This window comes from Homarus americanus, unplaced genomic scaffold (assembly GCF_018991925.1).
Source record: "Homarus americanus isolate GMGI-L3 unplaced genomic scaffold, GMGI_Hamer_2.0 scaffold29924, whole genome shotgun sequence".
Lineage (NCBI taxonomy): Eukaryota > Metazoa > Arthropoda > Malacostraca > Decapoda > Nephropidae > Homarus > Homarus americanus.
In genome coordinates, this window is record NW_024734270.1 from 530,099 (window position 1) to 592,734 (window position 62,636).

The 62,636-nt window shown below is 39.9% G+C and overlaps 3 protein-coding genes across 7 annotated transcripts in view; 1 reads left to right on the forward strand and 2 right to left on the reverse strand.

The window, feature by feature from the left end:
- Window positions 1–11,713, reverse strand: part of LOC121870190 (calcium-activated chloride channel regulator 1-like) — a 19,131-nt gene extending 7,418 nt beyond the window's left edge. Inside the window, exons 1-3 of the mRNA XM_042371947.1 lie at window positions 10,700–11,713; window positions 1,149–1,709; window positions 437–558 (exon numbers count right to left, since the gene is read on the reverse strand). Coding sequence (XP_042227881.1) covers window positions 437–558; window positions 1,149–1,709; window positions 10,700–10,891 — 875 coding nt within the window. The 5' untranslated portion in view covers window positions 10,892–11,713. The remainder of the gene's footprint in view (window positions 1–436; window positions 559–1,148; window positions 1,710–10,699) is intronic.
- Window positions 11,714–21,524: 9,811 nt separating this feature from the next.
- LOC121870191 (facilitated trehalose transporter Tret1-like) lies at window positions 21,525–40,910 on the forward strand. 5 transcript variants are annotated; one of them, XM_042371948.1, is made up of 5 exons: window positions 21,525–21,615; window positions 31,446–31,479; window positions 37,816–37,969; window positions 38,268–38,467; window positions 38,935–40,910. In XM_042371948.1, the coding sequence occupies exons 1-5, from the start codon at window positions 21,578–21,580 to the stop codon at window positions 40,006–40,008; spliced, it is 1,500 nt and encodes a 499-aa protein (XP_042227882.1). In that variant the 5' UTR covers window positions 21,525–21,577; the 3' UTR covers window positions 40,009–40,910. The 5 variants fall into 5 exon arrangements, with proteins under 5 accessions (XP_042227882.1, XP_042227883.1, XP_042227887.1 ...); XM_042371949.1 differs by having other exon boundaries at window positions 37,816–37,951; XM_042371953.1 differs by lacking the exon at window positions 37,816–37,969 and having other exon boundaries at window positions 21,549–21,615.
- A 9,208-nt stretch (window positions 40,911–50,118) lies between these two features.
- Window positions 50,119–59,228, reverse strand: LOC121870192 (NADH dehydrogenase [ubiquinone] 1 alpha subcomplex subunit 5-like). Its single transcript, XM_042371954.1, has 3 exons — window positions 59,194–59,228; window positions 55,560–55,721; window positions 50,119–50,720 (listed from the first exon to the last, which is right to left on the reverse strand). The coding sequence occupies exons 1-3, from the start codon at window positions 59,209–59,211 to the stop codon at window positions 50,553–50,555; spliced, it is 348 nt and encodes a 115-aa protein (XP_042227888.1). The 5' UTR covers window positions 59,212–59,228; the 3' UTR covers window positions 50,119–50,552.
- Between the last annotated feature and the right edge of the window lie 3,408 nt (window positions 59,229–62,636).

Consider the following 62,636-nt stretch of genomic DNA (forward strand, 5'->3'; position numbering starts at 1 on the left):
TATGTATGTATGTGGATAATAATGGAGAGGGAAATAGAGAGAGGAATAACAGGGACTTCGAGGTGTATATAGTAAAGGAACTTCATGCGTATTGTTTGCGTTAAATCAGCTGATGGTGGAGAGGAGGAGGGGAGACAGGGGTGGTGTGTTGACATAGAGTAAAGCTTTACGAACACAGTGGAGAGGTCTGCTAGTTTCTGGTATGTAGCGATGGTTAGCAGGGGAAGTAAATAAAATGAAATAAAGTGGTAAAAGTTGATAGTTAGATAGATATTTATTCATTAAAATCCCCATACAGGTTCACAGCTGGGTGATGCGAACCATTGAGCCTTAGGATAGGAAGTGAGCATTTTGTCCACTCTGCCATCGTATGTCTGAATGAGATGACTCGTATATGATCATCTCTTCTCAGTCATAAAATACAAACATGACTTACCGTCCGCCTACGAAGTCCTGCGTCTGGCGAATGATCTGCCAGGCTGAGCGACCACCACACAACGAGTTATGTTTGGTGGGTGCAACGTGTGTGTGAGTGTTGTCCGTACAGAAGAGTCGAACCTGTCGAGACACACACACACACACACACACGATTACAACATATGTTTATAGGTTAAATTATAACGTGAGATTTAGTTAAAGAATACAATTTACGAGAAAGCAATCTTATGTCAACTGTTAAAATGATAAAATAAAAATCCTTTAAAAACAACGATATATAGTAAATTGATATATAAAAACTAGCCCCGTGAGGTAAAATATTCGCTATAAATGGTATTGTTTCTGATTATTTGGCATTTGAAGAAACTTAATGACCTTTGTATAGAATTTATGTGAGATGATAATGAATCAGAATTATTACATTACTCTTTCATGTCTATTACATATGTGCTGTATGTGGAGATGATAATGCCATAATTTTGTCACTATAGTACAGTATATGGACATTACTACACGTGTGTTGTATCACTAAATGACAAGGTTAAGTAGTAGACTGTATGTACATTTGTATTCATTTTTTGGATTTAGACATTAATTTTAGGACATTCTGATCACTTGGATATTATTATACCTGTACAGTATAGCTAAGTCTATGTTTGTATTTATATTTCTGACTAAATTATAGAAATATTGAAGAGTTGGTTACTTACGGTGGGAAGGTGAGGGAAGGCGAGGAGAGAGGCGCTGAGGTGGTTGTTTGTGTACAGGTCAGGAGTGAAGGAACACCCGGGCTGGGATGGGTCACAGATCCTGCCTCGCACTGCTCCGTCAGCACACCCCGTCGCCGCCCACTGATGGGTGTTGGGGTCACGGAATGTGGGCGGGTATAGAGGATCGTGGGCGTGACCCCGTTCGTCAAACACTCCCCACCTAAACTTGGCCCACTCTGCTAACAGGAGCCTGGCAGCGTGGGCGTGAGAGCCATTACCCGCCGCTCGTAGGAAGTCTCCACCCACCTGTATAAAGTCCCCCTGGCGGCCACAACCTTGACTCTGCTGTGTCCATGGCCGTGAGCCGAAGCCAGGATGAGGCGCCGTGACGCGGATGTGGCCCTCTGTTGGCCAGGAGGAGTACATAAGGGGCGAGAAGAGCGAGCAGGTGAGGGAAGGTGAGGTCCTCCAGGCCCGAGGTAGAGTGACTGTCACCTCCCGGAGTGACGCCCGACCATCAGTGGCTGACCACAGCTGACTGGACAGCTCCCGCAACACAGCCTGTCAACGATAACACACACAGTGACAACAACAACACAGTGACAACAACAACACAGTGACAACATCAACACAGTGACAACAACAACACAGTGACAACAACACAGTGACAATAACACACAGTGACAACAACGACACAGTGACAACAACATACCCTTTCAGTGACATCATATACTGCCAACGATAAAAATATTCTGTCAGATACAATACACTAGACCTTTGACATCCCTCGTCTCATTACTACATTATCACACCCTCCTTCACCTCTTCCTCCTCCCCTTCCTTCCCCTCCCCCCTCTCTCCCCCCTCCCCCCTCCTCCCCCTCCTCCTCGTCAGTCTCTCCAGCAATCGGTTTAATGAACTCCTCAACAGCCGACGATCCGATAGCACCCGAAGTGATTACTGGTTTTTTTTTCATTCTCACCATTGACTCCACATGTTCCATTTCATCAAAGGACACACACACACACACACACACACACACACACACACACACACACACACACACACACACACACACACACACACACACACACACACACACACACACACCAATAGGAACGTAGATAGCCTAAAGGGTGTAGACAGATGGATTTACAGACATCAACAGGTGTGTCAACAATCAGATAAAACAGGAAAAGACAGAGAGACCAACAGGAAGACAAAAACAGATAAAACAAACAGGCAGAATTAATAACCAGACAGACAATTACCCAGACAGAACACAGACAAACAGACATTTATATACCCCTTAATAAATGGACCCCTTTTCTTTCCCAGTCAATCTTCCACTCCAGCCAGTAAGATTTATTATAGAAAACGAGGAAGCCTTTTTGAGACTTTTATGGGATACTTAACTCAGAATTAAAAGGCTGTTAAGTCTCCGTAAGATCTCCAAAAGCATTGATCAAGACTCTCTCGGGATTTCTTCATATTCTTGGTATTAATTAATATTTTAAAAGCGTCCATTAACGAGAGAGATTTTTACCCCAAGACTGACACAATTCGTCGGCTTGGTAAAAAAAAAAATTATGAGATTACGTTATTATTATTATTATTATTGTTATTATTTTTGTATTATTATTATTATTATTATTATTATTATTATTATTATTATTATTATTATTATTATTATTATTATTATTATTAGGGTAAAGATATAGATAATGTAAATAAATCCTTTTGCTCATCATAGGTTATAAATTCCCACTGCTGGGTAGTACGAGTCAATGCAGGAACTACATTCTCACAGACATCATCCAGGTGTCACGACATGCTACAGGTATTAGGAGTTAACCCCTTGTGTACGGGGTCGCCTCTAAGCTAAATAAAATCGTTTATTAGCCAAATAAAATATTAAAAGTGGCATCCCGTAATGAAGGAGTTAAGTACTGGTGGTAATTACTTGTTTGCCACCTGTAAGGGACTTTTCGGTTCGGTTAGGTTAGGTAGATAAAGCGAATCTGTTTTTGTGGAGTTATTGTGTTAGTAAGTGGCGTCTAGTTATCCTTGCTTGAGTTAACTGAGGAGCGTGTAATATATATATATATATATATATATATATATATATATATATATATATATATATATATATATATATATATATATATATATATATATATATATATATATATATATATATATATATATATATATTCTTTTCCAATTGTGTGTACTCGAACCTGGTATCCTGATGAGTTAGATGCTTTCTGAATCCCTTGAGCACGATGATTTAACCCCATAAGAGACATGTCATCTTGCTCAGGTGAATAAGACATTGCATTCAGGGGTTAAGACATTGTAGCTAGGGGTTAAGACATTGCATTCAAGGTTAAGACATTGTATTCAGGGGTTAAGACATTGTTTTCTAGGGGTTAAAATGTATTTCTCAGTGAGCTAATTTCAGTGTGTTCATTGTATTAGTATTGTATTTCAGAGACTGTAATTACATGCTACTGTAATCCCCCACCTCCCCATAACAGAATACATCACAGTACAGTAGAATCACCGTTAATTTTGATTCTACATCGCCATTTAAGAGCAAAAAATTTACCCATACGACCTTTTGCGAACTCATCGTTTTATCGCAAGTTAAGTAACTGAAACACGTTCTTACATCACCATTTACGAGGGAATTATAACTCTCAAGGATATATTTCTATATCTTAGCTCAAGTGAGATAGATAAACACATTTATAAATCATCCAGGGCAGTAAAATATCAAGGAAGAGAACTTTTGAAAATCGGCGCCAAATATACCATGAAAACCCAAGTAGAGAGTTTCACGGAATAGCTCACAGATGGCGCACTAGGCTGGGCTGATTATGGGTTTGTAGACTAAGAAAACACAATGACTTATTAACACCAAAGAGAAGTTGTCTCCTTGAGGAATTGACTTTTGAAAGGGAGAGAGAGGAAGGGGGGGCAGGGCAGGATAAGTCTTGCACACTATTCTCTCTCTTACTCTCGCTCAGTTCATGCGGTAAATGCGCTTTTCTCGGAGCTTTGTAGAATCAGAATCAGAACTTCTATTGAGAAACGAAGTGACAAGTCAAAGATTCAGGAATATAGTCATTTTCAAATAATCTTCTTCAATAGGTTACTTATACATTAAGGATTTGTTGTCCACAATTTCATAACTGTTTAATTACTTGATCAAACGACATCTCAATAATTTTAATTACCTTTCTAACGCTAATTACCTTTCTAACACTAATTACTCGCCGTCTATGGTTTTTCGAGGTCATGTTTTGGCGTTTGTGTGTTATTCTGGATGTATATAATCATCATATATTGATATTTAAAGTGTCTAACTCCTTAATGAAACGTCAAATTGATTCAATGACCTCGTGTTACCACTAACCTAACCTATCCTAACCCAAACTAACCTATCCTAACCCAACCTAACCTAACTTAACCTAACCTAACCTAACCTACTCTGCTTCCATCTCCTCTACACCATCCTAAATCCTCCACCTTCCTTATCTACCATTGTTTCTTCACGTCATTTACTTCCCTTGTCTTCCTCCTCTCCTCCCCTTCATCTCTCGATCTCGTATCCTCCCTCTCTTCTTACCCTTCTTCCTTCTCCCTTCCTTACTCCATCCTTCCCCTACCATCTCTCTCCTTTCTTCCTCCTTCATCCTCTCCTTCTCTCTCCTTCACACTCCTCCATCTTTCAGTCTCGTATACTTTTCTTCTTTCTTCAACCTTCCTTACTCTATCCATCCTTCCCGTACCTCTGTCTCTCTCCTTCCCTTCCTTCCCGTACCTCTGTCTCTCTCCTTCCCTTCCTTCCCGTACCTCTGTCTCTCTTCTTCCCTTCCTTCCCGTACCTCTGTCTCTCTCCTTCCCTTCCTTCCCGTACCTCTGTCTCTCTCCTTCCCTTCCTTCCCTTCCTTCTTCCTCACCCCAGGTATTGATTGTAGCAACGCTCAGGTCGACGTCATGCTGAAACACACTATCCCCTGAGAGGGCTTCCTTGGGGAGAGACAATTGGAAAACTCGTGAGCTACTTAACTAAGGGGCGTGTCTTCAATAGAGAAACACACGTATGCACACCAGTTGGTCGTTCTTGTAAACAGGGCGTAAGAACTAAGAGAATTATAGAATGTGTGTGTGTGTGTGTGTTAAAGTTGCAGTTCTGTCGAGATGTGAAGAGCTAGAACTCCAAGTAGACAATGGTGAGAATGTTGAGGAGGAGAAACGCACGTACGTACACCAGTTGGTCGTTCTTGTCAACACGGTGTAAGAACTGGGTATTGTAGTTCTGTCGAAAAAGTGAAGAGAACTTTGAAAATAAATAATAAGAATTTCAAATATGAACGCCAATGGTACTGTAGTTCGTTTAAATAGTTTGTAAGAACTGAGAAATACAAAATATGGATTGAAAGTTGTTTATCTATCAAGAAAACGTAAACATCTAAGAAAACAATATGACGAACTGGAACACACAATAGAAAGTCTTGTAAACAATAGAAGCATCTGTACTCTCTCACTACAACACCTGTACTCAAATCACAGAAGTTAGTATTAACCTCTGTACCTGCATACCTAAAAGGGTGAAGGGTCCTGATGGAGTCATTCTACCAGGAAACATTCTCCTTCTTCAGGCAGGTCATCGTCCACACAGCTTGGTAATGGTCCTCTGTATATTTACGCCTCACACACTTAAACAAGCTGGCTTTTGTCCCTTGAGATTGTGTCAAGAGTATTATTGTATGTGTCTACCGATGTTGTGTTTATATATGGACTTATACTGTTACGTACATACATTCATACAATACACACACACACACACACACACACACACACACACACACGGATGGAAATTGAAAGTTTAATTGAGGGGTTTTGTTATTCGAAAATAAAAGTGTTCAGTAGTTATTTATTTTTTGTAGGATATTAGAGGATGGAAAAAGCTTCTGGTTTTTTTTTTTTACTTCTTTTGAAATGTTGAAGACTTGTTTGCATAATCGCATTTGCCGACACAACAAAGGCGACAGTTGTAAATCTCGCTGAGTCGTGGTGTTTATTCGACGACTTAAAGGTGCTAAATAAAATGAAAACAATGAAAAGGGTGAAATTAGATAATGGAAAAGGGTATAAAATATACAGAGGTAAATCTTGATTGAAAATTACCTTCACGATGGTCAGGAGGAGAGGGACTGTTTATGTATGTATGTACGTATGTGGTGTAATGGTCAGCATGCTCTCCTCGCAAGCGAGAGGACCCGGGTTCGATCCCCGGGCAAGGTGAAACTATGACTAGTTTTCTTACGTAATTTGCCTCTGTCTACCCAGCAGTAATTGGGGACCTGGATGTTAATTGATTTGCGTATCGTGTTCCGGGGTAATGGTTAGCCAGTGCAGTTGGCGAGTTGTCCGGTCTTCTGGGACTATTCCTTGACACTAAGTCATGCAACCGTTAACTTAGGGTGTGGTTGTTGTGTTGGCGACAGCTTCTACACCTTAAACAAATTCACTTTTTGGTGACCCTTGGGCCGGCCATCCTCGTTACACGAGGGGCAACCATTATTATTATTATGTGTATGTATGTATGTATGTATGTATGTATGTATGTAGACAATGAATACGTGTCCATGTATGCGTGTACTTTATGTTATTACCGAATACATCCATACAAATTATTAATGAATAGTGACAATATCAGTCATTCATCTTGATTACAAAACAGGTTACAGGAGATTATACTCGCACCTATAACTCAAACCGTTGACAAAATATATGACCACTCTTTTATTACGCTGAAAATAATTTATTTGCTATAAAACTGTTATTTTATCGTTAGTCATGTGCATATAATCATACACACAGTACATGCGTCATACAATCATACATCACATACAACATACATTCATACACACCACAAACATAATAAAATCAAGCGAGTTTTAATAATTTTACGTGAGAATCTCTTAACACACCCAACGAAGCCCGTGTGTGTGTGTGTGTGGGTCAAACATCTGGTTCTTTCTGTCTCTAGTGTAAACAAATATAATTAATCAACCAAAACCTAACCAAAACTAAACCATATATAGGATCATTAGGTTAAATTTGGTTAGTTTAGGTTAGGTTTTGTTAGTTCGTATCAGTGGTCCTGTTCGTGGTACTTTTCCAACAATACTCGTCATTATACCTTTCCCAACACTCCCACACAACTCTTAACATATCGAGTCACAACCAAGTAACGAAAACAATCAAATTCTGGTCAAGTTAAAAAGTTGTTATCACCGTTTAAGGTCATTTTAGGCTGAGGTTGTAGTTGTAAAGTGTTATTATGTCTGTTGTGGATTATGTTGTGTTTCTGTTAGTTTCTGTTAGTTTCTGTTGGTTTGTGCTGCTTTCTTTCGGTTTCTGTTGTATATTTTGTTGTCTTTCTGTTGTATTCTGTTGGCTTCCGTTGTCTTTCTGTTAGTTAGCTTGAGACCCCGACATGGTGTTCTGTGTTAGGTCTCACGTCTGGTGCTGGCAGAGGCAATTTCTCTTCTCTGTTACTGTTCATTGAAAGATACTTTTTTTTTTCCATAAATAAGACCACAAATACAGCCAACAAGTACAGGTACAGTCATGAACAAGCGGTTGACGTCAGTATTACAGAGGTGATGATTTTAAATTAGAGAGAGAGAGAGAAAGAGAAGCGTAAATGAGTATCAATTTACATCAAGCTATTTACACTGAGAGTATAAATTTACATAAACATTACTTAATCTCAAGCTATTGACATGAAAAACACTCTACTACTACTACTTAACCTCAAGCCGTTTATCTTAATGAGCTGCTGATATCATTAGTTCGAACAGATAACTTATTCGAAGCTTTATTACTAATGCCTTCAAAAGCTAAATTGGTTCGGTAAATTCATCTGAAGCTAAAATGAGATCATGCCTGGATTTCAAAAGCTTTATTTATGGTCATATCTATTGCTTACTTATTTTCATCTATTAAACTAATTAATTAACCTATTTTGTCTAAACTTATGACTGAAATAGGCCAATGACATACCTATTTTTACCCATTTCTTACAAAAATAATAATAAATGAAAAGAAAACTATATCGTTTATCAATCTGTCGTAAGGAAAATAGTATGACATTCTAACTTTACTCTCTGGTCACTCAACTCCTTGTAAATAAGCCATGATAATGATGTTTCTATAATACATTGTCATGAACTTTGAGAAATAGGTTTAAAAATATATATAACTGCTACAGAGTGCTCCAATTGCTAACGCCAGTGTGTGTGGTGTGTGTGGTGTGTGTGTGTGTGTGTGTGTTGTGGCGCCTCTGAAGGTCACGAAAGTGGATACATAATTATACATATACATTAAGTTAAGAACATTATTATACATATACATACAGATTATGAATATTATTAAACGTATACATATAAATTAGATATATTATTCAAGTCCTCTCTTCTCTCTGATCCTCTTACGCCCCTACATACATAGATACATACATACATACATACATACATACATACATACATACATACATAGTCATATATATAGATGGTAATAATAACCACTCCATTACCGTGACCTCGTTAGTAATTACTGCTAAATATAACCAGTATTAATAATCACCGTAGGAACTTGACTCCTCCTTCTCCCCTCCCCCCGCAAGGAGACTCACAACCTCCTTATACTGACTCACAGCCACCTTATACTGACTCACAACCACCTTATACTGACTCACAACCTCCTTATACTGACTCACAACCTCCTTATACTGACTCACAGCCACCTTATACTGACTCACAACCACCTTATACTGACTCACAACCTCCTTATACTGACTCACAACCTCCTTATACTGACTCACAACCACCCCCGACATCACAACCCTTATACTGCCTTAACATCAACAGTTGTAGTTAAAGCTGCGTTAGTGAGGTAGTTCTTGGTCGTTTCCTGAGGGACCAGAGGGTAGTTAAGGTCGTATGGCATAAGTTAACCTGGGACCCAGATGACACATTTCCCTAATCAGTCAGTGGAATAGTCAGTCAGTCAGTGGAATAGTCAGTCAGTCAGTGGAATAGTCAGTCAGTAAGTATAAGAAAATAAAATAGTCAAAGAAACAGTCACCCAGTTAGTTAGTCAAAGAAACAGTCACCCAGTTAGTTAGTGAAAACAGTCAGCCAATCATCTACTTAGTTATTCAATCAGTTAATCAATCAATCATTCATTTAATCAGTCCGTCAGTCAGTCTTTCAATTAATTACCAAATTAGCTAATCATTCAGTCACCCAATTAGCTAATCATTCAGTCACCCAATCAGTTAGTCATTTAGTCATCTATTCAGTCATTCAACCATTCAGTCAATCATTCAGTCATTCAACCATTCAGTCATTCAACCATTCAGTCATTCAGTCAGTCAATCATTCAGTCATTCAATCATTCAACCATTCAGTCATTCAATCATTCCATCATTCAATCATTCAGTCATTCAATCATTCAGTCATTCAGTCATTCAACCATTCCGTCATTCAATCATTCAGTCATTCAACCATTCCGTCATTCAGTCAATCATTCAGTCATTCAGTCAACCATTCAGTCGGCTCAACCAGGAAAATCATTCACACAGCTAAAATGACATATGTAAATTCATTAACAAGTAAGACTAATCCCCCTCGCCTGCTAGACTCTCTCTCTCTCTTATAACTGGACAGAAATTCGGGAACGTGAATATATAATGTAAATACACTCCCAGATTTCCAATACAACTTGAATTCATTAATAAATATGTGTATTACTCCGCCTGTTGGTGCTCTATTCACTAGTTGTATGAATGAGTTGGTTCTGGCCTAAACGGTGGTCGAAATGAGCCCTCAATTTGGTTTAAGGTCGGTATTAGTAGATCCCTAACCTAATTTAACTTAATCTGGTCTAGTCTAACACGATTTAATCTATCCCGATTTAACCTGACACGACTTAATCTAATCTAACCTAATCTGACATAACTCAACCTCAACTAATCTAACTGGATGTAGTCAAACTCGACCTAACCTAACCTTACTTCATCTAACCTAACCTGATTTAACCTTAATTAACATAACCTACCCTAACTTATCCCACTTTAACCATTAGGTCTAGGCCCCATCATTATTGGTGAGGCAAGATTAGGTTGGGGCCTGGTAGGACTGGGGGCCCTATTAGATCTTGGGCCTTTTTAACTAGTAATTTGTCGTTTGGAAGAGATCTATGGAAGCTTTTGTGATTTCATTATTATTATTGTTATTATTATTATTATTGTTATTATTGTTATTATTATTATTATTATTATTATTATTATTATTATTATTATTATTATTATTATTATTATTATTATTATTATTATTGCTGGAAGGTGTAAAATACACATCAATAAAGTTGTTTACTCTCTTCATAGAAGTATATCCTCTCCTGACGTGGCCACACAAACTCCAACAAAACTCTTCATTGATAACAATATACAACGTTTAATATCTTACCTTAAGTCCGTGAATAACATGGCTACAGTGCTCTTGCTGTATGTGGTCACTGATAGACACAACAACACCCTCGTATCCGTTGTTCACTAATTTCAGGTCACCGTCCAGCCCTCTGACGTGACCTAACAGCATCACCAAGGTAGCGAGGGCCACCACCACCACCACTACCACCACCTCCACCCTGGTTTTCATGTCCTTGACCCACGTCCATCAAGTCCATCTCAGGACTTGAACTTACAAAAGAATTATAGGATTTCTCATTTAGTTGTTTACTGTAGGTTTCCAAGGTGTAATATTGGCTGCTAGGCTCTGTTAGTGACTTCCAGGGTTTGTTAGAAGCTTCCAGGATTTGTTAGAGGTTTTCCAGGATATGTTAGTGACTCCCAGGATTTGTTAGAAGGTGCCAGGATTTGTTAGAAGCTTCCAGGATTTGTTAAAGGCTTCCAGGAGAACTTTACTAACTGTATCAGGGTTCTTATATCTTAATGTTGAGCTTTCCAGGAAGAATTATTGATATACCAAAATTACTTATGTCTTCCATGATAATTTTTTTTTTCCCGTGAACTCATTAATTTTCTCCCATCTTGATTCCTAGTCTTCCGTCAATGTCTTTCAGGAACTATGTGTCTTCCGGAATTATGAATCAGTGTCTTCCAGGAATCAGTGAGACCTTCCAGTACCTTGCAGAGTTTTAATACTCCTTTATGAGACAACAATAACCGAGGGAAAAAAGTTACTCTTCTAACAAGTAAGTAACAATGTCGGTGATCAAGTTTCCAAATCACAACTGTTGCCCAAAGTTCTTGAAGGAGGTGCTTACGTCTTTACACAAACTTATGCGCTTTGTCACCTTAAACATCACCTTCAGTATACAGTAATACGATTAATAAATATTTCTTTAATGCTGCTGAAACATTATATCAAAATGGGTGAGATGGAAAACGAGGGTGATATATAAAGTCTCTGGCTCACGAGGAAGTCTTCTGGCAGGAGCGAAATCGTAGCCCGTCCAGCTTCCAGCGAGGCAGCAGGCCAACTGTGAGCACAAGGCCCCGAGGCTGCTGCTGCTGCTGCTGTTGTTGTCACTGCTGCTGCTGCTGCTGCTGCTGCTGCTGTAATTTTAGTTGTTAGTGTTTAATAGTTGTTTCCATGCTAATAGTTTTAACCAGCTGTTGTTGTTGTTGTTGTCGTCACTGCCCGTTCTGTTATTGTTATTGTTCTCGCTATAATTGGCACAGGTGTTTAAATACTGGCGATTAATTTCTTTCAGACATGCATTAAAATTGTCCTTTATTTAACATTCGTCCTGAAATGAAACTATCTGGTTCCTGCGTTGAATCACCATTGAAAGTTCCTCATTTGACTTCAAGGTTTAAAATACTCTCTAAACATTTCTTCACGTAAATTTTGTAACGTTAACCCTGTAATCTTGTGAGAAATTTTATCTTTTCAACTTTTTCAGACTCGCTAATAAAGCTCTCTGTCAGTCTTGGTTGACCATTTAAACTACGCTATCCACATTGAATTCTTGGCAGGTATACTTAAATTAAGGTAATTTATACTTATTTGTATCATTATAAATACATGAGCTAAGTTTTCTCATATTCTAAGTATTTTGTTTTCATCTCAGTTTTACGGGAATTCATAGAGTGGGGTTAAAATGATTTCAAATGAAGAAATTAATGTTGCCTGAAGGACCACGTACACTCCGCTATTTTTTTTCCCCTTAGAATTTGCAACAACTAACTTGTCATTATTTTATATCTTAAAGTTTTTGAGTTAATTCATCTTGATGGACAAAAGCTTCGCAAACATTCGAGTACATTTGACCAAACCTTTATAGAATATTGAGCTAAATTTATGACATTTAAGCTATTGTAGGAGTATAGAGTTGGAACCTCTGTGTGTGTGTGTGTGTGTAGGAATATTGTGCTGAGGAAATAACCCATCAATTTAAATTACTCTCAAGGCAATGTAGTGTGTTATTTTGTGTGTGTTTTTTTACATCTGAAATTACATATATTTACGTCTTGTCTATAGAGGAGATTTGGTGTACCATGTTATCTGCAGTCAGGGTCTAGTTCACGTGACGTTGCATCGACCCCCAACTGAGATAAAACAGGAGGTAAGGTTTTTAACAATTCTCTCAGGATATTTGGGGGGGGGGGGGACTTATTGTTTACCCTTGTTTGTATACCTATAATAGTTTGTTGTTGTACACATGCTTAAAGGTGTATCTATCTATCCTTGTTCAAGTCTACCTACTGTTTACAATAATCGTAATATAATTGTTTGCATGTCTGTATACAGTATATTGTTTGTATACCAGTCAGGGTTGTCAAAAAGTACCAGACTTTGTTACTTATGGAAAATTATTGTTACATTGGCAAAATGTTACTCAAGTAGAAGTAAAAAAGGGTCTCATTCATTAAGTGCTGAAAGTAAAAAGTAACAAAATGTTATTATTTGTCTGAAATATTAAAATAAATCAACTGTAAATTATATAAAAAATAATTAACTAAAGATGAAAATAAAAGACAGCATTACACATGTTTATTTGTAAATCTTTTTGTTGAGATTAATCAATGACTGATTCTCAATATTATGGCTGTCCAGTCGGGATCTCTTAGCGTAATGATCGTGATAACGGCTAACCTGAAAACCTTAAGGATTCATATTACGCTCAAACGTCCACAAAACCTTCTGAGTCCCCCAGTGGAAACGTCCCCCGTTTTCTCTGTTTCCCCCATCCTTGTCTATGGGAGCTTGGAATATAATCCGCGGATTTAGTAGCAGACGCTGTATGCTGGGACCTGTTGCCATCCAACCCTTTGTAATCAATTTAATTTTGCTTTTGATAGCTGAGTCAGAGCATTGTTAGTGAAGATAATAGTCGAGAATGAAAATGAGTTCATAGTCTCAATTTCAACGTCAGAGTGTACAGTAAATTAATTCATCGGAATAGAAGTAGGTGGACTCCCTGGTCTGTTTTGAGTGAGGGCCCCGCGGGCATTTCTACCGTTAGTGAGTGCCCGTCCCTTCATCCATACAGGTATGCCATTCCACTCTGTGTTGTAATTCGCCCTTCTTTAAGTGATTTGACCCAATTAATAGTTGATTGTGCAAGTGTTACAGTAACGTAGTTGATATGCTCTGAGTGAAGTCATATTTACGTCTTTAACGTCCCCTGAAACATGATGTTGTTGTCACTGTTAGTGAGTGCCCGTCCCTTCATCCATACAGATCCCATTGTGATTCTTGAATCGCTCTACCATCCAACAACGGCCTCGGATGTATTAGATGTCCATCCGGGATCATATATGAGAAGATGGCACCGATGCGGCCTGATTAATGTGCCCCACGGCTTCGTTGGGCCAGACCCCAGACCCGCCATGTGTCTGGCTACCCCACAATAACAACAGTCCCAGTGCTCTACCCTGGGTTACTCCTTGGAAGTATATGTCCACAGAGAGTGTTGTAACCTGTATGTTAGGGATAATTAGTTGGAAATAATTATCCCATGTTGGTTAGTGGACCCCTGCATATACTAGTGTCATTGTTTACGTATATGTTGAATAATCTACAAGAGTGCCATGTAATGTACCACCAGTAATGTTGTGAGTAAGAGTAAAGAAGAAGGAACTGAGTTTGCACTAAGCCCAGGAGGTGAACCTGGTAATCATATGATTAATACAAAATCTTTCCCCAGTGATTGCATATTAATAAACTTGTTTTTAGAGTAATTTAGGTGTATTCATTTCTCCCACAGTATTTTACCTTTATTTCCATCCAAGTGACCTGATACCAAAATTACCATACTCACGTGCCTAGACCCTCGACCATGCTACCAAAGAATGCCCATGCTACCCTAGAATAGGTGACGGAACTGAGTAAGAGTAAGTACTAAGAGAAGTAAGTAAGGTGAGGGTGGTGTAGAAAAGGAGAGGGAACCGGCCCCCTCACATTGGGTGGAAGCCCAAGAAAACCGCCCCCTCACATTAGGCCTAAATATAAGCCCAGCATGACGAAACAGACGCTCACAAGCAGCAGACGTGAAGAAACGCTTGTGATTGGTTAACTTACAAGTTTGTCCTGTGATTGTATATAGAAAACTATTATTTTGGAGCATGAAACCAGTATCGATTTTTTTTTCAATTGTATTGGAGTAAAAAAAAATAGAATACCGTACTTAAGTACAAGTAAAAATACTGAAAATTTTGAGTATTTTTTAAAAAATACCCAAAAATGTTACTTGAGTACAGTACTAAAGTAAATTTACTTCATTACTTTACGACTCTGATATCCGTACTGTCTATGCAGTTTTTACCAGCACTTCATATTCTTAGCCAATGTGAATTTGTATGATGATAATGCTGATTAACTATCTCTCCGTCTATCTTTCTATCTATCTATAGTGTTATTGTAAAGTATATCTTTTTCTGAAGTCTCTCCCTAGTTTACCCTAATGCTATAAAAGAAAATGCAGTAATTCAATGGCTAACTTCGAAATTAAATTGCTCAATACCGTGTAACTTTATAACCAGTTTTATTACTTATTTTACTATTTATTTACTAACTTATTATGCTAATTATTGTAATTTCCTATTTACATACACCAGGATAAATGATATAATTACTTACGCAGGCATGGGCAACCTTTCCTCAGTCATGGGCCACATTACTATTTAGGTATTTTTCTGCGAGCTAATCCATCAAAATGTATATCCTACCTAACCCAAAAGTAATGTTAATTTTGTATTATCATGGACAGTGAAGCAGTTTATCCTCACGTCCACCTTACGATATTTTTAGTTTACATTCATAGTCTTTTTCCTATTTATGAAACAAATCCATCATAATATTTCTTTTTTTAGGTAATATGTTAAAGTTTCTTGGCATTTAACATAAGATGGGTGAAACAGTCTGTGAATGCGTTGATTTTTTCCAACAATTACAGCATTTTTCTTACTTATGGGACACACCCACTAGAATAATGCCAATATAAATCTTGGTTTATGAGGAACTACAATGGAACAACCCATAGGCGCATCTCTCTCTCTCTTTCTCTCTCCCTCATATTCCAAGATTTAATAAAATTATTTCAATGATAATTATTCGCTAACTATGGGTTTCTGAGGAGCTATTTAGGTTTTTTGAGTTATCCTGGAAGTACTTAATTAATTAAACCCTGTGTGACCACCGCCCGTGACCGCACTTGGACTAACCCAAGCTTTGTTAATTCCCAAGTGACCCATTGCCATATCGCAGTTAATCCCTCAAACAGACCGCGCCGAACTTGGCCCTTAAACTCACACAAGTTAAAATGTTTATAATGATGACTAAATATACTTATTTCACTGTTATATTCTCGTAGTTACTTACTCTTAGATGATGAAACAGTAACGAATTGTGTGTGAAGGTTATTCTTTTTTGTAAATATTGCTTTACTCGCCATAAACTGGCCGCATCTGCCTGACTGCGGGCCACATTAAATAGAACTTCTCAATCACTCCACGGGCCACACAACACATGCAGTTTTCTCAAATACTTTCGACATTGATTTGCCTACAGAATAACAAACCCTTTTTATTGGTTGATTGATTGATTATGTTAAGTTAATCTAGATCATTACGTCTCTCATGAATAGTTTAATGCAGTAATCTTATCGATAATCTTCGGGTGGGAACTTATCACAAGATTATGAGTAAATTTACTTTTTTCAGCAAAGTCGCTCACCTACTAAAGAAATATTTTCCAAAATGCAGAAGCGTGTCCGTGACTAAAGCTGGTGGACGCCCGCCTTGCTAAGGTTGAAAAGTTCAGAAAATTGAGAACTCGTATGAAGTTTTTATTAAATATCTATCTATTTTGCATTACAACAGATCCAAACATCAACAGATTGGCGTGTACCCCAGATCGGTAAGGTATCTCAAGTGCAGTAGGCAACCGTGTGATCAGATACTTAATGACCTGAGCCACACACCAATCTGTTTTTGCGTTCTTGTGTACCAAATTGTGTGTGTGTGAAGAACATAAGAATGAAGGAAACTGCAGCGGGCCCATTTACACCCAACCCCTATTGCTCATATATCCATCCAACCTCTGTTTGAATCTATCCAACGTATTCTAGTTAATTATGATGTTTGGTAACTTGTTCCATTCATCCACTACTCTATTTCCAAACCAATGTTTACCTATTTCGCGCCTAAACCTAAATTTGTCTAATTTAAAACCATCGTTACGAGTTCGCTCCAGGTTGGATAGTTTGCGCACCTTTGTAATGTCCCCCTTTTTTTAGCCCTGACTTCCATTTATACACCTCTATCATATCGCCCCTCATTCTACGTCTCTCGAGGGAATGAAAATTAAGATGCTTTAACCTGTCTCTGTATTCAAGGTTCATAATTCCCGGGATTAGTCTTGTTATTCGCCTCTGACGTACAGCTGACGTGGCAGTCCCTGAACTATATTAAAACAAGCACACACACACACGTGACACAAATCACTCATGCGTCGTATTTTTCTGGTCTTGTTTTCTTTCGTTTTATCTATCTATTATATTCAATGGAAAAACACCCAAGGACCAACACCCAGCATTCGGTGAGTCTCATTGAATACTCACCTGGTTGTTGTGTTGAATAATAATGTAAAACAACAACACCAACACACCAAGAGACACTTACCACCACCTCCTCCTCAACACGTGCAGTTATACACCCCCAAGCATTTACAAGGGCGTTTTAGATTTGACATTCACACACGGTACACAAAGTCACAACCTATATACGTATTATTTGGTGATTTAGTGGTTCATATTGTTATTATCATCATCTTAGAGTAGCTTTTATGGCAATATAAATAACAGAACAAATAACGATTCTTTTGGTGAGTGTCTTGTGATGAAGGTTAGTTTAAGTTAGGTATCGATGATAGTGAGAAAATAAGCAAAGTATTAAACAGTTACTTCTTATCAGTTTTCACAGAAGAAATTCACGAAGAAATGCCAGAGGTAGAACTGATATTTAGGGGAAATGAAGAAGAGAAATTAAAGAATATCACTATTAGAAAAGAGGATGCTCTTAAGATAAATAAATTAAAGAAGACAAAATCCCCAGGACCGGATGAAATTTTCTCGAATTTTGAAAGAGTGTAAGGAACAGATTAGCGGACCCCTCGTAAATTTATTTACAAAATCATTAGACACAGGAGTTGTGCCAGGCTTATGGAAACAGGTAATTGTAGTACCCATATTATAAAGGGAGACAGAGCATCAGCGTCAAATTACCGGCCGATTAGTTTGACGTCAGTAGTGGGGAAATTTCTTGAATCAATTATAGGAAATGGCATCCAATCGCATTTAGAGAAAAACAAATTAATCTACGACTCTCAACATGGGTTTACAAAGGGAAAATCTTGTCTAACAAATCTGCTGACGTTTTTTAGGAAAGTCTTCGAGGTAGTACAGTACATAATGACGAAAATTACGATGCTATTTACTTAGACTTTAGCAAATCGTTTGACAGAATACTGCATCAGAGGCTTCTGAGAAAAGTTAAGGCTCATGGTATCGAGGGGAAAGTTTTAAATTTGATCAAATCATGGCTCACCGATAGAACACAGAGAGTCAGCGTAGATGGTGTTAAATCTAAGTGGGGCTGTGTAACCAGTGGGGTTCCCCAGGGGTCAGTACTGGGCCCACTCTTGTTCATAATCTACATAAACGATCTAGATACTGAGATCAGCAGTGACATAAGCAAATTTGCGGATGACACCAAAATTGGGCGGCAGATTAATTCAGGGCAGGATGCAAATGCACTACAGGAGGATTTAAATAAACTGCAGGAGTGGTCAGAAAAATGGCAAATGAAATTCAGCACCAGCAAGTTACTTAATATTGGAAGAACAAATACTGTCAATGTGTACAGCCTTAACAACATCAACCTAGAGAAGTCGACTTGTGAAAGAGATTTAGGGGTACTTGTAAGCCCGGACCTACGGCCGAGAAACCAGTGCGTTAATGTTCGAAATAAGGCAAACAGAATATTGGGTTTTATATCTAGCAGTGTAAATAATAAGAGTGCAGAGGTCATATTGCAACTATATCTTGCGCTAGTCAGGCCGCACCTCGATTATGCTGTTCAGTTAGAACCTAAGAACATAAGAATAGAGGAAACTGCAACGGGCCTATTGGCTCATACTGGGCAGTTGTAAGCTTTGGTCTGATATTCAATCCTTACACCTCCCGCCAAGACCAAAGCTTCCATCACAGAGAACTGATGTCACATATAGACAGCAATATTACGCATTGTATCTAAGATAGTCCCTGGGGTGATAACATAGTCTCACATTTACAAAAAACAATCTCATAGGTGTATGTTTTTCTACTGGCGCTAGTTTGATCTGACAAGGTCACTATACCTCCCGCCAAGATCAAAGCTTCTATGCCAGGAGAAAAAGGAAACATGGAATGAAAAAATCCTTATCAGCCCATGTCAAAATAATTCATCTCCGTTAGTAATATGGCTACAACATCGTGTTTCATAGTGCAAAACATTGATCAAATGAACTCATAGAAAAAGTGACAAAAAAAACCTTCTTTGTAGTAAATAATAACAAAAATAAGAGAAAATACTTCAAAACACATAAAAAATTGTCCTACTTCACATGTTAGGGGTTTCATATTTTTTTATTATACATCAACAACATCAATACATTAGTTGGGTCCAGCACAGCTCACGTCTTCCATCCAGCTGGTATCTGAAAAATAGGGGATGCCGGCAGCTCAACAGCGGTTGTGGGTTGGTCATTCTGATGATCCACCTTTTCATCGTCGACTTCCTTTTAATGTCAGCACAGCACGTCTTCTACCTTCTTTCTTCAATACCGCACCTCGTAGGTCGTGTCTCCAAACCTTCTCACTTCCTCCTGGTTTCTATACTATTCCAGATGAGTATTTCTAGCCCCATCTGCTTTTTTTCTGTACAGCAACAATTTTCAACAAATTCCAGATGATTTTCTGTTTACATAAGAACATAAGAATGGAGGAAACTGCAGCGGGCCTATTGACCCATACTGGGCAGTCCCGTTTATACCCAACCCCTATTGCTCATATAAGCATCCAACCTATGTTTGAAGCTATCCAGCGTATTCTGGTTAATAATGATATTTGGTAACTTGTTCCATTCATCCACTACTCTGTTTCCAAACCAGTGTTTACCTATTTCGCGCCGAAATCTAAATTTGTCTAATTTAAAACCATTGTTACGAGTTCGCTCCTGGCTGGATAGTTTGAGTACCTTTGTAATGTCCCCTTTGTTTAACCCTGACTTCCATTTATACACCTCTATCATGTCGCCCCTCACTCTACGTCTCTCGAGGGAGTGCAAATTAAGATGCTTTAAACTGTCTCTGTATTCAAGGTTCCTAATGCCCGGGATTAGTCTTATCATTCTCCTCTGGATTCTTTCCAAGGATTCTATATCCATTCTGTAATACGGTGACCAGAACTGAAGTGCGTAATCCAGTTGAGGTCTCACAAGCGCTAGATATAATTTTAAGATGACCTCGCTAGTCTTGTAACTAACACTCCTTTGTATGAACCCAAGTACTTTATTTGCCTTGTTACGAGCAAAAACACATTGTTTACTTGGCTTAAGATTCCTACTTATCATTACTCCTAAATCTCTCTCGCAGTTGGATTCCACAGTGGCATCGTTGTTCATCTGGTAACTGGTTTCCCTGTTTATATCTCCTATACTGAGTACTTTACATTTGTCCACATTGAATTTCATCTGCCATTTTTCCGACCATTCGAAAAATTTGTTTAGATCTTCCTGTAGTTTTGCAGTCCTCGTCAGATTTAATTACACGTCCTATTTTAGTGTCATCAGCAAATTTACTTATGTTGCTGTCTACGCAGATATATATGTCGTTTATGTATATAATAAATAATAATGGTCCAAGTACTGAGCCTTGGGGAACTCCACTAGTGACGTTACTCCAATCGGATTTAGTGCCGTGCCGAGCAGGATAGGACTCGTAGCAACGGATTTAAGTTGAATAAGTTTAGGTTTAGGAGGGAGATAGGAAGGAACTGGTTCACAAATAGGGTGGTAGACGAGTGGAACAAGCTTAGCAACTTTGTAGTAAGGGCTGGAACGCTGAAAAGTTTTAAAAGGAGGCTGGATAGATTCATGGATGATAGAGAGTGGTAGTAACTCTCGACAGGAGCTGCCATGCACAGGCCAATCGAACTATTGCAGACTCCTTATTTTCTTATGTTATGTTAAGTGTTGATAAAGATGGCGAGGAAAACTTCACTTCATTCTGAGACTCTATGAAGTAAGTTCGTTTTCTGCTATGTTAATCACTTTGCATAATTTACTAAAGTTTTAAATTGATAACTTCCGTCTTGTGTTTTACTATGAAAGGACAATATAATTATTACTGTTGGGAATAAATAAAAAAGATTGTGCAAGTGTTTAACGAGTACTTGGTGTTTTGAAAGAGAGAGACCGATAAACAGAAAGAGGGAGGGAGAGAGAGAATAACAGACTGTCAGACAGACAGACACGTTAACTGGCATACAAGAACAATGTGATGGGTGACGTCATAGAGTTGCCAATAGTGTGCTGTCAAAAGTTTATTGTGAATAGCGTTGTAAATAGAATGTACTATTAAAATGAATGTGATCTCATTAAAAATTATCCAAGAATCATAAAAATCGTAAGACAAAGGGTAATTTTCTATATACATGTAGTTACCAAACCGTCTCTCTAGTTTTCCCTGTTGTGGTGTCAAGTTGGTAGTGTGACGTCACTTTCGGTGGGTCGACACAGTGTGAGTTCTTGGCAGACGACTTCAACAGTCAAGCAGGACATGGAGGTTGAGGAGGTACGTCACCACATCGCTCCCGGGTAAGTGTCTCTCTTGCTGTCACGTGATCTTACTTCCTTATAATCTCTGTTCCTCTGTTCCTTTAAAGGTTTAAGGAGTCGAATTTTTCGTCATGTGAAGTGTTGCGTGACCACTACACCTTTTCACATATCCGTTGAGACATTGTTACATAACTAATTGACAAATTTCATAACCGAATGACAGAACACATCGAATGACAATCTAAAATAACTGTTGGTGGTATGTCATTCTCCAATTGTTACATTCTCAAACTATATGTAGACTGTCGGTTTATTGTTCACGTCTGTCAACTTCATAACTTATGTCAATCACTTCCGTTAGCATGAACGAACAGTGGAATTTTCTTGTGATGGGTACACATGATGATTTCGTGCCATTTATCACCACATCACTGCTTGAGGTCATGTAGAGTCTCTGATCCACGCAAGGGCATTTCCTAGAATCCTGGACCCTTCCAGTTTAATTTTCAGCCTTTCATGGGGTACAATGTCGAAAGCCTTGGGAAAATCTACGTATATATATTGTCGATATTACCAAATATCTAATACCTTGAGTAATTGTGTTAAGCAGGAGCGCCTCGGCATAAAACCGTGTTGGCAATCATTTACAAGGTTGTTTCGTAGTACATGTTACATCATGGCATATCTTATAATGCTCTCAAATACTTTACATACTATACTAGTTAGGCTCAGTGTTACCAGAAGCATCTGGCAGGAGTCTCAAGTACTGTACATATAAATTTAATAATATAAAGAGGCTTACTAAAGCCTAAGGAAGGAAGGTCATTCCTTCAAAATAATATTTATATTATTTTTGAAATATCTGGTCAGTATGCAGATAATAAGCATCGTGCCTCCGTCAGGAGGTCGCGGAGTGGTGGTATAATCTCGGGAGGTAGTGGATGAATGTGCGGCAGTCAGCACTCTTGCATAACACACATCACATTGTTCTGGGGAGCTGGGGATACCAACCTCCCAAGCAAAATCGTACCCGATGATGATTCGAGCAGCAACCACGTCCTTCTTCCATTACCCTTTCCCGTACACACACACGAGAAGTCAGGAAGTTTACAGAGAGCATCTTACCGGGTGGGCGGGGAGACCAAGAGAATGTCTGCTTCCTGAGCCTCTCTCTGTTTGGGATGAATTTGTGTGCTAAGTTGTCGAATTGTTCGAGGGACGACATAATCAGGTGTGACCTTGTAAGTGCCGGTATTGGCAAGTCTATCTGCTGCTTCATTCCCCGAGGTATCAGATTCAGATTTGCCCCCGAGGGGGTTAGTTTATTGGGCACCCCCTTACATCCTGTGCAAGGTGAAGCGCAGAAGCGTTTACAGCGCCCAACAGGGAAGTATGAAAAGTTCATACTTGCCTTTCCCCGAGGTATCGATATGACCACAGCGATGTTATTGGACATGGTCAATCAATCACTGTACCGTCATCATATCTGAGGGTTGGCGACCACAGTCCACCACTCTAAACGTTCTCAGGCTGTTTTGACCAATCATCTAAGGTTTTTTATCTCTCTGTGGACCAAGTTTTAATTTCATTCACCCATCCCAGTCTCTACCTTCCCCTGGCCCTCCTACCATCAACTTTGTCCATTAATATTTCTGTTATTATTCCACCATCACTAATTATATGACCACAAGTATCTCACTTTTCTTTTCTTTTTCATATTTTAAATATTTCTCTTGAAGTGTTTGTTAATTATAGTACTTCTTCACTTGTTTTCTTGTCAATGTAGCTTATTCTTAGCATTCGCCTATTACACCACATTTCAAAGGCCTACAACCTCTGCTGAAAGTATCCATACATTAGTCCTTGCCAAATACTGTAAAGCCTTTCAGCAACTTTTTTCTAACATTAAGGTTAACATCCCTTTTCATTAGGTCTTTTATATTATTAAAATTAATGCTGTTTTTGCTTTACCTATTCTTGTTTTGATTTGTTCCGTACAAATGGATTATGGATGTTTCAATCTATATCTTGTAGAAGCAGCTTATCCAAGATATTGATTGAAACATATCCATTTTTCTCATAAATGTCCCCGTTTACAGAGGAACACCTTACTTAGAGCATGAATTCATCCCCCTCTTATCTTATTGTAACTTCAGTTACTGAAGTTACAATAGTTCAGTATTTTCATCTGGCAGCGCTAGACGATTACACTCAGCTGAGGAAACATCATCGGTATTGTAATCTTCCCAAATGATATACACTTTCCCTCCTCACCCCCCAGTACTCCGTTTCCCCCTCACAGAAAGACAACTACCTCGACACATGTTTCCCTCTCCCTTTCGTTCACTCGCAATTTCTTCGAATTCTCACTTAAGGGGTCAGACCTCAGGGAGAGCGAGGACTGGCAACGCTAATTGGTAAACGCAGGAGTGGAACCAACTGCACTTGTCTCTAAATAGAGTAAATTGGAGCCTTTTGAGATATCTATGAAGAAAATAGCCCACACTGTTGTGGACTAACTCTTACTGAAAACACTGTATTCTTTAACATCGGATTGACTTTGGGCAACGTCGTGCGGTGTCCTTTCCTTTGCCTCTGTTAACGCAAGATACACTCCAGACACATTTAATCTCTTTGATACAATTTGCCCTAAAAAATAAAGAGGTGTAGTAATCAATATACCGCAGTCAACAATTACGCAAAAGTCGAGAACTCGGTGTAAACAGCTAGAAGTGCAGCCCAATCCACAGCCGCGTGTGAGGAACCCGAACTCTCAAAACAATGGGTTGGCGGTTTCAGTATACAACTGTTAAGATGAAGCTGCGCTTTCTCAAAAGTGTCAACAAACTTATCGAGATTAAGTGACTTAAATTCTATGTATAATGTTAACCCATTGGGCACAGCGGCGCCTCTGAGATGAATAAAATCGTCTAACGTTATTTAAATTAAAATATAAAGGTGGCGTCCCCGTATTGAAGGTGTTAAAAGAGCTTGAGACGAAGAATTGGATTTAATAAAGCAAGAGACAATGGGATAACTGTGGCAGTGTTTTATTTTGGTGTAACGAAAAGTTTACACATAAGAATATAACGAAAAGATAAGATAATATAAATGTTATCGCTGCTGGCTTTATGGTTGGTATCAACAACCATGTGCCTCCCCCACCCCACACGGCCTGTTACCATGTAGTGGATTTCTCCCCTACAAACGCTGTTTGTCGATGGGTAGTCGACCCAGCGAATTCCACAGTGTGTGCCTCGTGGTCTGGGTCAACCAGCGCCGCCTTACATGACGGAGGTCAACTACTAAGCCACGCCTACCTCCGCTATTTAAGACCTGACCTCGTGGTGACCTGCCCCTTTTCTACCTACACCAACCAGCCAGCAACACCACCTCCTCCGCCGCTGCCTGGCGGCCCTCGCTCTCCCCGGCGAGCATGGCGACCCACAACTCACAAGCTGTCCTCCTCTGAGCACCCTCACCAACCAGCTCTCTCTACTCAACGCTTGTAACCATGCTGCCTTCCCAGCACCAAGCTGCATTGTTCATCCAATACAACATGTATACAGAGAGCACATTGTGAGTTTCCTTTCTCCATCCCATCCTGAGTGTGAACCCAAAACACCACGAACCCCACAACCACACCAGATGTAGCGACTGGGGGCGGTGTTTACCACCGGGAGTGTCATCGCCACTGACGTAAGTGCTGGCATCGCCGGGAGGGTTTTCATCGCTGGCGTCAACACTAGTGTCTAGTGTCAGTGCTGACGTTTTTGCTGCCTTACCCGAACAAAAATTAGGGAGTGGGCGGTGTTTACGGCGAAGAGATCATGACTCTGCTAATATATAGAATTGGTAATATATGTTTATAACACAACAATGCCTCCCGATATTTACACCAAGGACCAGCGCTAATCTGTCCTTGAATACCTCGAGTTAATGTTGCACAGTGAAGGTTGGACAATATTGGCAGTCGCGTGTTGCTGTAAATAGTTACCTTGTCTGCCCCATCACGTGTCCTGAGACATAATACTTGTGTACTTCTGTAATGTTTATTGTGTGAGCCTGTAATCGTGTTTGTGGAGAGGAAATTAATAATAATATGCTTCTTAAACACACACACACTTATAAATCGATCGGTAAAGGCCACCAGTATCAGGACTTGGGAAATGTCAAACTGAATTATGTTGTAAGTGGATGATCTTGGCCCTATTGAGCACTATAACTTAACCCCTTGGGCACTATAACTTAACCCCTTGGGCGCACTACCTTAACCCCTTGACCTATTACTCAACCCCCTGAGCACTATAATTTAACCCTATAAAGTAACTCTAACATATACTCTCACACATTTATTATTCTTTGCTCTGAATAAAAATCACATGTCAAAGACAATCAAATTCTCTCACTATTTGTGTGTCCTTTTTATATTGAACTCAACAATTACTAAGACTCTTCACGTTGTTATAATCTGCGAATTTTGTTTCTCTTAACCATTTAATTGTTGATGAACTTGTGTGAGTATTAGATTTGTAACACTTATGTAAGACTGTCTCCCCTGACGTCATCACTACGGTGACGCCACAGAGGGGATCCCGCTCACAAGTAGTTAAACCCCTTGATTGTTGAAGCGTGTAAACATATACAGATTTTTTTAACTGTTTGGCTAGTTAGTGTAATTGTTAAACTTGTTACGCGCTTAAAGGCCTTTTAGTTTAGTAATGACATGATAACATGTTAATGATAGTTAATAACACGTAATCTCATGGTAATTAGTGTAGTTATAGTAATTTTGGTTCAAATTATACTTATAATGCCATTTTCTATCTTAAAGCTCTGATATGACCACTTGACTCAACCTTGCGTTATTTCGACTAGGTTAGGTTAGATAAGACTGGATCGAATCAAATTGGGTTAAAGTAGATTGATTAAGTTAGATTAGGGTCTGTATCAAGTAGCACCTGTATATGGAGCAAGTAACAAGATCACTAGATTACACGATGTTGTAACTGTATGTATATTATGTATGCTGGATTATGTATTATGTATGTATATTATGTATGTGCTCCATTTATATTTATTCAGCCTAGCTAGCAGCGTGTGGCAATGTTATTACCATATCCCACACGCTTAATTAATGTGCCTGGCGACGTATGGAAGCTGCTAATGTATCACTTGCCATACGTCGTCTATAGCAGTTGACCAGGACCTTAGCTAGGGAGCAGTGCTATCCACCTCTGTGTACATACTCTTATCCAGTAAACCGAACCTACAAAACTATACAGGTGTTTGTGTTCTCTCCTGTATATAGAACTTATTACCCAGAACATCTAACATGGCGCAGTGCGTAGTTTTACTGGATTATTACGAGTGATTAGTGCAAGTTTGTGGAAAGCCGGCTGATGGATCCCCGCCTTGGGTCAACCCCGCGTCATCCCTCGAAGAATTTCGCAACTTTGAGCAGTGTCAGTGACAGTGATTTTCTGTGAAGTGTTTAGTGCATTGTGTGTTTCGTGCCATTCATGTGTGACCTTGTTCGAACGGATTTCCAAGGTATACGGCATGTTCTGGGCATTTGTGGGGTGTAGAGCTCAGCGCACCCTCCTCTGACCGTTTACAGAGAGCGACTGAGCTACTCCTATCTCCACCCCCCTCCCTCACAGCGCCGCCTCCACCCCCCCTCACAGCTGGGGCGAGACGCTCTGCCTGCCTGGGACACACACACATACATGTACTAACACTTGCTGACCGCGCGGCTTCATTATATATATTTTATATATATAACCTACTTATCTGTGTATTGAATTAAATTTTTTTGTCTGAAATCTTGTTGATACGACGGGCTGACCGGTCAACACTGATTTAAGACACAGTACACAGATAAAGTAGTTATGTCTCATGCCTTACGTAGCCGTGGACCCAGCGCCTGGATGAGTCAAGCGGATGATAGTCCCCCAGAGATGGATGACCAGGCCGGCCCAGCTCCCACAACATCGCGCAGCCCTTCACCTCAACATTCAGCGTTATCTCCAGAGATAATTGCCTTAATGAAGTTTATGAGAGATGAGAGACGCGAGGATGAAGCTCACAGACGTTTGGCGGATGAGCACAGAAGGCAAGCAGAGGCAGAACGAGACCACCAACGGAGAATGGAAGACAGTGCACGGTTTGAAGCCTTGATATCTCGCCTCACTGTTAACCAAGCCCCTGGCTCTAACACTGCCTCGGTACTGAATGGTTCAGATACCTCATCCATGCTTCCTTCACGCCCCCCAGCCCCACCTAAAGCAGCAGCTCAAACACCGCCCATCTTGGAGCCTGATGTAAATTTCCAGACTTTTCGCGAATGGCGGCGGCGGTGGGCTGATTATGCTACAATGGTGGATCTCCAGAGTTTGTCACAGCCTAAACAACTCATCCAGCTGCGTATGTGCCTGTCCTTGGAAGTTCAGCGTGTCTTAGAACATACGTTGCAGGTACCCCCAACCTCTTCGCTGTCTGTAGAGGAGGTACTGGACGTTCTACAACGGCACATCAAAGGACAGCAGAATGAAGCTCTGCGCAGGAGGGAATTGTTTAGCTGCAGACAGATGGAGGGTGAGTCTTTTGACGCTTTTTATGTACGTCTTAAGAGAGCCTCGGAAGAGGTAGATATATGTTTAGGCCACCACCAGCAGTGCGAGGAGACCCAGTTGAAGCAGGTGATCCTGATGGGTGTTAAGGACGAGGAACTTGTCCAACGCCTCACCTCCCTCGACTCTTCCTCTTCTCTTCAGGATGTGTTGACGATATGTCGCTCCTATGAGGCTGCCAGGTGTGCCACCTCTGCCATCCGAGCTCCCCCTACAGCTGTACGCGCTGTTTCCCGGTACAAGAAGGACAAGAAGTCTGCTCCTACGCCTTCGCCCACCACGTCCACGCCCGGTTCATTTTGCAACAACTGTGGTAAGCAGCACGGAACACAGGTATGTCCAGCTGCTCAGTCTACCTGCAACAGTTGTGACCGTATGGGCCACTGGTCGCTCACAGTGCGGTGCCCAGCTAAGTACGTACAGTGCAATGTGTGCGGTCGTCTGGGCCACTATGACAAGTGTTGCCCTACCCACGAACCCAAGGGACAGCGTCGGCGGAAGCCTCGGCGCCCTTCTACCAGTGAGGGCCGCCCACAGTCGCCAAATCAGAGGCACGACGACCCTGGACAAAGCCCGACCCATTTTAGGAGGGTGTACTCCTCGCATCCCAGGACCAAAGTCCCCCAGTACATCAGCGTCATCGTGACCTACGGCGGTGTGTCATCCCGTCTTCAGATGTTGCCCGACACCGGCGCTGATGCTACAGTCATCGGTCCCCAGCATTTGCGATGCTTGGGGCTCTCTCCAAGCGATCTAGGACCGCCTCCCGAGGACCTCTGCATCATGGCAGATGGTTCACAGATGGCCCCAGCCCTGGGTTCACTCTATGCACATGTCACCTTTGGCAACAGGTCGTGTCAGGCCTGGATTGACGTGCATAATGGTGTCCCGACTCCCTTGCTGTCCTACAGACATTGTCAAGAGTTGGCCATCATCTCCCAGGACTTCCCAACACCGATTCTCGAGGTAAATTACGCCAACAGGGTGCACGAAGGGAGCAGCAACTACCCTGCTGCCGCCCTACCCCTACCTCTGGCCAGTGACACCTCTCCTTCGGTAGTTGTCCCTGCTGCATCACGTCCCCACGCCTTGGCTCGCCTTCACGACAGTCACCGTGGAGCTGAGGCCACCAAACGACGTGCACGACAGACTGTGTTCCGGCCTGGCATCGACCCCGACATCTCCAATGCTGTCCAGGTGTGTAAGCCCCGCCACGTATTACAACCCAGCCAGCAGCAGGTACCCTTCATGAGTGACGACAACCCCACCCGCCCCTTTGAGTCTGTGTCGGCCGACTTTTTCTGTGTGTCAGGAAAGTCCTTCCTGGTTATCGTCGACCGTCTCTCTGGTTGGCCGGTTGTCATCAAGGGCGGTAATGACACGACGTCTGCCGCCACCATCAGCAAGTTCCGCCACTACTTCCGTGACGTGGGCGTTCCTGTACGCCTGCGAACCGACGGAGGGCCTCAGTTCACAAGCCGGGACTTTGCTGCGTTCCTTGACCGATGGGGAGTCCGGCATGTGTTGTCATCGCCCCATTACCCGCAGTCCAACGGCCACGCTGAGGCTGCTGTCAAATCCTTGAAGCACCTCATCCTTAAGGTGGCCCCTTCTGGGAATATTGACTGCGAGGCCTTCGACCGGGGTCTTCTTGAACTCCGCAACACACCCAACTACACCGGACGCTCCCCTGCCCAGGTTTTGTATGGACGCCCCCTTCGTTCTTGTGTCCCTGCTCACCCTCAATCCTTCTCCAAGGAGTGGCAGGCCAAGACAGAGGATTGTGATCGCCGAGCCGCCGAACGTGTTCAGGACGTCGTCGCCCGCTACAACGACCACGCCCGTTCTCTCCCCAGGTTGAGTGTCGGCACCCAAGTCCGTGTTCAGGACCCGACCTCCCTACGTTGGGACAAAGTAGGCGTAGTCATGGGTCTCGGCAGGTCACGGGACTACCAGGTGCGGTTACCCAGTGGTCGTGTGTGGTGGAGGAACCGCCGTTTTCTCCGCCCCGTAACACTGCCTTCTGCTGGCCCCGCCACCAGTGTTGAGTCCCATACCCTTCCCAGTGATGAAGTCCCTCGACGCTCAGAACGGATCCAGAAGAAAAGGTCCGCTCAAGACTTTGCTATGAGCGTATAGGGGGGAGGGAGGTGTATGTATATTATGTATGCTGGATTATGTATTATGTATGTATATTATGTATGTGCTCCATTTATATTTATTCAGCCTAGCTAGCAGCGTGTGGCAATGTTATTACCATATCCCACACGCTTAATTAATGTGCCTGGCGACGTATGGAAGCTGCTAATGTATCACTTGCCATACGTCGTCTATGGTAGTTGACCAGGACCTTAGCTAGGGAGCAGTGCTATCCACCTCTGTGTACATACTCTTATCCAGTAAACCGAACCTACAAAACTATACAGGTGTTTGTGTTCTCTCCTGTATATAGAACTTATTACCCAGAACATCTAACAGTAACCACTAAAATAAGGTTAGGATATAAATACATCTGGAGGAGTGAACGAAATTAACTGCAAAGTGTGCAAGCCTGACATATGACCTCACTCTCCAACACCACGTCTTAGACCATTAAATAGAACTCTAGAAACAGGTCCAAGTATATTGTGTGTAATGCACTTTATCTCTGACCACTGGGGCTCTGATGAACACCCTTTGTGACCTCTACTCTGTAATCTTTTTTTGCGCTACCGATAACAGGATGATGTCAGCGGTAAAATCAAAATTAATTTAGTATTACACGCACACTCATTAACTTAATGTTCATAATTACACTAACAAAAATATAACCACCGTCTACTTCAATTTACATTTTACAGACTTACCGAGAACATGGGTTGATTGGCTAAGTATATATTACATAATTATAAAAAAATTAATCTCCAGTCCTTGCTTGGTCGTCCGTGTGTCTGGTTATATTCAGGGTCCCTTTGATATCCTCTCTTATCTGACACAGTGAGCTAATGTTGCCTCACCTTCCTTCTCCTACCCTGTACACACTCTTCAACACATAAACTACGGTGATCATCAAGTCCATATGCACCTTGTTCTACTTATAACAAGGAATAACCACATCATTAGCAATCGTAGGTGCACAGAGACTTTTCGATCAACCTGTGTAAAGAGATTATTTTGCATTGAGGTCTTATCTACGGTTGTTTTGAATAGATAATAACCTTAATTACACGTATGTTAAATTGGTTTACCTTGTTACAGGGCGGAGAACACCGGTCGGGGAGTTCCTACGATAGTAAGTGTTTCCCCGTCGTGTTTTTATTTAATATATTTACTTGGTTTTTATTTCTTTATTGTTCGGTTATGTTACGTTTCCTTTAACTTGGCTTAGTTAGGTTAAGTTAGCATAGGTTTTATATAAGATAGGTTACAGTAAGGTAGGTTAGGTTAGGTCATAGATTAAGTTACTATAGGTGTGTATAAGTTAAGTTACATTATGGTTGGTTAGGTTAATATAGATTCAGTTAGATTACATTAGCTCGGGTAGGTTAGGTTAGGTGAGGTTGAGTTAGGTTTAAGTTCGGTTAATTTAGGTTAGATTAGATACGGTTAAGTATGATAAATATTTCACAACCAACAACAATAACACAGGTACACATCCTCCACCCACAACAATAACACAGGTACACATCCTCCACCCACAACAATAACACAGGTACACATCCTCCACCCACAACAATAACACAGGTACACATCCTCCACCCACAACAATAACACAGGTACACCTTTTAGAACATGAATTCATCCTCCTTTTATCCTATTCTAACTTAAGTATTATCATCTGATAACACTAGACGATTACACTCAGCTGAGGAGGCCCCCTTCAGTAATGTCAAGTTTTATCTTGCATTGTAATTACCTCCAACTGATATAGCATACAGTATACGTTCTGTCACCACCATTACCCTAAGCTTCCCCCGCCCCGACACACCCTCTCCCTTCCGTTCACTAGCAAATCCTTCGAATTTACACTTCAGAGTTCAGGATTTACATATCAGGGATTGGCTATGTGGTAACGTAGGATTGAAGCCAACATACATATGCTATCTATAAACACATATACATACACACATACACACACAGTTGCCTCAGATTCAGTTTACATTAGTTAATACCAGTGTGAACCAGTTGGAGTGTCTACACAGTTTGGTCATTGTGTCTAGAATTCTCTTTTATTTTCAGAGTCAGTTGTTCATTACACAGTTGATAAATTAACAGTAATTATTTTTCATTGAACACATTTAAAAAACAAATCTTTCAAAAGTAGTTCACATTAACGAGGGGAATATAAGTGATATTTCTGATTGAATAATTTCGTCTGTCTGGGAAAGGTAGCGGTCGGTCTTTTCATTGTTACACAGTATAATGACAATAATGACTGGCAAGTGCTGGGTATGTCGAGCTCTCTTGTTACACACTGATGCCAATACCGTGCATGTATTGGCTTTCTGTTATACGTTGACCAAGAGCTGGACATGTACTAGCTCTTGAAAATACAGTCCGTGAGCACGCACCAGTGTTGGTCAAGCCTGGTCTAACCGGAGCTCACAATTGGGGCTGTCACAACTTCTCTGGCAGGTTATACAACAGTTTACAACTTACGCTCCAAGGATGTTTGCTCTGATAGTTTTCTGTACTGATAACTTTATTTTAAACCTCTTGTGTGGCAGCCATCTTCTGACTCCAAATACGTACAGTCGCCTGCACTTATACCTTGTACAGTGGCTGTTTTGTGAGATGTGCCAACTGTGGAATGCTTATCTAACATCCTTAGTCTGGCTACTATTGAGAGGTTCCTCAGGGTCATTCCAGGAGTTTTAATACGATGTAAACAAACACAGAGTTGCTAGGTATAAGTAGTATAAACTAGAAAATTATCATGTTAAAGAAATTTTAAGATCAGCGAATTTGAGGATGAGGAAGACTTACTCACGAGGTATAAATATGTGTCAAAAATAAGCTCTAATGTCACCTAACCTCTCCCTCCCTCCATTGTCTGCCTTTCACCTCCTCGGCCCGCCTCCCACCAACCACTCACGCCAGTGTTGCCAAAAGCGGACAGCCATTCGAAAAAACAGCTCCAAGGAAATCAACCACAATAACTAGCCCAGGGCACAACTTTCACATACAATTAACTTAGCTAATCAGTAGCAAAGCAGTCTGGCCGCCACCTACTACCTCTTCTTATATTTCTTAAATTTTCAAACTATTAGCCTTTTCCTCCCTCCTCTAATCTTCTTTCATTCCCTCCTTTCTCTACAAAAAACTCACCCACCCACATCCCCCCCCCCCTCCCCGTTGCTACGTGAGTTTTAGCTAAGGCTTCAACACCATCATGTTCACTGAGCTGTCAACAAGACACATGTGTTTGAGTTTTTTTCAGAGACAAGCGGGTGATAATCTGAGTTTAGGGTATCAAGAGCAAGTAGTGAGGATAAGGAGTCAGTGATGATTAGACTGTCAGTGGCAGTGTCTTCAACAAGTTTCAGGTCTGTGAGTATGGCAAATACACCTTTTCACATATCCGTTGAGACATTGTTACATAACTATTTGACAAATTTCATAACCGAATGACAGACAGAACACATATCGAATGACAATCTAAAATAACTGTTCGTTCATGCTAACGGAAATGATTGACATAAGTTATGAAGTTGACAGACGTGAACACTAAACCGACAGTCTACATATAGTTGGAGAATGTAACAATTGGAGAATGACATACCACCAACAGTTATTTTAGATTGTCATTCGATATGTGTTCTGTCTGTCATTCGGTTATGAAATTTGTCAAATAGTTATATAACAATGTCTCAAAGGATATGTGAAAAGGTGTAGTTCAGTTTGTAGAATGGATGACCAGTTACTAATTCTAGCTCTTTTCTCTATTACATTACTGTTAAACCAAGTCGCAATGACAGTGTTAAGAGAGCCGTCAGTGTAGATGGTCTGTGTGATGTTATTATCAGAGTGCAGGTTATGTGTGTGTTCAAGAGCTCTCACTCTGGCTGTGTATTAGAATTAAGGTTTGTGTGTGGTCAATCGTTTAGGTGTGTGTGTGGATGTTGTGATGTTGAAGATAACTATCCGCCAGTGTGTCAAAAAGCGTTGTTGTACATAAGAACATAAGAACATAAGAATGGAGGAAACTGCAGCGGGCCTATTGGCCCATACTGGGCAGTCCCGTTTACAACCAACCCCTATTGCTCATATGAGCATCCAACCTATGTTTGAAGCAATTCAGCGTATTCGAGTTAATGATGATATTTGGTAACTTGTTCCATTCATCCACTACTCTGTTTCCAAACCAGTGTTTACCTATTTCACGCCTAAATCTAAATTTGTCTAATTTAAAACCATTGTTACGAGTTCGCTCCTGGTTGGATAATTTGAGTACCTTTGTAATGTCCCCTTTGTTTAGCCCTGTCTTCCACTTATACACCTCTATCAGGTCGCCCCTCGCTCTACGTCTCTCGAGGGAGTGCAAATTAAGATGCTTTAACCTGTCTCTATACTCAAGGTTCCTAATGCCCGGGATTAGTCTTGTCATTCTCCTCTGAATTCTTTCCAAGGATTCTATATCCATTCTGTAATACGGTGACCAGAACTGAACTGCGTAATCCAGGTGTGGTCTCACAAGAGCAAGATACAGTTTTAGGATGACCTGCTAGTCTTGTAACTAACACTCCTTTGTATGAACCCGTACTTTATTGTATTACGAGCAAAAACACATTGTTTACTTGGCCCAAGGTTCCTACTTATCATTACTCTAAATCTCTCTACTTGTCGGTTTCTCTATGGCATCGTTGTTCATTGGTATCTGGTTTCCCTGTTTACATCTCCTATACTGAGTACTTTACATTTGTCCACGTTGAATTTCATCTGCCATTTTTCAGACCATTCGAAAAATTTGTTTAGATCTTCCTGTAGTTTTGTGAGTCCTCGTCAGATTTAATAACACGTCCTATTTTAGTGTCATCAGCAAATTTACTTATGTTGCTGTCTATGCCGATATCTATGTCGTTTATGTATATAATAAACAATAATGGTCCAAGTACTGAGCCTTGGGGAACTCCACTTGTGACGTTGCTCCAATGGGACTTAGTGCCGTTAATGCTCACTCGCTGTTTCCTGTCCGTAACCACGCCTAATCCATTTAAGGATATGCACCTTTGATGCCATGAGCTTCTACCTTTCTAATTAGTCTTTCGTGGGGACTCTGTCGAGGCTTTGCTAAAGTCGAGATATACCACATCATAGTGTGCCCTCGTCCACTGATTCGAAACTGATGAAAAGAATGTTAATAGATTAGTTAGGCAAGAACGTCCGCTTGTGAAGCCATGCTGGGAATCATTGAGCAATAGGTCCTCAGGTGATTTCGAATAGAGTTTGAAATGATTGCTTCCAGTAATTTGCCTACTATTGATGTTAGACTGATTGGAAGTTAGAGGATAGTGATCTATCCCCTTCTTGAAAATCGGTATTACATTCGCTATCCTCCAGGATTCTGGTACTACACCTGTTTTTAAGGACATGTTAAACAACTTTGCTAAGGGCATACTAAGCTCTTCCTTACATTCCTTTAATACTCTGGCAAATATCTCATCGGGACCAGGTGACTTATTAGGCTTTAGTTTGTCTATTTGCTTACTAACATCGTTACTAGTCACTACTATCTCACTTAATTTGTTTTCTTCACTATCTCTGAATAGAGTCGGTGCCTCGGGTATCATGTTTAGATTTTCGGTGGTGAAAACTGTTGAAAAATATTTATTCAAATTATTGCTCATTTCTCCGTCGTTATCAGTGAGCTCGCCGGAGTCTGACCGTATTGGTCCAATCTTTTCTCGTGTTTTAGTTTGATACATTTGGTAGAATCCTTTGGGGTTTGTCTTCGCCTCCCTTGCTATCCTTACCTCATTATTCCTCTTTGCTTTCCTTATCTCGGTTTTAACTCTACTCGCCAATACCCTATAATAGTCCCGGAGGTGAATTTCGCCACGATTTATCCTTCTACCTATAGCCTTCCTTTGGCCAATGATGTTCTTTAAATAATTATTTATCCATTTAGGGTCATTGTTGTCTGATCTGAGTTTTTTGTATGGTATGTTCTGCCTTTGTGCATTAAGTAACTCACTATTTAAATTATCGTGGAACTCGGCAATCTCAGATCTCGTTATCAGGTCGGTGTCATCTGTCAGGTTCACGGCCAAGCGCGACACCCCCTCTCTCAGCTGCCTCTTTAAACTGTCAAAGTTTGCCCTTCTGAAATCTGGTACTTTAGTGGAATTTTCCTTACGTCTGCCCTGAAAATCTAACTGGAATCGAATTTCTTTGTGATCGCTGTTTGCAAGTTCGTTCCCTACCTCGACATTGCTAATGAGGTTTTCTCTGTTCGTCAGAACTAAATCCAGTATATTATTACCCCGTGTGGGTTCGGTTATATGTTGACTTAGGAAACAGTCCTGGATCGTCTCGAGAAAATCCTCTGATTCTGAGTTACCCGTAAGGACAGTCCAATCTATTTGGCCAAAGTTAAAGTCGCCTACTATACAGACTTTGTTGTGTATGGAAGCCCTGCGCATTTCATCCCAGATAAGTCGCTCATTGACGCTATCAAGATTGGGGGGTCTATATATTACCCCTGTGATTAATTTTTCCCGACCGTCGCTTAATTCTATCCAAATTGTTTCTGTATTCCTCTCAGTTTTTATTTCCTTATTTATTTCACACTTCAGATTATCCCTAACATAGATTGCTACTCCGCCTCCTTTCCTGGTCTGCCTATCGGTATGGAACAGTTTGTAACCCGCAATTTGGTATTCGACTGGTAATTCACGTGTGTCTAGGTTGATCCATGTTTCAGTGAATGCAATTATATCGATTTCTTCGGTACATACCAAGGCCTTAATATCATCCATTTTGTTTCTCATACTTCTACTGTTCGCGTAGTATACATTTAAGTTAGTCGTGTTCTGAGTCCTTCCCTTACCGCGTTTAGTTTTAAACTCCCTGTCTAATTTAGTTTTGTCATCATTCCTAACACTATTTCCCTGTAATCTTTCGCCTTGTTTACCCGCTCCCACTGCAGTCTCCTCCACCCCCGTGCTCCTATGTTCTCTTAGCAGTTTAAAGACTTCGATATCTTTTGAACTGCCCCCTCTAGAGCCCCAGCCAGGGTTGCTACTCCATCCCTAGACAGGTGCACCCCATCCCTAGCTTCAAACATCCTCATACCTCACATAAAGTACTTAAATGCTCATGGGACTGTTTAGGATAATTTTTTTCTTCAAGTTTATCAATGTCTTTCCCGTCACAAAGGGCCGGGGCTGGTGGGCGGTAATTTATCATAGATCTTATACAGCCTAGAACCATAGATATATTGTTTATTCCTATGTATTGAACTCAACAAATAATGTACTAGATATAATCTATAACATTTAACACCACAATATTCTGGGTTTTTTTTTTTTTAGATCATATAAGTACAATGTTAATTTGATTTCGTATATTTTATTTTTTATTATATCCTGTTGGTTTCTGTCGACTTGAGCTGTAATTTGTGTGACAGGTGTTGGCAGTAGTGTCCTCGGGTCTGCTGTCGAGTGGTATCTGGGCGGTGTCTGGCTACTCGGTTGTAATCCTCCCGCAGGTCAGGAACACTAACGCCACCTTCATCCTCTCACCGTCCCAAGCCAGCTGGTTCGGTATATGGTTGTCCCTTGGTTTGTTTCACTTTATTTAGGCTTACATTTTTCTAATTAAATCTACTTTACTTTATACTACTTTACTGTATCTTGCTTTACTTCTCTTTTCTTTACTTTAATCTACTTAATTTATTCTGGTTATCGTTAGTGTTTAATCATTAGGTAAAATAAACTGGGGTAACTCATGATTTTAAGGTGATCCGAGAATAGGGGAATGAGGGAGACGTTGCCTTCGGTGTATCAATGTTATATTTCTTTACCACTTACCAATGTTCCTTTAAAGCTACGTTCCCACTTAACAGTTATTCCTTTACAGCTACATTGCCACTGTTCATGTGTATCCCGGGGTCTCTGCTGGGGGGGATGGTGGGGGAATGGGCAGGACCTAAACGTCTCATGCTAGTACTCGCTCCTGTCCTTGCCTTCTTCTGTATGAGTCTTCATGTGGCGTCCTGGAAGGTCATTCAGCGAGCAGGGGCAGCCCATGCCTTCTTAATGGGTATCAGGGTAATCCAGGTACGTTATTCAAGCGGTGAGTCATCCAGGATATAAGTCATCCAGGTCATCCGGGTGTGACTTGGTTAAAGGCGGGAGTGAGCTGGCTGAAACCTGAATGTTAGTGGATGAAACATTAATTTTAAGTTTCATGTGAGATACATAAAATCCTTATGTAATGTCCAAATAATTAGGTAAATTTATAAATATTAAAGTAAAGGCGAATATAAAAACATATATAATTTAATAAGAAAAGGTTTTGATAAACAGTATTCAAAAGGTAGTGGAGTGAGATAAATGGCTGTAGTTTTGGTGATGAAAGACAAGAGTGTGGATGTTGACCTATTTGATGTAAAATGTGTAAAAAAACCAAAGGTGTGAAACAAACAGAAACCTTAAATTTAACAAAAACACATTTACTATGAATATATTATGATTTCTACGTGCAATTTTCTTATTGTAGTTAATGTTTGTTTGTTTCCTTTCAGAGTATCATCGTGGCGGTGCTTGTCCCAGCAAACACAGTGTATATTAGTGAGATAACCGACGCCCGAAACCGTGGCTGGTTGGCTAGCCTAGCGGAGGCGTGGGTCACCTTGGGCTTCTTACTATGTTACTTAATAGGCAACTACCTCCACTGGTATACGGCCGCCTGGGTTCTCCCCTTGATCACCACTGTACCAAGCTTCTTCTGCCTCCTCATGGCCCCTGAGACACCACCTTGGCTCATCAGGAATGGAAAAATAAGGGAAGCAAAATTTTCTCTCCTTCAATTGCGGGGGTCACTGGTGACCGCGGAAAAGGAGTTAAAAGAGCTGAGAAAGTGTGTCAGGAAAGGAAATGACTCGTGGTATCATTCACTGCTTTTACTAAAGAGAAAATCAAACCTCATACCTTTGATAATATCTTTACTTATAGTAGTACTAAAAGAATTGTCTGGTCTTTCCGTTATGTCAATATACATAGTGAGAATTTTCCAATTAACAGGTGTAGGTTTTAACCCGTTTTGGAGTTCATTTAACGTCGGATTAGTTCGTCTTGTGTTTAACTTAATTGGGTCGGTTCTGTTACACCACTTACCGCGCAAGTTTCTTCTTATCGGTGGAGCCCTCTTCTCCTCAGTGGGCACAATGGCAATTGGGATTTTCTTTTTCCTGCAATATAAAGGGTGTGACTTGATGCAGGTAATTTGGCTGCCACTGGCGGGCATGATAGTATACATACTTGGCATTTCAGCGGGCGTGCAGCCTTCCAGCTGGGTGGTGGCCACAGAAATACTCCCTGGACCTGTGCGTTCCCTGGGTCTAGGTGTCTCTGTTACTTGTTATGCCATCTCTTCCTTCTTCGTCTCTAAAACCTTTGAGGATGTACAAAAGATATTGGGGCTACATGGTTTATTTTGGTCCTACACTCTTGGCTGCTTGACGAACGTCTTATTCGTTGCTTTTTTTGTACCAGAAACGCGTGGAAAATCTCTGGAAGATATTGAAAAAACCTGGGCACGGTCTTCTGAGAGTGTACAAATAAAAGTTCCAGATGAAGAAATTAGATTTACTCAATAAGTATATGTGTAGTGTGTGAAGCAATCTGAAGATAGTAGATGAGGCTGCCGGGCTGCCGGAGAAACCAAAATAATGATGATGACTTCAATTTCCAACAGTGTTCATTATGGCTGCTAGTCCCCGTTGTGTACTTTGTAGTCATAATTGAGGAAAATATTCCCTTATCATGGCCAGAAAAGTGTTTTAAAGTATGGTATATACACTACAGTAGTACTTATTGTGTCCTCAGAACTAGTAAATTTATGAACACAATTTGTTTATCTCAGTTACTGCCAAATGGGAGGCGGCATTTCTCAAGATTTGTGTTTACGACCAACCATTTGTAAATGTCTTAGCTGCCGTGAGAGGATTTCAAATGTGGCATAGACATAGCTACTGAGTCTAGTGAATACCCAACAAAGTCCACAGTTACACGAGCATATTAGGCGATGTCAGATTTAAAGCTTCAGGGACGTATGAATACCAACCCAAAACACTGCAGTTTCTCGTTTTCTATGATGTTTCTCATTTTCTACAATGTTTCCCCACTTTTTACAATGTTTCCTGTTTTCCATGATAAAATGTCCCTTTTTCTATGATAAGTTTCCCATTTTCTATGATAAGAGTTTACCAGTTTACCGTTGAGGGTAGGAGGGTTTATTTCTCCAGCAACAAACCAATAACGCTCCTATGAGCGTTAACACTAACCAACACCTAAACTTGTTCCATTATACTTACTCTTAGTCTGTTCATCAATGTTAAGTAAACCCGGTCCCCCGTCTTGTGTTTTCTCTCAGAATTGAAATTTAAGAGTTTAACTAAGTACTTTCAGAATAACACATTACCACCAAAATCTCAGTTTGGAAAACCAATGTTGGCGGATAATTATCATTGAAAAATGTTATTAAACATTCCAAACATCATTGCAACCACTAATTACCCCAAAATCAAATCGTTGTGCGTATATTCGAAATCAGCTTGCTCAGGAGTACCTATAATGTAATTTTCAACTAAATCTAATTTTTGGCCAAAACCTGCGAAAATGTAAGTCTTACACCTTGCTAATTTTTCGATCAAAATATACTTTTCAATCAGAATTGAATTTTAAGTGATTTATCTAATTAAGTGCTTACAGAATAACACATTAACACCAAAATCATGGTATGTGGAGGGAGGGAGGGGTGGTATGTGGAGGAAGGGAGGGGTGGTATGTAATTCTGTGTCATTACTAAGGAATAACCAAGTCTCAGGTGCACTCTAAAAGAATGAGAGAAAACGGAGAACTCAGACGTCCTGAAGCGATGAGAAAACGGACTCTTCAGACAGGGGGGACTCAAATAAAGAAAGGATAGCTACATCTTTTGTGGACTATTAAGCGTAATATGAATCGTCTAATTTAACGTTAACTTACGTGTACGACCGTGGTCATTACAGTGTGTGGGGGAAGGGAAGGATTAGTATGTGGAGGGAGGAAGGGAGGGGTGGTATGTGGAGGGAGGAAGAGTTGGTATGTGCAGGGCTGGGGAGAGAGGAGGGATGTGTTTCCCAGGTGTGATTTTGGTGTTTTTGTGTTCTTCTGGAAGTAATTAATTGGTTAAACCCCTCAAATTCCAATACCGAGAGAAAAGTCTAATTTGGTAAAAAAAAATTACTAAGGTGTAAGACTTATGTTTTTGGCCAAAAATTTTATTTTTTTGTAAATCTCAGTACAGTATATGTACTCCTGAGCATGCTGATTGCAAATCTATGAACCTCGTTACGATTAGGGATTAGATTATCGAATTTGGGGGAAATATTACCATATTTTGCAAAGTAGATTATCACAGAAAATGGGAAATATCTACTTTCTGGGAAAGTTGGTTATCTACTTTCTCGAAAAGTAGATTATCTACTTTTCGGGAAAGTAGATATCGACTTTTTGGGATATATTACCTAATTTCCCGAAGTAGATTATCATAGAAAACGGGAAATTTGTACCATAGAAAATGGGAAATATCTACTTTCCAGGAAAGTTGGTTATCTACTTTCTCGAAAAGTAGATTATCTACTTTACGGGAAAGTAGATTATCGACTTTTTGGGGAAATAGATAATCGACATTTAGGGAAATATTACCTAATTTCCCGAAGTAGATTATCATAGAAAACGGGAAATTTGTATCATAGAAAATGGGAAATATCTACTTTCCGGGAAAGTTGGTTATCTACTTTCCCAAAAAGTAGATTATCTACTTTTCGGGAAAGTAGATTATCGACTTTTCGGGGAAGTAGATTATTGACTTTTTGGAAAATATTACCTAATTTCCCGAAGTAGATTATCATAGAAAACGGGAAATTTGTATCATAGAAAATGGGAAATATCTACTTTCCGGGAAAGTTGGTTATCTACTTTCCCAAAAAGTAGATTATCTACTTTTCGGGAAAGTAGATTATCGACTTTTCGGGGAAGTAGATTATTGACTTTTTGGAAAATATTACCTAATTTCCCGAAGTAGATTATCATAGAAAACGGGAAATTTGTATCATAGAAAATGGGAAATATCTACTTTCCGGGAAAGTTGGTTATCTACTTTCCCAAAAAGTAGATTATCTACTTTTCGGGAAAGTAGATTATCGACTTTTCGGGGAAGTAGATTATTGACTTTTTGGAAAATATTACCTAATTTCCCGAAGTAGATTATCATAGAAAACGGGAAATTTGTATCATAGAAAATGGGAAATATCTACTTTCCGGGAAAGTTGGTTATCTACTTTCCCAAAAAGTAGATTATCTACTTTTCGGGAAAGTAGATTATCGACTTTTCGGGGAAGTAGATTATTGACTTTTTGGAAAATATTACCTAATTTCCCGAAGTAGATTATCATAGAAAACGGGAAATTTGTATCATAGAAAATGGGAAATATCTACTTTCCGGGAAAGTTAGTTATCTACTTTCCCAAAAAGTAGATTATCTACTTTTCGTGAAAGTAGATTATCGACTTTTCGGGGAAGTAGATTATTGACTTTTTGGAAAATATTACCTAATTTCCCGAAGTAGATTATCATAGAAAACGGGAAATTTGTATCATAGAAAATGGGAAATATCTACTTTCCGGGAAAGTTGGTTATCTACTTTCCCAAAAAGTAGTTTATCTACTTTTCGGGAAAGTAGATTATCGACTTTTCGGGGAAAGTAGATTATTGACTTTTTGGAAAATATTACCTAATTTCGAAGTAGATTATCATAGAAAACGGGAAATTTGTATCATAGAAATGCGGAAATATCTACTTTCGGGAAGAGTTGGTTTATCTACTTTCCCCAAAAGTAGTTATCTACTTTTCGGGAAAGTAGATTATCGACTTTTCGGGAAAGTAGATTATTGACTTTTTGGAAAATATTACCTAATTTCCCGAAGTAGATTATCATAGAAAACGGGAAATTTGTATCATAGAAAATGGGAAATATCTACTTTCCGGGAAAGTTGGTTATCTACTTTCCCGAAAAGTAGATTATCTACTTTTCGGTAAAGTAGATTATCGACTTTTTGGGGAAGTAGATTATCGACTTTTGGGAAAATATTACCTAATTTTCTGAAGTAGATTATCATAGAAAACGGGAAATTTGTATCACAAAAAATGGGAAATATCTACTTTCCGGGAAAGTTGGTTATCTACTTTCCCGAAAAGTAGATTATCTACTTTTCGGTAAAGTAGATTATCGACTTTTTGGGGAAGTAGATTATCGACTTTTTGAAAATATTACCCACTTCCCGGAAGTAGATTATCATAGAAAACGGGAAATCTTGTATCATAGAAAATGGGAAATATCTACTTTCCGAAAGTTGGTTATCTACTCTCCCGAAAAGTAGATTATCTATTTTCGAGTAGATATGGGACTTTGGGAAGTAGATATCGACTTTTGGGAAATATTACCCACTTCCTGAAGTAGATTATCATGGAAAACGGGAAATTTGTAATCATGAAAATGGGAAATATCTACTTCTGAAAAGGATATTCATTTTCCTAAAAAGTAGATTATCTACTTTTTCGGGAAAGAGATTATCGACTCGTAGTAGATGATCTACTTCGAAGTAGATAACCAACTTCCCGGAAAGTAGATATTTCCCATTTTCTATGATACAAATTTCCCGTTTTCTATGATAATCTACTTCGGGAAATTAGGTAATATTTCCCCAAAAGTCGATTATCTACTTCCCCAAAAAGTCGATATCTACTTTCCCGAAAAGTAGATAATCTACTTTTCGGGAAAGTAGATAACCAACTTTCCCGGAAAGTAGATATTTCCCATTTTCTATGATACAAATTTCCCGTTTTCTATGATAAGTAGATAACCAACTTTCCCAGAAAGTAGATATTTCCCATTTTCTGTGATACAAATTTCCCGTTTTCTATGACAATCTACTTCGGGAAATTAGGTAATATTTCCCCAAAAGTCGATTATCTACTTCCCCAAAAAGTCGATATCTACTTTCCCGAAAAGTAGATTATCTACTTTTCGGGAAAGTAGATAACCAACTTTCCCGGAAAGTAGATATTTCCCATTTTCTATGATACAAATTTCCCGTTTTCTATGATAAGTAGATAACCAACTTTCCCAGAAAGTAGATATTTCCCATTTTCTGTGATACAAATTTCCCGTTTTCTATGATAATCTACTTCGGGAAATTAGGTAATATTTCCCCAAAAGTCGATTATCTACTTCCCCAAAAAGTCCATATCTACTTTCCCGAAAAGTAGATAATCTACTTTTCGGGAAAGTAGATAACCAACTTTCCCAGAAAGTAGATATTTCCCATTTTCTGTGATACAAATTTCCCGTTTTCTATGATAATCTACTTCGGGAAATTAGGTAATATTTCCCCAAAAGTCGATTATCTACTTCCCCAAAAAGTCGATATCTACTTTCCCTTAAAGTAGATAATCTACTTTTCGGGAAAGTAGATAACCAACTTTCCCGGAAAGTAGATATTTCCCATTTTCTATGATACAAATTTCCCGTTTTCTATGATAAGTAGATAACCAACTTTCCCAGAAAGTAGATATTTCCCATTTTCTGTGATACAAATTTCCCGTTTTCTATGATAATCTACTTCGGAAAATTAGTCAATATTTCCCCAAAAGTCGACAAAGTACTTCCCCATAAAGCCGATAATCTACTTTCCAGAAAAGTATGTTAGGTTAGGGGGTTTCACTACTTTTGGGAGGGCCCATGGGGACACCGATGCCCCTGGAAGGAACCGTCGCCCATGGTAGGGCCTCTGAGGGGCGCCACAGCACCTAACAGGGGCCCTTGGGGTGCCTCTGCCCCTGAGAGGGCTCCAGGGTACGCCACTACCTCTTTGGGGCACCGCTGTACTTGGGAGGGTGTCTGAGGGAGCCGCCACCCCCACAATCGAATCGTGGACCATATGTTCGAAATCAGCATGCTCTGGAGTACTTATAATGTGATTTTCAACAAAATCTAATTTTTAGGCCAAAACTGTCGAAAAAGTGAGCCTTACCCCTTGGTAATTTTTTGCCCAAAATATACTTTTTTTCACAGAATTGAAATTTAAGGGGTTTAACTAATTAAGTACTTACAGGGTAACACATTAACACCAAAATCGCAGCGCCTCAGCTCCTGGGAGGGTCCCGGGGGGGCACTACTGTCCCTGGAAGGGCCCTTGGGGGCGAAGTCGCCTCTGGGAAGGCCCCTGGGAGCACCGCCGCTCCTGGCAAGGCCCCTGGGATCGCCACCACCCTTGGGAGGGTCTTTGGGGGCCTGGCCGACCCTGGGAGGACCCGATGGGGCGCCACCGCCCCGGGAGGGCCCTTGGTGGCGCAGCAGACACAGACAACCCTTCCGCCCCTGGGTCGCCACAGCCCTTAACAGTGCCTTTGAAGGCACCGTAGCCCCTGGAAGGGCCCTTATGGGCGCCGCAGCCCCTAAGATGTCCCATGGGAGCGCTGTTACCACTAAAGTGGACCCCTGGCAGCGCTTCCGCCAGTGAGAGGGCTCCTGGGTGTGCCGTCGCCCCAGGGAAGGCCCTTGGTAGCGCCACCTCCCTCTAGGAGGGCTCTTGGAGCGCCGCCGCCCGTGGAAGATCTCCTGGGGACGCCACCGCCCCTTGTAGCGCCCCCGCCGCCCCTGGGAGGGCCTTTGGGGTCTCCGACAGCCCTTAAGAGGGCCCCTAAGAAGGCCCACAATGCCCCTGGGGGCGCTGCAGCCCTTACAAGGGCCCCTGGGTGCACCACCGCCCCTGCCAGGACCTCTGGAGTCGCCACTACCCCTAAAGAGGGCTCCTGGAAACGCCACCGCTCCTGGAAGAGCCCCAGGGACTCCACTGCCTCTGAGAAGGCCCCTGGAGATGCCATCGGCTCTGTTAGAACCCTCGGGGTCGCCGCCACCTTTAAGGATGGCCCTGGGGGCGCGGCCATTCCTTGGAAGGCCCCAGTGGGCGCCACCGCTCCTTGCCGGGCCCCCGCCGCCCCTGGGATAGCCCCTTGGAGAGCAGCCACCCCTGGCCGGACTCCTGGGGTCGCCGCCAGCCCCATGGAGAGCCCCTGGGGCTCCGCCATCCTTGGAAGGGCCCCTGTGAGTACCTACGCATCTGGGAGCACCGCCGCCCCTAATTACCCCACAATCAAATTGTGGAACATATATTCGAAATCAGCATACTCAGGAGTACCTATAATGTGATTTTCAACAAAATCTAATTTTTCGACCAAAATATACTTTTCTCTCAGAATTGAAATTTAAGGGTTTAACTAATCAAGTACTTACAGAATAACACATTAACACCAAAATCGCGGCCTCACCACCCCTAGGAGGGCCCTTGTGGGCGCCACCACCGCCTTTGGGAGGACCCCAAGGGGCGCTGTCACTCCTGTGAGGGACCCTAGGGGCGCCTCTGCATCTGGGAGGACCCCTGGGGGTGCTGCCGACCTTGGGAGTTCCTGTGGGAGCACCAGTGGCCCAATGCGAACCCCTGGCGGCGCCACCGCCAACTCTCTCACCTGGCATAAACAAACTGGACAATTTTGTGATCAAGATGATTTGTAACCAGGTGAGAGGGTTGGGTCACCCTACCTTATGACCTGATTATGGTGGACACCTGCTGTTCCTAGGGATTTGATCTCCTTTACTGTATACATTAGCTTTGTCAACAATTACTCCTTAATCTGTACCCCTAAAGATTAGAATTACATGAAAACGCTTAGTAATGGCATGAACAATTTTGTGATTAAACGGATTGGTTAGGGTTGGGTCACTACCCTATGACCTGAATATGGTAGACATTTGCTGTCCCTAGGGACTTGATTTGACTCTCCTCTACTGTGTATATTAGCCTTGTCTATAACTCCTCATTAGTGTGTACTCACCCCTGAAGATGTAAATTACACGAAAGCGGTATGAGAAACTCCAGAGACAACTATTTTTTGGATTTAGAGTATTTTTAATATGCATGTGTATTTTTGTAAGTCCCGAGGAGGAAAAAAATATATTTTCTGGATTCGAAATGGGGTTTACTACCAGCGAACACAGCCCGGCCCAGAGAAAGGACGCCACTTTATGTTTACGTTTCCTGAAGGCGCGCTAGCGAGGCCCAGCAACAGACACTCATCCTCCAGCACCCCTGAATGAGTCGGCACCAAGTGTTCACCCCTTGTTATGCTGGTCCCAGCCTTTCCTTCCTCGGGTGATTTCTATAGTAAATAAAGGAGAAAATTACAAGTGTGTTTCCTTTCCCTGCTATGGGAGCCCACTGCTCTGTTCTTGCTACACTTGGTGGAGATGTGGGGTATGCAATTGCTTGCATGAGTAAGTAGGGATTCACTCTTATAGAGCAAAGAACAAGCAGCATCCAGGCAGTAATTATTATAGCAGAAATCAACCAGGGAGGAGCATGGCACCACCGCCTGCTGAGGATCAACAGCGGTGGAGAGAGGTTGGACTGGTGAAGCCAAGCACGAGTTACCCATCCCCACACCACGTTCCAGGGGAGAAGCTCGGAAGAGGGGTTGACCAAGGCCACCGACAGTAGTGAATTGCATCACCAGACTATCCTACCCTTATGTAAACAAGTACAAAAACTCACAAACTTGATGGAACAGGAGGTGAGCAGTCCCACTAAGAGTGTTAAAATGGAAGCTGGGGTCTCACAGTCTGAGCAGAGAGATGAGCCTACAGATAAAGAGGAGAGTGTAGATCTTTTCCCCCAACTGGTAGCCCATGGGCTGAAGCTCAGGACTTTTTCGGGGACACCCGATAATTTAGACCAAATTAATAAAGGCGAGTGGGTAGCTGAGGCCAAGTGTAACATTAGGTTGTTTGGCTACAAAGGTAGTGGGGCAGACAATTATATTCTTAAATTTCTCACTGGTCCTGCTCAGAAAAGGTTGGAGAAACTGGCTTGGAGTGACAGTTGTAATAGTGAAGGGATTTTCAGTTTTAAGGGATACTTATGGAGAAAACCTGGCACTGGGGGAGCTCCAACGTAAGATTTTATCAGAGGACTCAGGGTGTAATGGAAAGTAGCCCCAGCGCAAGTCGCTACTTGGTTGGATAATCTGAGAGGTTTTTCTTAAGGGCTTAAGGGATCAAGGGTTGCAGAGTGGCCTACGTTTGCATGTGCGTAGCCGACCTGGATTATCTTACGAGGAGTTGGTACAGGTAGCTGCAGAAGAGTCAAAGAAAATGACAAAGCAGCCAATTAAGAAAAAGAACCCGTCTAAGGGTGTGGTTACAGCCATAAACAAATGTTCGCCTGTGGTTAAGGAAGTGAGAGAAACATTAAACCCCCAAGGGAGTGTATCTAAAGAGTGGGGTAGAGAAGATGCTTGCTGAATTACGAGTAGATATTCAAACTGTGAAGACAGACCTTGTACAAAATTAAGTATCTGAACAAGGAAAGGCCACTTCCATTCCAGGGAGAGTGCTATGTATGTGGACAGTGGGGGCACAGGGCGGCCACCTGTTGGCACCGGAACCAAGGTCGAGGGAAAGGAGGCCCACCAAGGTGGGACCCTCAGCAGTCTAGAAGTGGAGTAAACACCACGAGTGTCAGAAATTTCTGGAGAAGAGGGAAGCCCACCAGTAGGGGTAGAACAAGTGGGCTGGTCACACAGAGAGTGGAGTAAGGACAGACTGGTGGGGAAAACTCCTGTCACTGCAGTCAGGATGAGTCTCGGTTACATCTCTTCTGGTTTCTGGTAGTGAGGTGTCTCTCAGAGACAGTTTATCATAGAGATTTTTTAATCTTAGGGTGTTGGATTACATTCTCCAGAGGGCCTTGTGTTGAAAGCAGCTAATGATGGATCAATACCTTACCTGGGATACATTTTGGTGGATGTGGAGATTCTTCGACATAAAATAAAACAGGTCAGGGTCCTAGTGAGGAAAGGGGAGCAGAGTCCAGCTAGTAAGGCCCCAGGGTTGATAGGGATGAATGTACTTAGCCAATGTTGAGAGGTTCTAGTGAAGGATTTGGGCTCCCAATATGTTAACTGTATTACCATAAAGGGAGACAGCTTTTTCTAAGTGTTTTCAAGAGACCGAGAGCATCCACCGATGGCAGCAGAAAGACAAAGTGGGGTTTGCCTCCTCTACTACACAGTGTAATACAGTACAAGACATTAAGCTGTGCACTTCTGGTTGGTACACTGACGATACAAGTTGTGTTTATAGTTTATAAAAATAAATTGCTTTTAAATACTGTCAATTTTTTGTTAGAACTGTCTGTAAAATTATATGAATGAAAATGACAGCCTAAAACAAAAGTATAAAAATAAAAAAATTTTAAGTCTAAGTGGGAGGAAGACTTTGCATTTACCATTAAAGGGGATAAACTTTTGTGCCTTATCTGCAATATGTCACTCACTCACAACAAAGCCAGTAACTTGAAATGCCACTATAAGACAAATCACAAAGTTCCCTATGATTATCCACCAAAATCAAAATGACGGAAAACAAGCTCATTTAAAATCATCAGCGAACACTGTTGAGAGCTTTCTGCATACTGTATATAGGTAGAGTATATGTTAAAAGTGATGGATGGCTGGTACAACATTAAAGGGCCTGAATGTAGATGAAATAAAATAGATCAATTGGAACTAAAAGAACATGTTAAAAGAATCATGAAGTCCTCTGTGAATATAGTACAATATGTATAATTTATTGATTTATTATATTTACAAAACATGTTGCACAAACCAGAACTACAGGGGACTTATTTAAACAAGAAGATGAACCACATTGCCCATACAGGGATATATAAAGGTTAAAGAGTTATGCTATAAGTTCCTCACACAGTATTGGGTAACTTTTCATAAAACAACAAAATTCTTAAAGATGACAACAGTACATAAGACTTAATATTATCATCCAAATATTAACCTGTACCTCAGATTCTTATATAATGTACAATAAAATGTGTCAGTTGGTGAACATCAGTGTCAGTAAATGATGGACCTTTACTGAAGAAGTACCTGGTTTTATCATTAACACACCTGTAGATCTAAGAGAGGAATACAGTACCCTACATAAAACGATTGGTTCACTTTACAGTTTAAGTCGAAGCCAACTTGTTTAAATTGGCCATTTCCACTGGCCTGGGGTTGGCTCCTGGACGAGGGGCTCCCACGGTTTCCACTCGAGCATTTTGCGAGCCAGAGTTAGTTCATTTTCTGCTTGCTGGATCACTTCTTCAATCTGGCCACCACTGATGGCCTTTTCTAACTTCAACACATCAGTTTCCTGTAAATTAAAAGAAAATGAGGAAAAGAAAAAAGGGAAAAGAAAAGAAAATCGAGAAAAAACAAAAGCACAAGCTTCATGATGACAATGACATGACAACAGTTATTATATTAGACAATCCTATTTGCCCTTGGACATAAAACTTTAACCAAGGTGTGCACATGCATATTCTAGATAATGGAGTGGTTGTACAAAGTAATCATTTTTTTACTTGAGAACCCTAAATGATTAGTAGCTATATTTTAGGACAATTATTAACAGGAACCGAAAAATCAGTAGAAATAAAGTCTGATCACATCATTGCAAAGAACTGATTTTTAAGTTCCTGTTTATTGCACATACTAAAATATGACAATCATCTAGGGTTCTGAAATAAAAAGAAATTACCATGTATAATATATCTCCCACTCTCTTAAAGGCAAAGTACAAATATCTACTCACTCTAACAGCTAATGACAAGTATAGTTTTGAAACCAGATTTAGTATTATGTAAACAAGTGTGTCATTGTTCAGACATCTTCCTTGTACAATTTTGTTCAGCATATCCACAATTTCTATCATTCTACTGTAGTTAATAAGTAAATATTCTGTAGTTTGATAAAGGTAATTCTATCTAATAATATAAATAACTCCATATAAAATGTAAAAACTCAAGACCATGAGGGAAATATATACTGTACTGTGTCTGCATGTCACAAGATACCAATACAAGTTTCAGACATAATGTTAGATCGATATACCGTATATACTCGTCTATAACCCCTCCTCGTTTATAGGTCGACCCTGATTTTTTGACCAAGAAATTGTTAATTTATGATATTCCTCGTTTATAGGTCAACCCACGTTTTTAAGGGTATTGGAACAACAAAACCTTCAGTAAAAACGCTCTACGTCCAATAAATTGAGGCTCGCCGTGCCTGAAACACGAGTGCCGAAGGCAAATTGTTTACCATTTATTATTACGACACTTTACACTGAAACGCGGGTAGTTTCAACAAAAATATTGTATAGTATTTCTATTCGAGTATCTATTCAAGTCAATTAGGAGGGAATATTATTGTAATACAGTACAACAGTTTTTTAACTAAACCATTCAAAAAGCGATTACGGTAACATCTTTTGAACGAAAGAAAGCGAAAATCATTATTTTCTTCACGATTTTATCCCACTTTCCACTGTAATATGTACGTAATTTCAGCAAAAATATTACATTTCCGTGAATGTACTATATCAAGCATAGTATGAATAGAATATCATTGTAATATAACAGAATTTTAACCGAAAACTATTAAAAAAAAGAGTGACATCTCACGAACATCGGAAGCTTAGGTAAAGTCTTTTGTTTTTGTCATGTATTTTATCCTATTTTACATTGAAATACATCACATTTCAGCAAAACTACTATTTATTTCCGAGAATATATTCATTCAGGCGCAGTTTAGGTAAAATATACATGTGATGTAATAGTTATTTAACTGAAAACAATTCGAAAAACACGTACCCTCTAGCCCTGTTCAAGGAGAGGACTGGGAGAAGCTGTTTGGTGCTGCAGACGATGACAAGGAAAATGATTTTGATGGATTTCAATGAAAATATTCAGAAATATGGTATCGTAGTATTTATTCAAGTCAATTAGGATAGAATATTATTGTAATACAACAGTTTTTAACTGAAACCCATTCGAAAAGCGATTACGGTAACATCTTTTGAACGAAAGGAAGCGAAAGTCATTGTTTTCGTCAAGATTTTATCCCACTTTCCACTGTAATACGTACGTCATTTCAGCAAAAATATTACATTTCCGTGAATGCATTATATGAAGCACAGTATGAATAGAATACTATTGTAATATAACAATATTTTAACCAAAAACTATTAAAAAAACGAGTAACCTCTTGAACATCGGAAGGTTAGGTAAAATCTTTTGTTTTCGTCATGTATTTTATCCTATTTTACATTAAAATACATCACGTTTCAGCAAAACTACTATTTATTTCCGAGAATATATTCGTTCAGGCACAGTTAAGGTAAAATATACATGTGATGTAACAGTTTTTTAACTGAAAATGATTCGAAAAAACACGTGTACCGTCTAGCTGACGCAACAGCTGGTGGTGCGTCATGCGTCGTTATAAACAATAGGAGGTTGAAGTAGATTACCGGGTATTATATTAAGTGTGAAATATCGAAAAGGTTTTTATTACCGGTATTTTTTGTAGATCAATGAGAACTGTGATACCGTATATGATATGATAAGTTAGCCTGTGCTAAGAACTTCAACATAGACTACTTAAAACACGTTGTAAGGTAATTTAGCCTATTGTAAGTTGGTGAGCATTTGCTGAAGGAACTGCACAACTTTTCATTACTAATTGGTACATATTTTACATTTCCATTGTTTACTGGCAGTAAATGGTAAATATTTTTCATGTCTGAAGCTAAAAGTTGCTCCTCGCCCTTCCCATCATGCACGGGTTCAACCTAGCAAAACTATTACGCATGTACAGAACGACCCCCAATTTTTTGCCTAAAAATTGGGTCTTAAAAACTCGAACTATACACGAGTATATACGGTAATTGTATGTTGATGGAATTTTGTTGTTGTAAAAGACATACATTATTGTATTTAAACTTATAAACAACAAATACCTTCCCAGAATTATGTTATAGTAGCATTAAAAGCTCACATTACCAAGAACAAAACTTGAGTAATGCACAGCTCAGTCTAAAACTTTTCCCAGTTAATTTCTTGATTGAGAATAATTATTTCCGGTTCAGGATTAACCAGAGGTACAACTTAAGACACCCAGACCTACTAAGACCACCCTCCCATGCGCTCCTCTCAGTCCCAGACCTCCATAAAATATCATGGTGCGAAGGTGTGGAACAACTTACCCTCACCCATCCAAGCAAAGACTACAGGTATGCTCCCTTCCTTGAACCCCCATCTTAAAAAATATCTATTGTCTATGTACCCATATTTTTGTAACACTTACCTTGCCATCAAAACCATTATACTGTATCATATATTGTCATGTAGATAGAAATTACCAATGCAATAATTATATATTTGTCGTCAAGCCAATATCCTGACTGTCTGTCTCCTTGTTTCACCCTAACACAATGCATGTTGTATTGCTTCCATCTCTTATCAGATTACTGCATATCAACTCCACTGTAAAATATGTACAGTATATACTTATAATATAAATTTAATGTAAAAAATAAAAAATAAATAAAAATATATAAAATATAAAAACAATAAACAAAATAAATGAATAAAAATAAGTGATAATCGTGGTAACATTCTCATATGTATTTAGGGTACTAACACTAATCCAGATGATACTAAAGGTTTTATAATAATTTCTTGAGATAATGTACGGGACAGTATATATCAGGTACCACTAAGAGAGCTCAGGCTCTCAACTGGCTCAGTCATGTCAATATTGTATTGTTATTACTGTCCACTGTATCTGTATTTTTGTAGCTAAATAAACTGTCTCAATATAAATATTGCATAAGTATACAGCACATACTGTACATGTCTGATCTAGCCAAGTGGGCTAACCTAAACCAATGACAAGTTTCATCAAGCGAATAGCTTTCTAACTAATTTACCCTCCAGCCTTCTGTGAAGCCTGTTGTTTCTCAGACCCATGTAAAGGTTAGAGCTGCCAGGAGGGTTAGCTGATCATAGATGTATTACCTTAATTACGGTTGTTTGGTTTCCTAATCTAGCAGGCATATAGCTACACATCACTCTTGAGAAACATCAAGCAAAATTTATAACAAATTAATAATGTAAGATAATTTACACACTAACTTAAGTGTTTAAATCTGTAACAAACAAATTTCAGATATACAGTACTACAGTGTACAGTAGGTATCACTACATTAAATACAGTACAGTACATTACAGTACAGGTATTGTTATACAGTATTTCAAAATTTTCAGGAAAATATACTGGATATTTTTTATCTATTTTTTTTTCATTATAACCTAATCCAACAGATAAATTTTCAAAATTAAATGTACTTCTGAATTTTACCCAAAATATTCAAATTCAGTTGTAAACATCAATATAGTAGTCTATACTCTGTAATATAAAGAGTGTGTGTGTGTGTGTGGAATGCGTCTCATGTGAAGAGAGATGTGGTCAAGTTTTGACTGCATTCCACTATAAAGTCCATTAAATTATAATTAAGCCTTACTCTAACCTTCCTTTACTTTAATAGTGGCCAGTTTTACTTCTTAAATATATTTCCAACTAAAATACCTTATAGCAGCTCATCTGCCAAGGACAATAAATTATTGGACATCTTACTGAAGCTCTGTACATGAGTGGTGGTGCACCACGTATTACTAGTTACTGTTCTACAGGTTCTTTACAGATATGGTCATTTATTTTACTATACCCTCTGTATAAGAATACACTACAGTGGGACAGCAAAGAAATTTGTGAAAATAATGTCTTTACGTATGTCCTTATGAACTCATCAAAATACAATATGGTTGGAAATAATGGGACAAATTATATAAATATATAAAATAGTCTTAACCAAACTGAACTTTGAAAATGAAATCATGAATCATTTATCGTCAACCTTATTATTTCCTTCAAAACAAAAAATTTGCACTGGGTGAATAAACAGATATTGTACAGTCGGGGTCAGAAGTTAGCTCCCGCCCAAAATAAGCAGCATTGACCCCAAATGAGATGAAACAGTCAGGGCAAGTCAATTCGGAGACTCATTCCCGTGACTTAAGTTTCACCGCGGGGAGTGAACTTTTGTCCCCGACTGTACAGTACTACTAGATTCAACCGTCATTCTTACCGTTTTCACAAGACTACTTCGTTCGCCAATTATCTGCTCTGTATATTTACGGTAGGCAGCATCTGGAGGCATCTTCTGCAAACATCGCATAATCTTGCCATACAGCACACCAAGTGTATGGTGTGGGTTGGTAGCCACAGCCAACCCAGTTAGTCCCGTCGTCTGAAAATAGGACAAGAAGTTAAAACAGTACAGTACAGGACTTCCCTCACTTAGGAGTAACAAATAAATGAAGAATTGGTGCTCAGAAAAAATAGCTAAAATGTCAAACGCAATTAAGAAAATTACAAATCGTCCACATGTTTTGGGATATTCTTGAAGTACAAAAGAAGTTATCTTCAATTTAAATTTTCCTAAGGTTTTGGTTAATGTGGGACCCTGTTCCAGGATATTACAATTTACTGAACTTAAGACCTTTCCAAGAATATATGCCATACACTAAAATACATAAAATAATGTGAGCTTTGCCATGGGAAAAAATATTAAAAGGTAAAAGGTTACCACTTACTTTTTATCTATATACAGTAAAAGTCCAAAAATCCGGATGCCAGAAATCCGGACCACCCGAGAATCCGGACTTTTCGAAAGCTCTCAAACTTTTTAAATTTAGCGGGATTTTGTGTGTATTTGCGCATGCGTAAGCGCCACAGCTGCACAGTGACAACAAGCGACCACGCGGTCGCCACTTTAAAACGAGCAATCAAACTGTGACAACGTATGTAATTTTGAGTCCTACTCTTTCCATTTACAGAGTACAAGCCCATAATAATGGCTCCTAAAGTAGATAAACTTCGTTGTGTAAAGAGAAAGAAGAACATGTTGAAATTGAGACAAATTTTAAATAATTAAGAAACTAGAACGTGGTATGAGCAATACTGTTCTAATGGAAACATAAATTGTAGACTTTCCAATGTCGTATGATATAAAAAAGGCAAAGAATAAAATTCTAGATTCAGAGCTTCTGAGGGGTCCGACTAATTACCCAAATGTACCCAAATATAACCGGAATGAAGTCAAATAATGGTCCTAGATGAATAAATCGGACTGCCAATCACTGAAAGAAAAAGTTTACATCGGCCAAAATTAGAAAAACTTGATAAAGTGTTGCATGAGTGGTTTTTGTTAAAACGATCAGAAGGTATGGCAATTTCTGGGCCGATGCTTATTGCCAAAGCAAAGTCTTTTAAGTAGCAAATGAACATTGAATCAGAGTGCTCATTTAGTGATGGATGGCTTAGGAATTTCAAGACTTGTCATGATATTAGCCAGTTAGATATTGCTGTACCTGTTCATCTCTTCTATATTCCTCCTTAAATTTGAATTTTAGAAGTACTGCCTGAGAATCCGAAAAATCCGAAAATCCGGACCAACCCAATCCCCAAGCAGTCCGGATTTTTGGACTTCTACTACATATTTTTTTTTTTTTTTAAAGCAATATATTATCTTAGGGACACCTCTTAATACAGTAAAAATCTGTAGAAGATAAATTCATTCTTACCCCAAGAAAGTTTCATTAAATGATGAGAATTTGCAACTTATGCACTGTATTATTATTATTATTATTATTTTTTTTGTGTCCTGAATAATAATCTACATCAACGAGCTATGACATCATATTCACTGTTTACACACAGTACATATCATTTCGTCACAGGCGCTTCCTAAACTTAGGTTATGATAGGTAGATTTGGTTAGGTAGGTTATATTGATTATATTGTACTGTACTGTACGGTAATTCATAATACTGAAGCAGATGGCTAACAACAGAAGGAGTTATTCGATTTCATTCATGTTTTCCACAGACGTTCTTTTGATAAAAATGATATGACAATGCACAGAACCTAATAGAATCTGACCTAACCAACCAAAGAAACCTACCTAACCATACCTTACTTCCTAGCCAGAAGGCTAACGCCCTGCTGTATTAAACAGAAAGTACGTACTTTGATATCTGGCACCAATAAAAGCAACCATGGTGAAATTTTACGTTCTTATGTGGATGTGAGTAAGGAGCAGACGACAGCACATGCCAACAAGACAGATTTTTCGGCTGAATATTTATGGTAAATAATTAATGTCTTCACGTACAAAGCACGTAGACACATCATTTTAGTGTCATATGATCAGTTTTCACCAAGTTTAACCATATAAAGTTCTCATACAGTTTTTATTACTATAATGATAAGAAAATATGGAAAAAATTTACGAAATCAAACAACTCCTGGTGTGAGCAATCTGCACCAGTATTACCCAGTGTTACCCTTAATACTTAGATTTTCTTTCTCAACAGTTTTTTTTTTTTTTGTAATGTCCGAAAACAGCCCTACCATTTTAGCACAGTTGTTCTTATCATCATAGTAAGTAATTTTAAAAGAGGCAACATTTACTAGAATCTAATAGAACCTGACCTAACCAACCAAAGAAACCTACCTAACTTCCAAGCCAGGGGGCAGACGCCCTGCCGTATTAAACAGAAAGTTCTCTTTGGATATCTGGTACCAATGAAAGCAACTTTGTTGAATTGTCATGGTGTAAATTTAAGTTTTTTGTGGACATGAGATTTGCGCGGACCAAACGGGTCAGTTGTAAACAAAGTGCAGATGACAATACAAGCTAACTCGGTAGATTTTTCGGAGAAGTATTTATGGTAAAAAATTAAGTTTTTCACAGTGACATCATTTTAGTACCATATGATCGGTTTTCACCAAGTTTTACCATGTAATTTCTCTCATCCTTCCTGCCCTGCCCACTACAGGTGATTTATGATCACGATAAAGAAAAGCTTATAATTAAAATAAAAACTTGCCGCCTCTTTTAAAATAACTACTATAATGATAAGAACATGTGGAAAAAATTAACAAAATCGAACGAACAACTTCTGGTGGTAGTGACCGGCTAAGTTCCTACTTATGCTATTTTACCGTGACTGCGTTTTGATTGGCTAAGTACTTTCCGTTTAATATGACAGGGGTCTGCCCCCCCAAACTAGGTAGTTAGGTAGGTTTCTTTGGTTGGTTAGGTCAGGTTCTATTAGGTTCTAGTTTGTCTCTTTTATAATAAGTTTTCATGCACAACATAAATATGGTTAGGTAATGGACTATTAGCCATTCAGAGAGTACTCACGGTAAAATAGTATTAGTAGAAACTTATCCGGTCCAGGAAAAAAATATCCACTGCTCTTATTCATAAAACAGGACCCTTTACACCACATACTTACATACATACATAGGTCTTTTCTTTCTTCTACACCAATACATAAGACAAAACCATCATTGAACTACAGGTATATGATTTATGTTAAAACCAATCTACTGTTAAGAGCTATACTCATTGGTTCTATATTACTACTCAATACAGTTCTAACAGATCGTCAATAACTCAAGAGAACATAAATAACCTACAGTATATTTTTTCTCGATGTTAACAGTTGTTCTTTCATCTATTTTGTTAATGAAAATCTCCAATCACCGGCGACCTATACAGATATTAATGCTTTACACACGTCCAATATCTACAATATAAACGCCTATAAAGGTGATTGTTAATAGTCTATCATCTTATTGTTATGATGATGATCTACGAGAAAGATAATAGAGTCAAATAAAGGAAAAAGTTGAGGCAAAACATAACATACCACTTTCCTCGCCGCCATGTTAGGTGGAGGTAACAATCTTTTTTAAGTACCACGAACAAAATAATTAGATAATCTATTTTCTAAATTTAAGATATATAATGAAGTCTAATCTCATAAAAACTATCGATATTATAATTCCATAGTTATATTCGTGCCATATTTAAATGTATATATGATAAATAAATAAAAGGCCCATCAGTATTGTCGTGGTTTATTTCCTACATTGACTATCTTGTTTGTTTGGAGAAAACGAATGTTTATTTTTTAATAAATTCTTTCTTTGTACAGCTTTGACGTGGAAAGAGGCCGATGCTTTATGAATGAAGAGGAGAAATAAGAAACCAAAACCCTGAAACTAATGACACTGAATTGAACTAGGTCAGGTTACTGGTCAGGCAAAACCTCACTTTACTCAGCAGCTCTTCTTTGGGGGAGGGGGGGGGGTTGTTTTTACAAATTTCTAGAGCACTGTAATTAAATTTCTGGGCCTGACTGATAGCTGACTGGCATGGGAAGTTTAATGTGCAGGTGAGCAGGGTTCCTTCCACCTAATGTAACTATGAAGTGTTATAAAACTCCTTGTACACCAGCAATAATTAACAATATACTCTACTGCAGTTGTTCCTTGTACTTCTATGACCTAAACTTAAATACCTTGTTCTACTTGTTATACTGTACTGTATCTTATTTGCCTAGTGGCCACCCACTAGAGGTGGCCAACTGGCCATGCCCAGGGACAGTAGCCAGTGGCTATTTTGAAGCCCAGTAATGTTATTTCCACAGCTTAGGCTGGTAGGCCGTTCCATAGGTCTACCGCCCTCTGTGTGAACAAAGTACTGTATTTCCTTATACAGTATTCGTCTGCATGATTGCTTGGCGAGCTTACAGATATGTTATCTCGTGTTGGTGGTGCGTGACATCACAAAGAAGTGACCCGGGTTCACGATTTCCAGAATTTTGAATGTTTCAATGAGATCGGCCCTAATGTGCCATGCCCGAAGGGTTGTTAGTCCTAAGGCTCCCAGCCTTCTTGAATAATCGAGATGACATACAGTAGTTCAGGAATCATCTTAGTCACTCTGTTACACCTTTTCTGGTGATGCTAGATCTTTCAGGAGGTAGGGCTTCCATGCCTGTATACTGCTAAAATTACAGCATGCAGTAAACCAACCTGGGACATACTGTACTTGGAATTTTGTACAGCTGAAGCAGCAAACACAGCTGATTATGAATTTATTTCAGAGTTTCTTGTTCACAGTTTCTTTTAATAGGATAATTAATAGTCACACTAAAACTGTTCGTGGTATTTCTACAACACATATGACTGAAAATGGCATAGACATCCAGTCAACATTTCACCGTAAATGATAAGATAATATAAGGCAGAAATTCTGAGGGCAACGAAAAATACTTGAGAAAATATTTGCACCAATATGGAAGGTCAGTTAGTTACAGCATCAAGACGGCCGTACCCGGGGCTGAAATGTAAAGTTACTAGACCTTTCATTACCTCCACGTGTGTCTGGAGGGAATTGATTATGTGCTGGAGTTACCGAGTCTTCTAAATCTAATACCAATTTCTTTAAGACATCTGTGTTTAAAAATTTTAATATTGTTTTTCATATCTGGGTGCAAATATGAATATAATATAAGGGAAATTTATCTCTTGTCAGGATAATAATATTTTTATTTTTTTACAAGCAACACAAGACAGTTGCTGATATGATTTTCTGTCCTTTCCTCTCCCTCCAACACACTCTTCTGCCCCCAACACACTCCTCTCTTCTCCCTCCAACACAATCCTTTCCTCTCCTCCAACACACTCCTCTCTTCTCCCTCCAACACACTCTTCTGCCTCCAACACACTCCTCTCTTCTCCCTCCAACACAATCCTTTCCTCTCCCCCAACACACTCCTCTCCTCTCCCTCCAACACACTCTTCTGCCCCCAACACATTCCCCTCCTCTCCCTCCAACACAATCCTTTCCTCTCCTCCAACACACTCCTCTCTTCTCCCTCCAACACACTCTTCTGCCCCCAAGACAACGTGACCCGTAAATTAATGAGTATTGAAGACTTTGATAATTCTCACAGCAGGTGTAAGATGATCAAGGAGTGCGACACTTCTCATCTTTCTGTACATTATCTCCCCAGAGGACCTCCACTACCGTCTGGTGGAGGAGGAAGGTGATGCCCCGGATCTCAGGGTCAAGGGTTAGTTGTGCTTCCTTAATTAACAGATAAGAGCCAGGTCGTGTTGCCCTGCCTGACCCTCACAACAGCAACACTATACCACTATACCGTATATATCCGCCCTTCGCTCTTCACCTCTATTATTCAGACAGTATATTAGTTTTATGTTTGTTTCAGAGGCTAAGAAAATTTTGGTATTATCGGTATTAAACACAACATAACAAATGCACGCGATGGAGTTTGTATGTCAGTCGGTCATTTTTTTTAACATTTAGAGCAGGTGGGGTGTCTAATCTTCAGGTGATCCGTTGAAGGAGCATAAATCTACTTTACATTCTACTAATTAACTTACACTCTGACTGACCTGAACCAGTCACAGTAAACTTACAGGTATAAACTACTCGAAGGAAGATATATTACACTGTCTTGTTAAACATTACCAGGAGAAATTTTTTCAAACTTTCCTCAATAGAAATCGTTTGTGTATAGTAAACAACAAGCGTCGTGGACAGTGTGAAGAAATAAACAAAAAATATCAGGAAACGATCAACCAAAAGCTATTGTTTGTCTTCATTAAAAAATAAGAAAGAATAATCAACAAATGCTTTCTTGTCCACGATATTGTGACTGTCAGACCGAACAATGTGTGGAGGAGACCTACCTCAGTGGACGCCCATCGTCCTTCCTCATGGGCGTCTCCTTAACCAAGTGATCACAGATAACAAAGAGTAAAAATAACCATTGACATAATACTGTTCTTATCGTAAAGTTACTTGTTCTCAATTCGGTTTTAATTTAATTTGTTTTCGAGGTTATTCATTATTCATTAACTTGTAGATTCTGTTTCGAAGTAGCATTTTCAGATGGAGTACAGATATATTTATTTGTTTTGTTCTTATATATATAACATCATGTATAAGCTGACTCATACCTGAAGTGGAACACCTGTGGAAGCGAAGAACACCTGTGGAAGGGTAGTCATTACTTCTAATCATTCCAGTTCAACTATTACACCAATACGACACGACTCAACCAGGAATGACCACGATACGGACTCAAAGTACAGATAACGAAAACAAATTTACACGAGGAAAATTTACACCCGGTATGATTTTAACAGCAGGAACAAATCAAGTAGCTGTTATATGTGACAAAGACCAGGAGTTAACACAGATCCTGATAGATGAATTCAGATGGTTTTACAAGCAGGGCTGTGGAGTCGGAGTCGGAGTCGGAGTGGGTGCCGGAGG

Excerpts from the sequence above, each read along its gene's own strand:
- LOC121870191 (XM_042371948.1), top strand. The coding sequence starts at position 21,578 with ATGGAGGTTGAGGAGGTACGTCACCACATCGCTCCCGG. Across the intron at positions 21,616-31,445 it reads CGTCACCACATCGCTCCCGG|GGCGGAGAACACCGGTCGGG; the intron begins GTAAGTGTCTCT and ends ACCTTGTTACAG. Across the intron at positions 38,468-38,934 it reads TGGGTATCAGGGTAATCCAG|AGTATCATCGTGGCGGTGCT; the intron begins GTACGTTATTCA and ends GTTTCCTTTCAG.
- LOC121870192 (XM_042371954.1), bottom strand. Across the intron at positions 50,721-55,559 it reads GAAGTAGTCTTGTGAAAACG|GAAACTGATGTGTTGAAGTT; the intron begins GTAAGAATGACG and ends TTTAATTTACAG.